We start from the raw sequence: 72,089 nt of genomic DNA, 5'->3' as shown, positions 1-72,089 counted from the left end.
GTTCATGGGTTGGGGGGGGGGGGGCGGTTATATAAATAAGGAACAGCAGAAGCTCTATAACACTACGTTAGGGAAAGCCTCAAATCTCTAGTGTTTTACGCGATGACTTTCCGTCAATTACTACGAACTGTGACCTCTCTGACAGGGCCGGCTGGGGTGGCTGACCGGTTCTAGGCGCTATATTCTGGAACCGCGCGACCGCTACGGTCGCAGGTTTGAATCCTGCTTCGGGCATTGATGTTTGTGATGTCCTTAGGTTAGTTAGGTTTAAGTAGTTCTAAGTTCTAGGGGACTGATGACCTCAGAAGTTGTCCCATAGTGCTCAGGGCCATTTGAACCATTTTTTCTCTGACAGGAAATTGCAAATCCAGTCACATAACTGAGACAATATTCCATAAGCACGCAATTTCACTACGAGCCTCTTGTGTGGTACAGTGTCAAAAGGCTTCTGGAAATCCAGGAAAACGGAATCGGTCTGAAATCTCTTGTCAATAGCACTCAGCACTTCATGTGAATACAGAGCTAGTTGTGTTTCACAGGAACGATGTTTTCTGAACCCATGTTGACTGTGTGTCAATAGGCATAGTGTTGCGGAAAACGGTGGACAGCATACTGCACATGTTTTGCGCCAGTCACATGGAAATTAATAATACGATTTGATTTTTATTGATGCTTTTTACGCGCTTTTTTGCTTCTGGACTATTAAAAACCGAGGTGATTGATCCTTTTTATGCGGTTTTTGGCTTCAGGACAATTAAAAACCGATGTGACTGATACTTTTGAAGTGGTTTTATGCCTCAGAACAATTAAAAACCCATGTGAGTGATGCTTTTTATGCGGTTTTGACCTCAGGACATTAAAAATCGATTTTTCCCATCTTATGTGATATGACCTTGCCATGGTGGATGGGCTTACTTAACTAACAGTATCACAACTGTACACCCATGCACACTGAGTAGTACAGTTTTTTTTAAGTCAAACATACACCTTAGGTATCGTTGTATGATTCATTCTTCATTTTTAGTCGACCACTATTAAATCATGATGCTTACAGGGCCCTCTTTTGCTACATTTTGTAACTATTTGTTTTTCTTCTGCCATACGTTTTCCCCCTTCTCCGATAATATTACATATCAATTTGAAGTTATTCTGACCAGTGGTGTTATTTCTACAGTGGTTTGAAAGTTTAACTTTAATTATAATGTTTCTGTATTTTTAATTATTTCCAGTTCATATTCCACATCATGGTCTCTATCCCATCTCCTTGGATTATCATTAACATAAAATTAGGTAGAAGCAGAAAGTGTGAAAAAGCTATCTATGATGTTAATGTTACTTAACACAAATTTAATCTTTCATTTTGTTGTCACAATGCTACAAAGGCCAGTTCCCCTGCTCTTGGTAATCAGAAGTCCATACCTGGCTCTAAAACTGGGTTTCTACTGGCATGAATTTCTTACAAGTAGATCCCCTGCTACCACTCCCATAATTCAACATACGTGTGGAAACATACAATTTGCATGTTGTTATACCAACTTACACCTAACTTTTGAAAGTTAAGTGGCATTCTACCTCCTCCACCATCATTTACAAGTTTCAGCAACTATGATTAGTGGATCTGCTCTCATGCTACTCTGATTCATTCAACAGCACAGATCTAGAATCGTTTGTTTATTTACGTGAAAAGTTAGCGTCATACCAAAATAATGTGCTTGCTCTTCAACTAAGTAAATGAATACCTTCTAAAGTGACAAAATTTTCTTAAACTATGTGACAGGGACATCTTTTTAACATTCAACAACTCTTTATAATCATTTATTTGTATCAGAGTAACATATCATCTTTCAAAGCGATGAAATGATTAAACAGTATCGTTACTGGCAGAATGGACTTGTTGAAGCTCATATTACAGCAGAACACTCAATACTGTAAAGGTATTTTTTATTTCAGTATAGTGATAATAAGGTCTTGCTTTAGTCATTGAGTGTAAGTATTATGGCGAAATAGAAGTTTATTTTTAACTTTAGAGAATTAAAACTACTCTTGTCCATCATTAAAATACTATGCAAATATGACATTGTTCATATTGGTGCTGTTACTGAGTGATTACTTTTCTCCACAACTTTGTAAATTTTGATTACAAAATAAGTGCTGCACCAGTGAAACAAACATATACAAATATTGCAGTGACTTCAGTTTGCCAGATGTTTCAGTGTTACTTCTAATTTAATGTGAGGTGGCATGACAGCTTGCATACATGTACTAGATCTTGCTACAGAGCCACAAATATACCTCAAAAAAGATTTCAAAATTGATGTTACTCATTCAAAAATGATTTTAAAATGAATGCTGTCTCAAGCAGATAACTTCCTTATTAGCATACTGGATGTTCACAAGTGATTGCTACAAGATGTCCGCTCCCATATCCAACTTTAATAAAAAAAATATGACCTTTTAAGTTGAAAAAACTTTTTGAGTATCCCATTCATCAAAAAACAAAGTTCATTGTATATTTTATTTTTAGTTTCAGAAATGTTGATGTACGAAATCATATGATTGTTTTTATACACACTGTTCATAATTCACTAGGTCTCAGTGTGGTTTCAGGCCCCAATGGTTCATATTCAAAGATGTGAAAATGTTATTTCTTTCGTGCAAGCTTCTTTTGAACCAAAACCATCTACTGAAGGCACTCTAGCTGATCTGAGTAATGTATTTGATTTAGTAAACTGGAGATACCAAGGCATTATGGCATCCACGACTTGGAACCTTTGCCTAAGGATCAATTCTTCAGGCACTGTCATTTGCAATGTTTGTTAATGATCTTCAGAGTAATTTGTCATGTATATCTGTACATGATGCAGATGACACAATGACTGCAAATTCTGGAAAAGAGGTGAACAAACTGAAACTACAAAACGGTGAGTCCTTCAAGTTATCAAATACTTGGTTTAATGCCAGTGAATATCTGGTAAACTACTTGGCATGTATATGGATGCAGATTTTATCTGTTGAGTAAACTACATAAATGTCTTTCTGAAAAACTGTACCTTTGTTCATATTGTGCATTCTTTCACTTTCATATAAGATTTGGTTTTGTTGGGTGGGGTGATTCTCCTGGAGAAAAAAAATGTAGCAGAAGTAGAGCATTAGCTGTTTCCATAACTGAAACATCTTGTGGGCCTTATTCCAAACAGTAAATTGTATTAATAGTTACATGTCTCTTCATACACAGTTGTCCCTTGCTTTAAAAGAAAACCACCGCCAGTATAGCCTAAGGCAGCCTGTGCACAAACATAATACTTATCAAATATTAAAAACAGATACACAAACAACTAGAGAAAACGCAGTGTAGTTACAAGTGTCTAGTTACAAGACGTTTTAGTATATTACCTTCATAGGTACCTCAGGTCTCACTAAAGTGGCTGAAAGAGAAGGTCTATCTTAAACTTGAAGAATATGAGAATTGTGTAGAGGTTGATCTTAATTAATAATTAATTAACAAAGTTTACAGCTTCCACCACCTGAGGAGGTGCAGTGGGGAATTAGTCCACATTAAAGAAGAATTACATGATTGTCAGAACACTCAATAAAGAAGCAGATCATAAATTGAAATAATGGCCGTAATCTAAACATACTGTCTCACAAAAGGGAAAACACTTCATCCTGACAACTCATTGAAGAGCCCAGACTACTTCTGTGCTGTAAATCTGATAAGAAAAATAAACAGAAACCCAGGAAAAAATAACGATTTTGAAGGAGGTTTCATCGAAAAATATTGTTGTTGTTCTTAACTATGTGACCAATAGTTGAGATTACAGTAGCACACGAGCCATTAGCAGCAATTCAATAAAGAAACTTTAGAATACCTGCTTGGTTGATGAGTAATTATTAAAGCCATCAACTCTGCTGTTGAAGAATGAGTGGGAAGATCGTCAATCACAATTTCTAAGGACTAAAACTGTTTCATTGGTTCCACAACTATGTCACAGAATTGAGAAGTGAATGTGTCAGCCACCCATTAACTTTCAGCAATGGAGTCCACCTGGCACAGTGATCCAGCTCGTCATCAGTGTCCGCTACACACCATACTGCACAGCAACTGTGATGAGCTGTACTTAATTCATACTACTTTTTTGTGACAGTAGTACCTACTGTGAAATAATTTAAAAGTGTCTACATCCAAAAACAGAGACGTTGAACGAAATATATATACGCCAGCTTGACAGTTCATGGGGTCGTGGGTAAATATTCAAATGGTCATTTCTTTTGTTATGTAGTTATGAATAAGCACTTAAATTTTGTGTGCATGCTTTACACCTTCCTTTGATAATTACAAGAGCCTGGAAACTAATTTTGCAATCTGGCAGAAAGTAGTGGAGAACATACTGAGCATAATTTCCAGTCTGCAAGTCCAGATTCCTCTTTATGCTCACTGAAAGAAAATGTGCCTCTTTGCTGCTTACTCAGCAGGATCAGGAACTACGACTATTAGTAAAACTTTTGAGTTTTAACTGATTGCTACATTCTGTAAAAGTTCACATGTACAAAATATAATAATATCCCTGATAATAATAATAATAATCGTTTCAGAAACAGCACTATTAACAGTGCAGAGATGACCACTGTGGGAACTTCCAAGTAAAATGGTATATCATCCTGATTTCTAATCACCAAAAGTTACTTCATTGCCAATATAGCGGAAAAATAATTTCCTCACTTGCCACGTGGTTTTGTCAGCATTGTGGGCGACACACAGTTACTTCTGTGAAATTTAAGGGAACCAGGATAGTGGAATATCTTCACAGGTTCACTTCCAGCTTTTATGGAAAATCGCATTCAACTCTGCCAAGCTCTGACGTCGTCCAAGACACCAGGCAAGCAGGCATTTGACTGACATGAACATATTGATATCCAGGTTCAAAGTGTCTCTCCTAACTGCCTCTCTGGCCATTTTTATATATGGCCACAGTGGACCACCAAAGGGAACATCTGCTATCAGTCGTCCTAGGGACAGGGTCAGAATCTAAAAGGCCCATTTCTCGGACACGTATTAATTAATAATAATTGTTTAACAATTTGTAATCTTCTCAATTTGTATATAAATAGAATTAAGTTTGGTTTAGTTATTAAAATGTTTTAGCTGGCTACAATTTTTTAAAGCGGAATCGACAGTAGAACATGACCTCTGAACTGCCTTTTTAAGATTCCTTGTTCTCACAGTTATTTATGAACTGTCTCGAAACTTGCTATAGCTGTATTACTGCATTATTGCAATTGCGTACTATAAGTACAACTTTCTATTACAAATACAAATGATAATCAATTATGAGTAAGGACTTCATTTCAAATTTGGTTTTTAGTAAATAATTTGAAAACCAATAGAGGTAACTTATTGGTGCTACATATAGAAGATGTTTACATCTTACTGAGGATGTTTCTAAGTCTAGTATTTAGAACCTTTAATTTTTCATAAAAACCCAAATAACTTTTGATTGTGATGTACATGATGTGCATTTGTATATTATGACCAGTTTTTAGCTCTCTAGTTCTATTATTTAGTGCCACTATTTTTTCTTAAGGTCGTATATTTTGCCTGACATATGAAGGGCTTATTTCAATAGTATAATTGAATATTTCTGGTATCTCAACTGCAGATTTTTCAGCTCTCATTTAATTTTAGGACTCTATATCTCAGAATGAACAAAAATGGACTTGTACAATTATTGATATAAGCCCTTCATATTCATTTGATCATTCTGAGACCTTAAAATGTTAAAAATAATATACTTAAGCATACACTGATGAAGTTTGGAGCATTTATTTTAGATTTAATGTCACAATTATATTATGGTGTAATCCTTTGTATGTTAAGCACAGATGTTATGATGATGTGACATTGGTAGTAGTGAACTGTAGTAAACCCCTGCACACTACCTTTCCCCTGTGCTTCTTATAACGATACAGCACTTGTTTAGCTTCAAGTTAGCAGCAGTAGAATATTAGGTACAAACTCGTTATGGTTTTACCATATGCCAATATGAGATGGAAGAGCTATTCAAGGTTTTTGCAGAATTAAAATCTGACTTTAATAATAAATTGGATACTACTTATGCAAATATTGAAACTGGAGGTATTAAGTTAAACCCAGAGGCAGATGTACATTCTACATGTTTTTAAAGATATTTTATAAGTCCCTGCTAAAGTGTTGTGATGAATCCAAAAAACTGTTTTTCCCTGAGTTATTTGGAAGAGGATGGTGCTAAATGAGGAAATGGTCATTCGAAGAATTCCCTTCTTGGAATGATTTTCAGGAAATGTTTAAGAAGTACTGGTTGCCCAGCACACAGGAAAAGTTAATGCTAGAGTTATTTGGCCCAAAATATTATAGTAATAGTTGGCATCCTGGTAGTTATAAGAAATACAGAATGTCCCAAAATAATGTATACATTCTTTGAAACTGAACATCTCTTTAATGAAAGGGGTTAGAAATACAATTTTAGTGGTACTAGGTGCCTCATGGCCCGACTTAAGATGGTAAATGTTCAAAGTGGTGTCTGTCCATCGCAATACACTGTCGACAAAGACTTACAACTGAGCGACATGCCAATGTTATTGTTTCCAACGGAATAGCAGCACAGACTTGTTTAATTTGCTCTCTAAGGCCATCCAGTGTGTGTGGTCTCACAGTGTAAACTGTATTCTTGAGAGTACCCCAAAGAAAGAAGTCTAGAGGAGTTAAATCTGGAGATTGAGCAGGATACTCCACACTCCATCTTCGTCCTATCCATCTGGTACGGAATGTATGATTGAGAAATGCCTTCACATCCAGGTGAAAGTGAGGTGGCGTCCCATCCTGTTGAAAGTAATAATCTTCATTTCCAGACACAACGCTAAGACCAGGAGTTATCATTTACAACATTTCCAAGTACGAGTCACCCGTGACAGTGTTATTGAAGAAGTACAGCCTGATTAACCCTCTAGAAGACAGACCACAACAGACTGTTACTCCTAGTAGATTAATATGCCTTTGCTCAGTTACGTATGGATTCTCCCTGGCCCAGTACACGCAATTATGGTTGTTAATTGCTCCATCAAGTTCAAACGTCGCTTCATCTGACCAAATAATTCGATCTTGGAAACATTGCTCTTCTTCACATCTGTTAATGTGCCACTCACAAAATTCGCTTCGCCTATCAGGATCATCCTCGCTAAGAGCATGGAGAAGTCTTGGAATGTAAGGCTTAAAGTTCTGAGACGGCAAAATTGTATGAACACTGCTTCTGTAGATCCCAGCCCCATGAGAGCATTGCCTCACATATTTCTTCGGGGATCGTGTGTATGCCTGGATTACTGCATCAAAACCCTCGTTGTCTGTTGAACTTCTCTTTCGTCCGCTATGTCTCTTCTTCTCATTGTGCACTGTTTCTTCGATTTCAAACTTATCTCTGATTATTAGAATTGTTACTCTTGTTGGTGGTGGTATTCCAAATTCAGCTCTCCAATGTCTCCAATTTTTCCCGAGGACATGCAGCTTTACTGTATGATTAAATAATGATGGCGTCCTCTTGGGTAAAATATTCCGGAGGTAAAATAGTCCTCCATTCGGATCTCTGGGCGGGGACTACCCAAGAGGACGTCGTTACCAGGAGAAAGAAAACAGGCGTTCTACGGATCGGAGCATGGAATGTCAGATCCCTTAATCGGGCAGGTAGGTTAGAAAATTTAAAAAGGGAAATGGATAGGTTAAAGTTAGATATAGTGGAAATTAGTGAAGTTCTGTGGCAGGAGGAACGAGACTTTTGGTCAGGTGATTACAGGGTTATAAATGCAAAATCAAATAGGGGTAATGAAGGAGTAGGTTTAATAATGAATAAAAAAATAGGAGTGCGGGTTAGCTACTACAAACAGCATAGTGAACGCATTATTGTCGCCAAGATAGACACAAAGCCCATGCCTACTACAGTAGTATAAGTTTATATGCCAACTAGCTCTGCAGATGATGAAGAAATAGATGAAATGTATGACGAGATAAAAGAAATTATTCAGGTAGTGAAGGGAGACGATAATTTAATAGTCATGGGTGACTGGAATTCGTCAGTAGGAAAAGGGAGAGAAGGAAACATAGTAGGTGAATATGGATTGGGGGGAAGAAACGAAAGAGGAAGCCGCCTTGTAGACTTTTGCACAGAGCATGACTTAATCATAGCTAACACTTGGTTCAAGAATTATAAAAGAAGGTTGTATACCTGGAAGAATCCCGGAGATACTAAAAGGTATCAGATAGATTATATAATGGTGAGACAGAGATTTAGGAACCAGGTTTTAAATTGTAAGACATTTCCAGGGGCAGATGTGCGTTCTGACCACAATCTATTGGTTATAAACTGCAGATTGAAACTGAAGAAACTGCAAAAAGGTGGGAATTTAAGGAGATGGGACCTGGATAAACTGAAAGAACCAGAGGTTGTAGAGAGTTTCAGAGCATAAGGGAACAATTGACTGGAATGGGGGAAAGAAATACAGTAGAAGAAGAATGGGTAGCTCTGAGGGATGAAGTAGTGAAGGCAGCAGACGATCAAGTAGGTAAAAAGACGAGGGCTAGTAGAAATCCTTGGGTAACAGAAGAAATATTGAATTTAATTGATGAAAGGAGAAAATATAAAAATGCAGTAAATGAAGCAGGCAAAAAGGAATACAAACGTCTCAAAAATGAGATCGACAGGAAGTGCAAAATGGCTAAGCAGGGGTGGCTAGAGGACAAATGGAAGGATGTAGAGGCTTGTCTCACTAGGGGTAAGATAGATACTGCCTACAGGAAAATTCAAGAGACCTTTGGAGAGAAGAGATCCACTTGTATGAATATCAAGAGCTCAGATGGCAACCCAGTTCTAAGCAAAGAAGGGAAGGCAGAAAGGTGGAAGGAGTATATAGAGGGTTTATACAAAGGCGATGTACTTGAGGACAATAGTATGGAAATGGAAGAGGATGTAGATGAAGATGAAATGGGAGATAAGATACTGCGTGTAGAGTTTGACAGAGCACTGAAAGACCTGAGTCGAAACAAGGTCCCCGGAGTAGACAACATTCCATTAGAACTACTGACAACCTTGGGAGAGCCAGTCCTGACAAAACTCTACCATCTGGTGAGCAAGATGTATGAGACAGGCGAAATACCCACAGACTTCAAGAAGAATGTAATAATTCCAATCCCAAAGAAAGCAGGTGTTGACAGATGTGAAAATTACCGAACTATCAGTTTAATAAGTCACAGCTGCAAAATACTAACGCGAATTATTTACAGACGAATGGAAAAACTGGTAGAAGGGGACCTCGGGGAAGATCAGTTTGTATTCCGTAGAAACACTGGAACACGTGAGGCAATACTAACCTTACGACTTATCTTAGAAGAAAGTTTAAGAAAAGGCAAACCTACGTTTCTAGCATTTGTAGACTTAGAGAAGGCTTTTGACAATGTTAACTGGAATACTCTCTTTCAAATTCTGAAGGTGGCAGGGGTAAAATACAGGGAGCGAAGGGCTATTTACAATTTGTACAGAAACCAGATGGCAGTTGTAAGAGTCGAGGGGCATGAAAGGGAAGCAGTAGATGGGAAAGGAGTGAGACAGGGTTGTAGCCTCTCCCCGATGTTATTCAATCTGTATATTGAGCAAGCAGTAAAGGAAACAAAAGAAAAATTCGGAGTAGGTATTAAAATCCATGGAGAAGAAATAAAAACTTTGAGGTTCGCCGATGACATTGTAATTCTGTCAGAGACAGCAAAGGACTTGGAAGAGCAGTTGAACGGAATGGATGGTGTCTTGAAGGGAGGATATAAGATGAACATCAACAAAGGCAAAACGAGGATAATGGAATGTAGTCGAATTAAGTCGGGTGATGTTGAGGGTATTAGATTAGGAAATGAGACACTTAAAGTAGTAAAGGAGTTTTGCTATTTGGGGAGCAAAATAACTGATGATGGTCGAAGTAGAGAGGATATAAAATGTAGACTGGCAATGGCAAGGAAAGCGTTTCTGAAGAAGAGAAATTTGTTAACATCGAGTATAGATTTAAGTGTCAGGAAGTCATTTCTGAAAGTATTTGTATGGAGTGTAGCCATGTATGGAAGTGAAACATGGACGGTAAATAGTTTGGACAAGAAGAGAATAGAAGCTTTCGAAATGTGGTGCTACAGAAGAATGCTGAAGATTAGATGGGTAGATCACATAACTAATGAGGAGGTGCTGAATAGGATTGGGGAGAAGAGGAGTTTGTGGCACAACTTGACCAGAAGAAGGGATCGGTTGGTAGGACATGTTCTGAGGCATCAAGGGATCACCAATTTAGTATTGGAGGGCAGCGTGGAGGGTAAAAATCGTAGGGGGAGACCAAGAGATGAATACACTAAGCAGATTCAGAAGGATGTAGGTTGCAGTAGGTACTGGGAGATGAAGAAGCTTGCGCAGGATAGAATAGCATGGAGAGCTGCATCAAACCAGTCTCAGGACTGAAGACCACAACAACAACAACAGCATGTTTTAATAAACCAGATGTTTCAGTTATTACTGAGCACTGGTATACCAAAAAAGAATCTTATTATGCACCCATTCACAAAGAATTTCTGCTCATCTTTCAGTAGGGATATCAAACCTTATGGTGATGTTGCAAAAAGTGGCAATAATTGGTGCTCAAAGATGTAATTCGTTACGTGTTGAAGGTGTTACTGAACTTTCTGTGATAAGCTATAGATGGGAAAGGAAACATAATTTTAGATATAGAAAGACCTCCATCTGAAAGTACAGATATTTTTTTAGCTAATCTCTATCAGTTGCTTGTAGAGAGAGATAGTAAACACTCTGGGAAAACAGCTGGGTAATTATGCTGATAATTGTTCAAAGTTTAATAAAACCTTATCTAACACAAATCAGTTTTCACTCTTAAGGATGGTGAGTGACACACACAGATCTGACATTGCCGATATGTAATACAGGGTACCCAGGACTTTGTACTGGGATACTTTTGTTGATTTATGTAAATGACAAAATACTGTTCCCCAAATTCAAGGATAGTTCTGTATGCTGATGCTACATCCATTGCACACAAGTGTAAAGATCGTGAGCAACTACAAAAACTATGAAACTGTATTACAAATGAAATAATTCGGTATTTCTATGAAAATCATCTCATTGTCAGCACAAGATTGCAGCAGTAATGGATTTTCACCCCACAAGACAGATTTTGAAATTCAGTTGTGCACTGGAACTGATATTGTCATCAAAGAAAACTACTGCTTGGTTACAGTTAAACTTTCTATATTTAACATGTTACAATTTGGAAACTAATTACCATACAAGAACATAACTTGGTAGCATTAATGTCAAGGACATGGGGAAGAGAAATAATGCAGAATCAATTCAATTGAAACACTTAATGTGCTGCTACAGTACACCATACCATTCAGTACCATTACTGATGATGGTGATGGAGGCTGTTATGAAAAGCTTGCAGTTTTATTCAAATCTGATGTGGCAAGTCAACAGAACTTTTTATCCATGTGAGTAAAAGTATTGTGTAAAATCGATAGCGCAGCTTGTTACAGAAGTCTCTTCAGGGCCCTTCGGAGTCTTTCACTTACATGTCAACATATTTACTCCCTAATAGTATTTGTTGTCCATAATAGGGGTAATTTTACTCCGTTCAGTTAAATGAACTTGCAAAATACTGGAAGTAAAAACAATGTCCATGAAGACTATACATCCATGCCTATGATTCAGAATGGAATTTCACATTTGGATCGAAAGTCTTCAGTAGGTTGCTGCTAGCCATCAGGCAGAAAACTGAATATCCTAAGATATTAAAAAAAATACAAAATAAAAAAATTATTTTATTAGTCTCTCCTTCTATAATTATAATTAAATGTAATGTTTCGACTCAAGGATGCATATGCTAGTTAACACTACGGTTCAAATTAACAGGATTTTAATTTTATCATTTTATGCAGGGCTGACAGTACTCATTGCTTTGTACGAAGTATGAGAGAAAAACAGAACTTGAATAAAAAAAAAACAAAACATTTCTAGCTGTCACGGTCATTACTTCCTTCCTCTGTGAAGATGAATATCTTTTGTGACTGAAAATGAGGGGAAGATCACTTACACCACCCGTATAGAACACTTATGTGACACATTCATGAGTATTGCTCCAATGTTTGAGATCCAGGTCAGATTTAAGCAACACACTGAATCAACTCTGAGGTTGGACGCTAGATAGGTTACCAGTAGTTTCAAACTATGTGCGAGTATTATGAAGATGCTTGGCAAACTCATGTGAGGATTGCTGGAGGAGAAACAATGTTCTTTTTTTATAACACTATTGAGAAAATTTAGAGGGCATGAGAAAACAGGGCTCAGATAGTAGATAGCCTTTCTTCCCTCTCTCTATTTGCGAGTGGAACAGGAAAGAGTGATTTGTAGTGGTACAAGGTACCCTCCACCAGGTACCATTTGGTTGCTTGTGTAGTATGTATATACATCAAAATACGGAAGTTAATTGTGACTACTTACTACATTAAGAAGTAATAGTTGAACTAACCTAAAGCTTCGTGATTTACTTCAAATGTTTTCTCCCACTGATACACTCTGACAGTCAGTGACTTGCATCTATAGCAGTCTTACAATTTGGAGATGTCAGTATTGCTTAAATCTATTAATATTCCCTCAGTGAGCTCTTTTTATCTTAAGATCACATAAACTGGATTTTTGAGAAACTACACACAGGAAGATGGCATATAGCTGTTTACAGAAAAACTATAAAAATTTAAGCATATCGGTAACAGACACTGGGCAAGAGCACATATCTGGGCTAGAGCACTATACTGGATTCCGCCCCCTTCCCCCCGCCCCTCCCCCCATTTTCCCTAGAAACCTTGGCTGGAGTTATAAATTTATTTGTAGCATAGTCTAAGGTATAGATTAGGGTGAAAAAGAGATCATTTCGTTGACAGTTGTGGAACACAGCGAATGAGAAATAAAGGTTGTGGTAACAGACAGACGTGTGGCTTTGCCTAATATTTGTTTGCGGCATATTTAAATGTATTTTTCCCACATTTAACGCATTTCTCATAATTAAAAAAATAATAAAACTTCTAGGTCATCCACAAAAACATATATTAGAAAATGAATAAGCATCCGACGTGTTTTGATGCATATTACGTACAGATATCGTACACAAACTGGAAAAATGCAATGGGCGTTCCACTACATATCCTTTACCATATTTGATTCGTTTTTCCGCATTTGCTACTGCTGGTATGGGTTCAAAGACAAATTCGTGCTGCAAACGTCTCAGTGGTAGTTAGTCTACATTAGTAAGCTGCAGTTAATGTGTTAAAAACATTTAGACACATTGTCCTCAATGCGTAATATGTGTTATGCTATAAATCACTCTGCCTTTCGACCAATAATTTGTAATCAGTTGGCTTCAATCAATCACGTAAGACTCTAATATGTAACTTTGACTACGCTGCGGATTATTATGTCACTATAATCGAGATTATTCGCATTCAAATCTTCTTTCTACATTTAATTCTGTTAACGCAAGATTCATTCAAACAATCCGGATTGATTTGACGTTCCAAAACAACAGCTGAAGGCAGGTCTGTATAAACGCTGTTTTGACGTCACTTACGTCAACAGAGTTGTTAACAGGGCTAGTCACCAGGCAGCGCTGTCACGCTTTCAGCCTTTCTGATGACGTCATGAAGCGATTCCTCGGGGCCCGCGAGACGCACGTGCGCCGACAGTGGCGCAGGTGGAACTCGCGCAAGTGGAGAGTCTCTATGGCACTGGCACCAGCTCGCATCTTTGCACCTGTGTCTTGTTCGGACGACACAGCGCGTTGATGTATGTCAAGTTTAGAGACAACGTATGTGTAAAGAACTCTTTCGCAGTTCTGATAGCACTTTATTAATCACTATCAGGCTCAGAAAAGATCGTCTTGTTTTGGTGTAATAGGTACAGTAATACTCAACAACATTAACCCAAGAACCTCATTGTGTAAGTACAAGCTGAGGGGGAAATGGAGGGAAGCTCCTGTTCTATAATTTTTGTACTCTTAGTGGAGCTTTCACATAGATTTTCTTGCTAGAGGAGATCGGTTGGCTCACATCAGTGCAATTTAATTTCACCTCTTCTGCAGCTCTGTACAATGCGTGTGCAAGGCAAGTGATGTGTGCCACACTGGGATAGAGACTCTGAAGTCTGTAGGCTGCTACAGCCATGTATGAAGCACCATTTATTGGTCTCTATTCACACCAACTAGCGACAGTAGCTTCATTGAGTTGTCAAACGCAAAGGCGGTTGTCGAGCTGTTTATTCTGCTGAGAGCTTCACACCCTTAGGAGAAACATTTCTCCAGGTCCGTCAACTTTAAGAACACCAACAAAAGTATTTACAATTTAACCCCTATCCAAATTGGTGATTTCCGATAGACGCCCTAATCTCTTGGTCAACAACTTTAGTTCGTATTTTGTCGAGCACTTCCTCGTAGCACACAGATAAATAGTCGTTTCTCAGCGTAGCTTCATCTGGAACTGGATTTATTTTGTACTTCAAGAACTGTCTGAAGCGGGGATTCTTCAGTTTCTCCAATAGGACATTGCAAGACACCACCATCTTAAACAAGTTCTTGCACCTCTGAAGATGGACATGTCTACTCAAATAACAGCGTTCGTCTGCTGTCCTTTTCAGCACTTATCTTCGTGCAGCTACTGTGTTTGGAGGTGTTGCAGTGTTTTTACACTATAAAGCCGTTTCCCCCATTAACCTTAACTTCATATAGTTTATAAAATAATATTTCCTTGTCATTGCTGAAGAATTTCTCCCCTGGTTTCGTCGAATAGGACTAAGTTTGTATTCAAACTGAATGGGGCGACTACTTGTGCTACGTTTATTACGCCAGAAGCCACCCTTGTTGGCTTCGAGAATGTTTTGTAGACTCTGTGCAACAATCTTTACATCAGTGAATGGACTACATAATGTGTTACACTGCTTGTCTAATATAAACCCGATAAATAAATCTTTGTAGTAATTGTGTTTAATTGTGACAACATTACCTCAAACATTGTCACGTCAGCAAAATTTTCGTGTTTATATTCTTGTGTACCTAAAAATACGACAAACATTTGGATTTCTGGAAAAAAATTTGGTCGAAATATGATTCATTATGGAAAAAGTTGTCCGAAATTTGACCTATTACTAAAAAAGATATAAACATAATTTTTGCTACATTAAAGCTTTGTGGATGAATTGCTGTAAAATTCACCCTAAAGTTCAGGAAAGAGATTTGACACTAAGATCCATGCCAAACTAATAATAGAATAGTAGGCCCTCATTCAGAGAAGACAGTAATCCTCACATGGCTGAGACCTATTCTTGAATAGTTGTTTAAAGAAGGAAAAGTAACAGTTAAGGAAGAACATTGTAAACCAATAGTAGTGAGTGACATTTTTGGAAAGAAAGTTGATGTTCACCTATATTCTGTGCATAAAATATCATTAATCTTACACCATGGCTAGCGCTAATGAGGAAGAAATATTGTTGCCTCCTAGTACCAGTAATGGGAGTGTGTGTTACTTGAACCACCTGTAATAAAGGGAAGCAAATTAAAAAAGAAACATGACTACCAGTTACGATTAAAAAGTGGAACTTCCATCAAACATTGTTGCTGGTGCCATAGATATCCTGTTAGGATAAGATTGGTTACTTGATAATTATTATCGATTGGATTTCAACCAGAAAATATTTGTGTGGAAAATAGGTAAAAAGGTAGCTAGCATAGCTTTCCAAAGTAATTCATTGAAATCTAAGCAAGGCCCATCATCAGAGGAGCATATTCGTTTAGTTGTGTTTACTGATATTATTGCAACAGATGAAAATAAACAAGAAAAAGAAGGGAGGTATTAAATCAAGAGGAGTTGGCATTTAATCGATAGCAAGAGAATCACCTGTAGTGCCAGAAGAACAGAAATTTTAATTAGAAGGTATTCTGTTAAAACATAAAGATGTGGTCACAGATAACTTGGGACTAATGAAGGAATACTTCTGTAACTTTAAAGTAAAAGATGACACAGTTTTTTTCCTTTTGCAAGTCATATCCACTACCAATAAACCTTCGAATTGCAGTGAGAGATGAAATACGAAAGGAGATAGACAGCAACATAACTCAATATATTTTTAGGGTCTGTTGTGGGCACTTAAGAGACTTGTGGTAGGTGTTCATTTAGTTTTAGATTCATGATCACTCCATAAACACAAAGAGACAGAAAGGGTTAGAACCCTGAGTACAGAAGAGATGTTATCTAACTTTGATGAAGCAGAATTTCATATTTCCATAGATTTCATGGAAGGATACTGGCAGGTAGCATTACATGAACACTCAAGGCCATACACAGCCTTCTTATTTGAAAGAAAATCTTTACAGTTTAAAGTAAATGCCATGGATGTATTACAATTCGCCTTGGGTTGTGAGCTGTACCAAGGAGAATGGAATCCAGGAGAGGGTGATCACAGAACAATAGCTTTCATTAGTTGAAGTCTTGGCAAGCATGATTGAATTACTCCATTACCGAATTGGACATTCCTGTGTCAGTTTTCATTCCTGCTCAATATTTATTAGGGAGGGAATTAGTGCAAGAATTAATAATGTATGTCAATGATTTATTAATAGTCTACAAGACTTGGGAAGACTGTTGACAATTATTGATATATATTTTGAGGTGACTGGAAGAAAAAGGGTTACTAATAAAAGTTTCTAAAACATACTTTTGGTGACAAGAGTTGACTTTTTGGGACACAGTGTGGGAATAATGGGAATACAGCCATGTCCAGAAAGAATGCAAGTTATAAAAGACTGTCCAGAGACTAGAAATATTAAGCATCTATGATCACTTTTAGATTTGGCTGGATTCTATAGGAGCTTTGTAAGAGGCTAGGCTGTGAAAGATGCTCATTTATCGGACTTATTGAAATAGAAAACTATCTGGAACTGTGATGAAAGTACAAAAGAAGACTTTAGCAATATTAACCAAGCTACAGCAAAAGCATCATCCTAAAGTGAATCAGGTGTTCAAACTAGCCATTGATGTATAATAATTCAACTTGGGTTGTGAGCTGTACCAACGAGAATCGAATCCAGGAGAGGGAGCTCAAAGAAAAACAGCTTTCATTACCTGAAATATTGGCAAGCATGAGTTGAATTACTCAATTACCGAACAATTTGGAAGCAAGACAAGTCACTATTTTACACTGACTATGAACTTCACTACATAATAGGTGAGAATAAATATTTTATGAGTATATAGCGTCCCCAGTGCTATATTACGAAAAGACTTAAAAAACAGTATTTATAAAGAAGAGACATTTAAAAATTGAATGATATATTTTTATCATGTAGCCGTAAAATAATAATTCCTCTGTCGAGAAATGCAAAGAAATGCAATGCAGAGAAATATAACAAAGTGATCTAAAGAGACAACAAGATACGCTCTTTCGTTAATTTTTTTAGTAGTCTTCACTTCTTCTCTTGTCTTGATTGTGTATAGACGGACATCTTACGAGTGCTGGCAAATGTAAGCATCTTTGTATGAGTTAAGCAGATTATATATATATTTAATATAATAATATTATATATATATATTTAATATTATTGTGCACTTTTAATTTGTAAGAGGTGATCCCGATTTCATGTCCGCCTTCCTTGAATTAACCTGCATTCAAGTAATTTACAGTTCAACAATTGCAGCGGCTGATGCAGCCAACGACGCCATTACGTGGCGATATTAACTTATGAAAAATTAGCGGAAGCGAAATACTCGCCCGCTATTAACATAATATTAAGTTTTCTCCACGGTCGCATGAAGTTGCAGAAATACGTAGCTTTAAGATTCTTATTTTCAGTACCATAGCCGAGAGCCAGAGCCAGGACTCCGACTACAATACAATGGTTAATGGGTGTAAGAAAAAATACTCTCGCGCGTGTGTGGGCCGCAATTGTAATTAATAACTAAAGATCTTTTGCTTTAAAGTGAGCTGACTAGCCGAGGAAATTAATATGAAAAGTTTATTACATTGTTCAGCTTATATGCTCATGTTTTAAGATTCAGCGAGTCTAACATTCATTAACGTAACAAATAATTTGAGATTAATATTGCTAAAAAGGAGAACTTCAGGAAAGCATTTAATCGTAAATCAAAATTAAATGAAATATCATTTTTATTAAGGCCCACCACGTAAGTCGGCAACAATCAAAAAATAATAACAACAATAATAATATATTAAATTACGACGGCCGACGGACGCGAGACCAGAAAGAATGCAAGTTATAAAAGACTGTCCAGAGACTAGAAATATTAAGCATCTATGATCACTTTTAGATTTGGCTGAATTCTATAGGAGCTTTGTAAGAGGCTAGGCTGTGAAAGATGCTCATTTATCGAACTTATTGAAATAGAAAACTATCTGGAACTGTGATGAAAGTACAAAAGAAGACTTTAGCAATATTAACCAAGCTACAGCAAAAGCATCATCCTAAAGTGAATCAGGTGTTCAAACTAGCCATTGATGTATAATAATTCAACTTGGGTTGTGAGCTGTACCAAGGAGAATCGAATCCAGGAGAGAGAGCTCAAAGAAAAACAGCTTTCATTACCTGAAATATTGGCACGCATGAGTTGAATTACTCAATTACCGAACAATTTGGAAGCAAGACAAGTCACTATTTCACACTGACTATGAACTTCACTACATAATAGATGAGAATAAATATTTTGTGAGTAATATCTAAATAAGTATGCATGAGAAGATAGCATTTACTATTAAGGAATTACTCATTACTCACAGAAGTCACCATAATTTACCACAGCTCACATTTAAAAAGAACAAGAGATCAGAAGAGACATCAGAACTGAATAGATTCTCTCTTACATGCATAGCCATCACCACATAGAGAGATGGTAATAAATGGCAAGAATATCCAGATTACATTCTAAGTCCAAAAAGGCTACTCTGTAAAAGGAACAACATATATTTTGTCAAGGACAACCTTGTTCTGTAAGTTCTAAGCTTTTCGATCTCTGATAGTGGCAGGAGCTGAAGTGGTGTAATAAATGAAGAAAATCTTAATATCGGTCTAGATAACTTTACTCAAAATAATGTTTCTTGCTCATGCTGAGTTGAACAAAGAGTAGTATATTTAAGAGACAGTCGTATATTTAAGAGACAGTAGTATATTTAAGAGGAAGCTCAGTAATAAGGTATGGGTTCAAAATACAATAGAATTAAGGTAACTAAAGTTATAAGAGGAAAGACGAGAAAGTAGCGGTTTAATGGGAGTGATGTAATAATGAACAGGCTATGATACGCATATATACATGAATTATATTATGAATAGTGCAGGTGGGATAAAGGGAGTATTACTTAAGTTTAAATGGAGGAAAAATGGAGGCATATATATAGGGCCAATATAGCTATAAAATTTGAATGGTCTTTATGAAGGATTTTTCTGTAGGAGGAGGAGTATTTATGGGTTTCTGCAGAAGTAGGATACAATTAGCTTTGAGGATTACTCCAAAGTTGCAAAATATAGGAACGAACCTGAGTTTTGTGGTCTAATTCTTATACTCATTTCAGAAATGGATAACTAGGACAGAATTGTCTTAACTTTGTGTGCTGCTCTTAACACAGAAAGTAGGAAGTTAACGAGTTTACTACACTAGTTGTTCTCAACATTTATTACATTTGATTGTTTGGAATTGACAGATTAATATATAAACTCCGAAAAGCTCGAAGTGTCTATGGAAAACTATAATTTGCTGTCAGAACTGAATGGATACATCCAACGACTTGGGATGTTTGCGTGTTTCACAACTATTCCTTAGAATGTTTCGTACTTTTCTTATGGTTAGCAGTACCTTTGTTTGCTAGGAGCTTTTTACGAGGGGAATTTTTACTTATTTTGGATGGTTAAATCACATGATTTAGTTTATACACATTTTTAGGGAATGTTAGCTTAACTTAGAATAAGTAGGTTAACTGCCTGCTTACCTTATCCTACTTGAAGGAAGTGTAGAGGAAATAAGAAATGAGGCTCCTAAGCCTATGTTTCCTCACAAGTTTAGTTGGTAATCCAGATGAAGATACAACTATGATCAATTCATAATAGGAATTAATAATTGCTCCATGTCCAGTCAGCATGACTAGGCTATGAATACTCACTGTGTCTGAATAGACCATTGATAATTAAAACAGAGGTACAGCTGGTTTACCAGCCACCATTGCGGCTGGTCCACATACATAAATAGAGACAATGAAAAAATAATATATGATCATAACATTTTAAGACTATAACTTACTTCAAGAATTCAAATTCCTATTGAAGAATGGTTACTTTGCACCAGTGTTTATCTGACCTCAAGCATAGTATTTGAGATCAGATACATTGAAATGATAAATTTTTACTGAGTCTTTGTAAGTAATCCACAAGTAATCATTAAGTAAGGTTAGGGCTATATGATGAGTAAAGATGTTTTGAAATGGAATTATATGAAATATTACTTAGTTCAAATACCATAAGTAAAGGGTTTTTATTTTACAAAGTTTTAACAATTTTCGTTTCTGAAGACAAATGTACAATCTGAACTAGCAGTATTATTTATTTCTCTATGTCCTGTGGTTGTGATGACATCATTTACATACACAAAAAGGTGACATACAGTATAACATACCACTTGGGTAAGGTAATGTGTTGTACAATGTCTACCAGGCCGACAAATGATGAGTATCATAGTGAGCATACCGGTTTTTTATAAGTTTGTTGTTCTAGAATAGCACGTTGTTTGGAAGTTTATGACTGTCTGTGCATGTACATGGGTAAGGATGGGCGCCACATGTCTGCAAGGTGGAATGACGGCAGCTGCTTTACTTTACTTTTGTGGTACTTGCTGGTTCGGCTGTTTATTCCATCGGAGATGTGACTTGCCATGAAACTGCATACTGTGTGACAATATGAATTATTGCATGCAAGAGAAAAAAACAAAACAAACATTTTTTATATGTCAAAATGGATTAAGATAACTTTCATTAAGGTTAAGCAGAATGCATGTAACGTTACAGCTCATATTTGAAAACAAACCTTTATCAAGTGTTTTTGCATCATATATGAATGGTCAGTACAATTGTACTTCCAAAGAAATGCTATCTCCTAATTAGCAGAAAGTTACTAATTTGAGAAAAATATACAGCTTACAGCACCAGAAAAGTTACAGTGAAGAGAAATCCATATTAACAAATAATTACACAGACCAACAATGGAAAACTTTTTGGTGAAAATACCTTATTCTTTTTATTGTTAGGATGGGAAATCTAAATATGATACTTCAAAAACTGTATCACCCACCATTTCTTCACACTTTACAGTTAAATTCATTAAATTAAGCGATTTTTTTAAAGAATTTAACAGCTTTTGTATAGTTAAAATAATTTAAAATGAGGTGTAATAAATGTAGATGAGAAACATTTGCTGGCACAAAAGGTCAATTCAATTTTTGTGTTAACAGATGGTGGTTTGTATACTGTCAATCTAACTTCACTTTCTCGTTTCTTGTACATGTGCTCAATACAGTGTTTAATTGTGGTTGTAAAAACTCTGCTGACAGTTTTTGTTACATTTGTGTTGAATTTGTGATTAAAAACACCAAAGAAACATTGTTGACTTTTTGAAAAACGTTTATCTATCATACTTTCGATCTAAACTTGGTGATCAAGATAAATTTTAGGCTCCACACAAGGCATATTGTGTGTGTGTTGGAGACCTGAGAAAATGGTTCAAAAAGGAGAGAAAAGCCTTTAGATTTGCTGTTCCCATGATATGGAGGAGGCCAAGAAATCATTCCGATGATTGCTACTTTTGCAGTGTTGATATTACTGGTCATTATGCGGAAAACAAAAAAGGTAATAAGCTACTCTAACCTTTCATCTGCCATCCGACCAGTAAGGTATGGTGTAGATTTGCTGTTTCCTGACCCACCAGATGATTTAAATTCTGTTCTAACAGAAGTATTTTCTGATGCACAATGTGATTTAGATGAACCAGATGATGATAAATTCCAATGCAATACAGAAAGTCTAGAGCCCAAATTGTTTACTGAGACCGAGCTTAACGATTTGGTTAGGGATCTGGGCTTAATGAAAGAAAAAGTTGAATTGCTTGGCTTTAGATTAAAAGAAAAGAACTTATTGGCAGTTGAAACCAGCATATACATGCATAGAAAGAGTGAGCAGCAATTTTCCAACTTTTTTCAACAAGAAGGTGATTTAGTGCACTGCTCAGACATTCCAGGTCTGATGAATGAGTTTGGTATTGAATACAACAAGGAAGACTGGAGGATGTTTATTGATTCATCCAAAACTAGTTTTAAGGCTGTTTTATTAGACAATTGTAACATGTATGCATCTATACCTGTTGGACATTCTGTACACATGAAAAAAAGCTATGAAAATCTAGAAATAATGTTAAATAAAATAGGCTATTCTGCTCATGGTTGGATGATATGTGGCGATCTAAAAGTAACATGCATGCTCCTTGGTCAGCAAGGTGGCTTTACCAAATTTCCATGTTTCTTGTGTGAATGGGACAGTAGGGCTAGGGATGAACACTGGTACAGAAAGAACTCGTCTGTGAGGAAGTCTTTAAACCCTGGTGAGAAGAACATTCTACACAAAACCTTGTAGATCCAAATAACGTCCTCCTGCCACCTCTACATATAAAGTTAGGAATAATGAAATAGTTTGTAAAGGCTTTGCCTAAAGATGGACTACTTCTTTTTCTCGATCAGTCGATAATAGCTGACGTCGAGAGATTATGAATAAGATATTGGCCACGCCTTCTTTGCCAGCCTCCTCCACTTTCGTCTCGCACGCCGCTGCTACGTAAGACCACCATGCAGCAGCGAATACTCGATCGCTGCTGCCCTTCGTTTTACAACTTATTGTTAATCCTAAATCGCACTACACTGACTTGTGACCGCTTTGAGTTTCCCGTCGTTTCGCCTCAGACGAAACTCACACACAGGAGTGGGTATGATGACAGTTTTTCATACCGGAAATTATCAGATTTCTAAATTACCACGATTAGTCGTAATTTTTTCTTCATACTTGGTGTTTATTCACTCATGCCGCAACTACGGCTATAATGGTTCTGCAAACAAATATGCTGCATGAGTGTGGAAAACCACAGGATGGTTGTCATTTGTCATGATTAACATTTTTTTAAAAACTTTCGAGAAATCGTGTTTTCACTAATAGAAGCAATAGATTTCTTTTATGTTGCCTTATTTGGTAAGAGGATTTGAGTTGATTTGGGGTGAGGGGACCAAATAACGAGATCATCGGTGGTCGCATCGGATTAGGGAAGGACGGGGGAGGTAGTCGGCCGTACCCTTTCAAAGCTGTCACCCCGGCATTTGCCTGAAACGATTTAGGGAGATCACAGAAACTTCAATCAGGAAGGCCGAACGCGGGTTTAAACCGTCGTCCTCCCAAATGCGAGTACAGTGAGCTAACCAATGCGTCAGCTTGCCCAGTCGTATGGCAAGAGTACTGCGCAAAAGAAACAGGAAGAACAAAGTCCCGTAAGCTGCCGTCATTCCGTCGGTCACGTGGTGACGTGCTGACACGGGATTGGCTGTCTTGAAGTGGCGTGATACTCTCATAGCAGTACAGAGCAGGGTGTGGTCGCATCCACGTCATCTCAGCACACAGATCGTTGGAAAGAGTGATATTGTATTTCTCTAAATACAATTTTAATAACATTCTCGGATTAACACATCAATTCAAAAATTCAAAATTAGCCTCTCAGACAGTGCAATCTTTATGGTTAAAGCCTAACACAACTGTGAAGCTAGTAGCGGTATCCATTCCCTTTGTTTCAGCGTCTCAAGCATAGTAATAAGGAAAATATAATAATAATAATGCTACCAATAAAACGTGATGAAGTTGTTGATGTGGTCTTGAATCAAAGACTGGTTTGTGCAGCTCTCCACCTTACTGTATCCTGTGCAAGCCTCCTCATGTTGGCTAAATACAGCAACCTCTAATTGAAACTGCTTAACTGTATTCATCGCTTGGCCTCCCTCTACAATTTTTACTCAGCACACTTCCCTCTGCTATCAAACTACCGCTACCTTCATGCCTTAGGACATGTAGTACCAAATGGTCCCTTCTTCTAGTCAAATTCTTCTATAAATTTCTTTTCTCCCCAATTAGATTCAGTACCACCTCATTAGACACTCGATCTACCTATCTAATTTTCAGCATTATTCTGTAGTACCACATTTGGAAAACTTCTATTCTCTTCTTATTTTAACTGCTTGTAATGCACATTTCATTTCTGTAGAAGGCTACACTCCACACAAATAGCTTCAGAGAACACTTCCTGACACTGAAATTTGTATTAGATGTTAACAAATTCTGCTTCTTGAGAAATGTGTTTCTAGCTACAACCAGTCTGCATTTTATATCCTCTCTGCTTCCGCCATCCTCAGTTACTTTGCTGTCCAAACAGCAAAAATCAACTAAAACTCTTACGTGCCTCATCAGTAAACCCATCACCTGATTCTTTAAAGATTCAAACTCATATGTATGAAACACCTTCAAACGTCTGATTAATATGCGAATGAGGTAAGGTGTTAAATATTCGACACTAACCATGTAAGGGAGAAAAAATTTAACGAAGATTTAAAATTACGTTTAAAGTTATGTTTCATGCTCTTCAATTTCATAACTGCAATACGGTCTGTTCGCTAGAAGTACATAACCTTCTGCTCTCTGTATTTTATCCCAGCTACCTTTAGAATTTAAAAGACTGTATTCCAATCAACATTGTTGAAAGCTTTCTGTGGGTCTACAAAATTATAAATGTAGGTTTATCTTCATTTAAACTGTTTTCTAAGATAATTCGTAGTCTCAGTATTGCTTTGTGTGTACCTTCATACTCCAGAACCCAAACACATATTCCCCAATATCAGCTTTAATGGTTTTTTCCATTCTTCTGTGAATATTAGTGTCTGTATTTTGCAACCATGGCTAAATAATTGATGGTTCGGTAATATTCGGACTTATCTGCAGTGGCCTCTTTTGAAACTGGAATTAATACATTCTTCTTGAATTCTCAAGGTATTTCGCCTGTCTCTTACATCTTGCACATCAGGTAAAATAGTTTGTCATGGTTGGCTCTCTACAGCGTCTAATAATCCACACTGAATATTGTCCACTACAAGGCCCTTGTTTCCACTTAAGTCCTCAGTGTTCTGCCAAAATTCTTCTTCCAGTGTTATATTTTCAGCTCATCTTCATCTAATTTCTTTTCCCTTTCCATAACATTACCTTCAACATAATTTACACTGCATTGCTCTTCTGTGTATATCTTCCACCTCTCAACTTTGCCTTCTTTGATTAGTACTGGCTTGCCATTGAAGTTCTTGACATTTATACAGCAGCTTCCCTTTCTCCAAAGGACTCTTTAATTTTCTGTGGGCGGAATTTATCTTTGCCTAGTTATACATGCTTCTTAATCCTTGCATTTCTCATATAGCAGGTCCTGCTTAGCCATTTTGCACTTGCTGTCAATCTCTCTTTTTGGACATCTGTATTTCCTTTTCATGGCTGCAGTTGCCGTATTTTTATATTTTCTTCTTCGTCAATCATTTCAATATCTCGTGCATTATCCAGCTATTTCTACTGGTCCTTTTCTTTTTACTTGTTTGATACTCTACTATCTTCACCATTTTATTTCTCAGTGTTACACATTTGCCTTCTGTTGGGTTTCTTAAGCTTCTTTCAGTCGATAGTTGCCTACTTCTTCCTTGAAATTCTCATCAACCTCTGCTTATTTCGACTTATCTGTGTCCCATCACGTTAATTTCTTACCTTTCTGCAGTTTCCTCTGTTTTAATGTGCAATTCATAACCAATAAAAATATTTGCAGAATCCATATCTGCACCTGGAAATTTTTTGAGTTTAATATCTGGTTTCGAGATCTCTGTCCTACCATCAGGTAATGTATTTGAAATCTTTCTTGTGTCTGCAAGTCTTTGCCATGTGTACAGCCTTATTTCATGATTTTTAAACCATCTATTAGTGATGATTAAATTATGATCCATGCAGAATCTACCAGAATTTTTCATTCTTTCCCCCAGTCCTTGTCCTGCTACTCTTTTCCCTTCTTTTCGTTTTCCTGCTACCTAATTCCAATCCTCATCAAAGTTAAATTTTACTCTCCCTCAACTATCAGAATAATTTATTTTATCTCATCATAAATTCTTTCAATCTGTACGTCACGTGCAAAGCTAGTTGGGATATAAACATGTAATTTTGTAGTGGATGTTGGCTTCATTTTTTTCTTGACTACGATAATGTGTTCACTATGCTGTTTATAGAAACTTAACCTACACCCTTATTTTCTTCTTCATCATTAGACATATCCCAGCATTATCCCCAATTGATTTCGTATTTATAACCCCGTACAGACCTGACCAGAAGTCCTGTTCTTTCTGCCACTGTACTTCACTAATTTCAAATATATCAATCTTCAAGCTATTCGTTTCCCTTTTTAAATTCTCCAAACTATCTGCTCGATGCACCCCACTTGCAAACAGCACTTGGCAGACAGGGACAGTGACACATCCGAGTGTTAGCCAAGCTCTACAGCGCTTAACTTGGGTCATCCAATGGGGATCGGTGTTGCCACTGTGGCAAAACCATTGCCTACATGTAGCTATAGAGTTATGAACCCTGAAGTGCAGTAGGCATGTTGCACAATATTGTGACAACCTGGGGTTAGAGTATCATCTTGTTTCTTCAGTTCTAGGCTGTTAAGTCAGTTCTACTGGTTAACTTGAGTTTTTTGGGAGCTTAGGATGCTGACTGTGGGTTGCACATTATCCAAACAAACCAAAAAAGAAGCTTCATTTTACTTTAATTATGCAGGTCAGCCCAAAACACTGGATTGTGTGAAAATAATCTAATAAATCCATTCACATGATCAGACTTTACATTTTGTAAGCCAGATGACTTAAAAGTTACTATTTTAATCAGTCACTTTTTATTGTTATTTTTGTGATATTCAACAAGGTTTATGTAGCCTGTCTGACTTTTTCGTTCTATTGCAGTATTCAGTGACAATCTAAACATTATAACTATATGAATGAAAATATCTTTAGTGAATATTGTCTGCCATAATTTCCCGATTTGTTGAATCATATGCAAATGTCATTTTCGATCGTTTAATTGAAAAGAATGTATCCATATTCATTATTACTAGTACAAAAAGATTTACTTTGCATTTATTTATGAAATATGCTTGCCTTTTGGGTTATGAAAGTAGTGTGTTCTTCAAAATATACTGAGTAAACTACCAATGCTTTGAGATACAATAAAACTGATAATACCATGTTACAATTTATTCTTAGGGTATAATTGTCTGCTGAGGGCCGTATCAAATACGAAAATTTTAAAACCTTGACCACTCCTGAATAAATTTCTGCAAACATCCACGTTTGCTGCATTTAAATATGGCTGCCATCAATGTTTGCACCATATCATAGCTCAGAAAAGAAAATACACACTGTCATCTGAAGCTGTCAAACCAAACAAATGTGTCCCTTATTAGTTGGTTAGTAGATAACTGCCTATAACAGCTAATTTTACAATGGTGATGTGTAATGTCGTTCTTATGGCGTCAGGTTATAATTACACAATGACTTTTCAATCAAATTATCGTTTAAACAATTTCAAAGACAACCAAAATGATGTTCAGGTATCCTTACACTCTGTCTCTGTTGTTTGGAGGCAAATCGTGTTTGTAATATATTGACTAAACTGGTTTGGTGTGGGGACAGAAGGGCTAAAAGTTACGAAAACAATAATTACTACAAAATCAAAATTGTACATAATTTAATTGGTATATTAAAAGACTGTATCTGATTAGCACATTACGTATTAGGCGTCGGATTTTGTAAGGTTGAGTTATCTCGAAATTTGCTGCTACATCCTTATTTCTGTTTTAGTTAATTAATAATGACTAAAACATCTTCTTTTAGATTAATCAGATCACTTCCATCACGACATTTTGACCTCACAGTTTGATCAATCTATCTCATATGCTTAAAAACTATATTTAACAAAAGTACCAAAAAGCAAAGTGAAACACACTTTCGTATCAGAGTTAGTGGGATTAGTCCATAGAAGCTATCCTCCACACACACAATGTTACTGTGGGTGGTTCTGGTTTCCACTAAGTGTTAGTAATTCTGATGATAGTTTCTAAATAAGAAAACTTAAATTACAAAGTGAAAGCTGATAAAGTAGATATAAGTGAAAAGATTTATATGAAAAGACACAATAACTTGATAGCATTTTTATGTTGTATTAGGGACTGTTTCTTATGCTATGAGTGACTGAAATCAGGAAGTACCACAGTGTGTGACTGGCATTTGCATGAAATCAAACTGTGACATGATGTCTTTCTCCCACAGTGTAATGTGCTCTTTGTTTTGACTACCACATTTATGAAAGCGCTGCTAAAGATTCGATCATAACTGAATGTTTATGACAAAACGTTCAAATATGTGTGAAATCTTATGGGACTTAACTGCTAACGTCATCAGTCCCTAAGCTTACACACTACTTAACTTAAATTATCCTAAGGACAAACACACACACCCATGCCCGAGGGAGGACTCGAACCTCCGCCGGGATCAGCCGCACAGTCCATGACTGCAGCGCCTTAGACCGCTCGGCCAATCCCAAGCAGCATTTATGACAAGCAAAACTATAAATATGGTTGCTGCTCATTTCATTTGCACCAATTTAAGCTGTGCTCTTTGGTTTGTGTATAACCACACTCTCAAAAATCGTGGCTTATTTCAAAGAAACCACAAAGTATTGGTAACAAGCAAGACTATACATATGATTGCTGCTCGTTTCACTCGCAGTAACTTAAGGTTTACTTGTAGGTTCCCACCTAACCACACCCTCAGGAATCATGACATATTAAAAAAAGGTCAAGTATTTGTGATAAGAAAAAATATAAATTTCATATGATGTAAATGTCTTTACTGCTTGTTACACTAGCAGCAGTTTCATCGTTCATTTTTTAAGCTTGAAGCCATGAAAGAGAAGAAACTCATTTCATGTAAATAACATCGAATATTGTGGGACATGCTTCTATTACATAAATAAGAAGACCCAGAATGTGTTACAAAAGCAAAGCTGGAGAGAAAAGGTATTAGTGTGTTCTAGGATATTATCCTACTTCTTTCAGTTCTGTAACAATACGTCTCTAACCATAGTGAATGCATTTCATCTTGAAATCTCTTAAGGACTGATGTGTCTAAGAGATATTTAATTATAACAAATCGTATATAGAGTGATGTGTTTGTGATAAATCTTCTATTTGACGTTGTCTTCAAATTGCATACTGTCAAAAAATCCAAGTTATAACATGGAAACAACGAAATATGATGGATACAATACTGTGTCTCAAAATTAGTAAGTGAGGAATGTCACATGACCGATTTCTGATTTCAACCAAACACTAGCCACTAATTTCTGATTTCAGCCAAATGCCAGCCACATAACATAATACTTCCTAATTTTAGTGACTAACGATACGTTATGTCATAACCAGTGATTAGTATGTGAAAATTTATGTTATGATGGTACCACTGTTGTTCCAGCTGGTAAAAATTGAGGAGCATTAAAGCAGTAAAGTAGGGATCATTTCAGTGGAGACAGTAAGTGGTTCCATCTCACTGAATTTTGTTAGGTAAACTAAGGTCATGTGTTAATGATAAGCTATTGCTAAATGCATACTATACCTTTTTCCAAGCACCATTGACATGCCATTGTGTTATTGAGGAATTTCCCTGGAGCAAAAAAAGATCACATTTGGCAAAAATAAGGAGTTCAGATGCATCTGTGGGGCTATAAATAATGAGTCTTGGAAACCCTATTTAAAAAAAAGATAAAAATACCAACAGCTACATTCCTCTTCATATTAAGTTGTCTAATACATACAAAAGAAAACTAGCATTATTACAAAGTAAAACACTCTACCCATTGATGTTATTTTGGAAATTTGTGGTACGTTCCTATTGGGACAAACTGCTGAGGTCATGAGGTCATTGGTTTACACACTACTTAATCTAAAACTATCTCACGCTAAGGATAACACACCCATCCATGCCCGAGGGAGGATCCGAACCTCTGATGGGGGGGGGAGCTGCAGGAACTGTGGCAAGGTGCCTCGACCCCGCGGTGGTGTAGCCACGTGGCCCGTCAATATAATACACACCTAAAACAGAAGACAGATATCACAGTCGCTAGACTTAAGGAAACTCTAGACAGTTACAAGTACATGAGGATAAAACAGTTTAATATGTTGTCACTACAGGTGCACAATGTGTCACCAATATGTTTAAAGACGTCGCACAGATGTGGCTTTGAGAGAAAAAGCATTTTATACAATAGAAGAGTTCGAAATAGGCTTTAAAAATTATCTCAGACTTTAATATAGTTTCATTACATTAAACTTATGTATGTGATTCTACAGAATACATCATGCACAGTATGATGGACAATTTAATGTCGAATAGTAATTACGTAAAATATTTTTTACTCTGTGCTTGTTATTTATGTAATTGTATTGCTATGTCTGTGTACACAAAAGATTATGTTGGTTGCATTTTTAAAGGTGTATAATAAATAAATAAATGAAACATCCTTCATCTGAAGCACTTGATTAGATAGAAAGTGTGTATTTGTAATTGACCTTGGTCTTTTTTCCTTTCAGATGATTTTGCAGTTACAGTCATCTCGAATACAGGCTGCTGTGGCAGACTTATATCCATTTATGGAATTTACCAAACTATTCTATTCATTATGTTCGGCTGACGTAGAGACCCATAAATCTTCCTGTCTCTTCCAGAAATTGGGAATCTAGCACTTTCTGCAGTGTTTGCTTATTTTTACATGACATCCATCTTCTCACTGTCGTTTCTTGGGGTGGTAGGTTTCATATTTCCACAATATTATTTTCCAACTAATGAGAACTAATCAAGTAGATATATATGCAAAACAGAACTAACAGCCCCTTGGTTTCCAGAGCTCTTACTTCCATAACATAAGGTGTGCAAAGTAAACGTATCTATAGAAATACCAGTAACTTGATGTTTTTAATTTCTGGATCTGCGTCATTTACCAGTCATGATTGGACGGACTGTGTGAAGATTAAATATGCAAGAGTTATTTATCATTTTTCATATATATAAGGAAATATATATGATACACACACTGAAGAGCCAAAGAAACTGGTACACCTGTCTAATATCGGGTAGGGCCCCCGCGAGTATGCAGAAGTTTTGCAGCATGACGTGGCATGGACTCAACTAATGTCTAAAGTAGTCATGGTAGGAATGACACCATGAATCCTGCAGTGCTGCCCATAAGTCTGCTAGTGTAGAAGGGGGTCGAATCTGTTCTGAACAGCTTGTTGCAAGGCATCCCAGGTATGCCCAAACATGTTCATGTCTGGAGAGTTTGGAGGCCAGCGGAAGTGCTGGACGTGTGGGGTGTCGGATTGACCTGCTGGATTTTTCCAAGTCCGTCGGAATGCACAATGGACATGAATGGAGGCAGGTAGACATGATGTTTACATATATGTCACCTGTCAGAATCGTATCTAGAAGTATAAGGGGTCCCATTTAATTCCAACTGCACACGTCCCACACCATTACAGAGCCTCCACCAGGTCGAACAGTCGCCTGCTGACATGCAGGGTCCATGAATTCATGAGGTTGTCTCCATACTCATACATGTCCATCCGTTCGATACAATTTGAAAAGAGGCAACATGGTATCAGTCATTGTTGACGGGCCCTGGCGAGGTGTAAATCTTTGTGTTGTGCAGTTGTCAATGATACACAAGTGGGCCTTCGACTGCGATAGCCCATATTGATGCTGTTTCATTGAATGGTTTGCACACTGATGGCCCAGCATTGAAATCTGCAGCAATTTGCAGAAGGGTTACACTTCTGTCACACTGAATGCTTCTCTTCAGTCGTCGTTTCTCCCATTCTTGTAAGATTTTTTCCAGGTACAGCGATGTCGTAAATTTGATGTTTTACTGGATTTCTTATATTCACCATATGCTCGAGAAATGGTCATATGGGGAAATCACTACTTCATCGCTACCTCAGATCTGCTGTATTCCATCTCTCTTGCACTGACTATAACACCATGTTCAAACTCACTTAAATCTTGATAAGCTGCCATTGTAGCAGTAGGTACCGATCTGATACCTGCTCCAGACACTTCTTGTCTTACATAGGCATTGCCATATTCTGTCTGTTTGTATATCTCTGTATTTGAAATCACATGCCTATGCCAGTTTCCTTGGCGCCTCGGTGTGTGTGTGTGTGTGTGTGTGTGTGTGTGTGTGTGTGTGTGTGAGAGAGAGAGAGAGAGAGAGAGAGAGAGAGAGAGAGAGAGAGAGAAGATTACTCTTTCATATCTTGTGCAGTTGTCCTTTTGAATGGTCCTGGTGACAGGAACTGCACTTCTGGGGCAATGAGTTGAATATTTTTAAAGCAACCATTGTATCAATGTTCCTTTCATGATTATGCATGTCTTGTCTCGTGCAGATAACACCTTGGTTTTCTTTTACTCTGATGTGGTATAAAAACACGTAATGGATGTAGATTTCATTGTTCCTAATTGGGTGAACATAGGCTTGCAGTGCTGCAGTCTTTAGCTTGATGCAAAGATTCTGACTACTTTTTTTATGTAGCACTTCCACATTCTTGCAGCCTTCAGAATATCCCCATAACAGTAGGCCATGATTGATGTGGCTATTAAATATTGCATAATGCACTGTTATAAGGTATGGGTCAGCTAATACACCTGTTCTCCTCAGAAGGTATATTACTGTACACACAAACTAAGTTGACACTCGGCGCGGTGGCTGAAGCGAGTGACAGTGGAGGCATCTCCCATTTACAGTCATTCCCATAAACCACGGCGCCGAGTGTCAACTTACTTTCTGCAGACAGTACATCGGAGAGCTGGGAACACACATACACTGTTTGTTCATTCATTATTAATTTGCTGTCAACCAGGAATCCCAGCAGTTTGATAGCCTCCATATTATCGGGGTATGCAACTTTTGTAAGGCTACATGTAAGATTTTGTTGTGTTATTTCTTCATTCGTTTTCATTTTATTGTCGAAGAACCATTGTTTGATGTTTTGTAAGATCACATTTGTTGTTTGCAGAGCTTGTGCAGCAGTTTTTGTTTTCGCAGATACTAACAGTGCACTGGCAAAAAAATAAGTTAAAATCTATGTGGATGATTGGTGCTGTACAAACAAAACACAGAAGGAAACGTATACTGGAGACTGCCCAACCGAATGAACTGCTGGACAAGGAAATATGCATGTGTGGTTGGACATTTAAAAAAGTAAAATTCGTAATGTCCTGTCGGTGCCGAATTCACTGAAGACATGATACATGCACGGATTGGAGAAGGATAGAACTGTCTCTGTTATTTTCCTTGAGTTATTTAGTGAGATTACAGAATGCATAAATCTGGCAAATGAGTCGAGGATTATACACTTCAGAAAAGTTGCAGTAATATTTTCAGTGATCAGACCACCGCTACGATCGCAAGTTCGAATCCTGCCTCGAGCACGGGTGTGTGTGATGTCCTTAGGTTAGTTAGGTTTAAGTAGTTGTAGGGGACTGATGACCTCAGAAGTTAAGTCCCATAGTGCTCAGAGCCTTTTGAACCATTTTTTGAAACTAGTAAAGAGTATAGGAAGGTGTTTTGTACTGAGTGACTAAAACAGTCAAACAACACTTCGAAAATGTGCCTCTGTTTAATGGTTTTGTTCAAATTTAAATAAGAAACTCTCGTGTTACAATGAGCCAATAATAGCAACCAAAGCATTAAGCCGTAAAAATCATATGCAAAATTTACTATAAAGATAGTGACATTTATAATAAGTAACCTTTACTTCCAAAGCAATTCGTATTTTCTCCTTGAGTTTCATTCTTCTACACATTTTTCTAACGCACACTGTGGACATTTTTATAAGCGGAGGTATGTTTCAGGAAATTTCTTGTTTAGTTATTAGTGTAAGATCTACGGTCTCTATTGGAAGTCCCCCTTAAACATCCCAACAACCACCACCACCTCTATTGGATTGGATTGGCTTTGTCAATAATGATTTTTAATTCTGTCATCAAATGCCCCCACTTTCGAAATCAGTACTTTAATCTAAAAAGCCATGGATTCATGTCAGCAAATAACAACTCTGCTTTTTCCTTCACATTTTAAATTAATCAAATAAACTGGCTTGTTCTAGTGCGTAGTTCCGTTGCTTTGTTGTCTTTGGTTGTCGGTATTATTAAAATCCACTGCTCCGGTATGTCTTCATTTATTAAAATACAATCTCTGAAAAGCAGTTTGTTTGGAGGCGTATGAAATCCAGTGCTGTGTTTATCTAGGTTTGTTATTTTGAGTATGCGAATGGTGTCCATTGTCATGTAATCGTATCGGGTTAAGAAGTTATTTGTGTGTTCGAAGTTTGGTTGCGCGATTACTTGCTAGTTGCAAGCAGTTATTTTTATCGGTGTACTGCTACAAATTATTCGATTGTTGTAAAAGACGTCTCCAGGGCTATTACGAGTCATAACATATCAAAATTGATGAAAATACGTCCTAAAATAATCTCCCTTCGTTGTCTCATACCATTATTATATATACTGTCTGATGTTTTGGAGCATTAGTAACATCCAGTACTGGTATGTAATTTCCCTGATAAAATAAAACCATTACCGTCGCACCCCTCCAGTTGTGTAGGACTACGGTTTTGTTGAATACAGATTTTTTAATATTGAACTGTATTAATCATCCCTTTTATGTGTAATCATGCTTATTTCTAGACCTCGGTATATTTATTTTATTACGCATTGTATCGCAGTCATGTTTTACGTGAAGTTTCATTGCTCACATCGAAATAATTGTGACGCATTGGCATTATTTCGCCTAAACCAAGTATGTAAAGATCTGTATTGACGAAAACCGGTACGTGAAATGTGTAGATATTGTAATTGGAATTGTGAATAAGTTTTGTTTTAATTGTAGCGTAACTATGACTGTGTAGCTAATATCTAAACCCCAGAAAGCACCAAGCTGGTATTCTGAAGGGGGTGTGGAATCTGAGAAACAACCAGTATTCAAGAATATTGCTATCAAAAAGATGTTTTTGGGAGTTAATTTGACAAACTTAACCATGATAGCCTCATGATACTTATTCAAGAAACTGGACTAAGCAATAAATGCTTGTGTGTGAAAAAATAAACGTGTTTGGAGTCCAGTGAACAACATGAGCCATAGGTAGCCTATATGAACTGTGATGTCATATGGCATCTATGATATTTTGTTTGTTTCAGTGAAATATTTTGAGTGTGTGTTTTGATCATAATATGAAGTTTATTTTTTGTGGCTGGTAGCTTAGACTGTATTGTTTGCTAGGTGTACTTTAAGTCTAGGCCTACTGGAGATGGTGTTCGACTGGGGGAATGCTTGTGGCATACAAGATGTATATATGTGTTCATTTACATTGACAGGCTGATCTGTAGACTAGTGTAAACATATATCTAGGATAGGTTGGGTTGGTAGGTCATTCCACAGATACATTTAAGGTAGGTCATTCCATAGATACATTTAAGTACCTATGTGAGGCTCCATTTTCGAATTGTGGTCTGGTATTTTCAAGTTTTTAATATATTTGAAGGACTAATAGAAAGAACATCATGGGCCCAAAACTACCTTTTCTCACAGAGATCCTGTTAGTCTCTAGCATTTTATTTCGCTAATGTTTTCGTGTTATTAGTTATGTGAGCAGTTGATCAGTTCTGTGTCTTATATCTCCACCACGTTAAGGGTGTTGTCGTTCATAAGCTTGGTATCACATTTTTAACTAATCCTGTTGTTGGCATTTCAAAGATTGATTTGGACACAACAGTTCATAACCAGTTCTTTGTCTTGCCTTTCTCCAACCAGTCAGTTATAGAGAGGTCTGTGGTTTAACATGAACGCTAAAAACAGTGCAGTTTTTATATTAACAGATTGTTGCCAGAGGTTAAAGAGTGATAAATGACAGGAGAAAGGGGTTATGACATTTTGAAAACTTAAAGTAAGTGCAATTTTAGGGTATGCCTTCTTAGTCACTGTCCACGTTCTCAGACTAACATGTAAAAATCTTTTTATGTACCATGATATCATGTCTTAGAGTTGAAGTTTGTTGTCTAGATAACAATAGGGGGAACAATCTTACACGTGAGGTGACATCAGTGCAAGAATCCAAATATTAAACAATGAAGTTATTAAGGAATTGTTTTATAAAGAAACAGTATGGCTGGTCACTACTGATAGTCAAGGAAGCAAGATCCCAGGAGGCCCTACTGCTGATTAACACTTTTAAAAGTGAAACACTAATCTTATTTTTCAGAACTATTCATTCTTGTCCTCACATCCTGTCTGTCTGCGTGAGGTAGGAACTAAGTTAAGGGGCCATTGGAAGTGTTCTGTTCCACCTGTCTCCTTTGACCCATGAGATAATGGTGTTGTGTGTGTGTTTTTGAATTGGTTTGTGTTTGTTGAGTTTAACATCTGATATTGGGTTCATTATCACTATGGTAACATGGGTTTATTTGAGTCTGGGTAGCCAGTGCTGCAATGTGGATTTGGAAATCTTCGTGTGTGTGTGTGTGTGTGTGTGTGTGTGTGTGTGTACGTACTGGTAGCGGCGGTCAACCTAGGTGATTTTGTTGCATGCTTTTGTTGGCAATAAACTTTTATTTTTGTTTTAATCTGTAGTAATTCTGATGTTCTGTCTGTTTTACATTTATCGTACTTTGGTTGGTTTTAATTGATCTGGTGTATATACAAGTTTTTGCGTTTTCGAGTTGTTGAAGGTTTTGGTTTTTGTGGTGTTTTTTGAGTTATGTTGGTGTGTGAAGTTTACATTGTTTTCATTATTATTATTATTATTATTATTATTATTATTATTATTATTATTTTATTATTGCTGGTAGGTATTGAGAGCTGCATTTGAGCTACATAGGTCAAGGGAAATGTCTGATTCCACTCTTCGGGTTGTAGCTATTGGTTCCTTGGTATCTGGGCTTCCTTTCAGCTGTATTGGTTCCTTGCTATCTGGGCTTCCTTTCAGCTGTATAGGTCGAGGGAAACATCTGATTCTGCTTTTCGTGGCACTTATGCAGTCTAGGGAGTACATGCGCTGATCACGAGAAAAGTACCTATTTTTGAAGGAAACACGGATTTCTGAAGATATAAGCATATATATGCGCTGAATACCAAAAATTTTTTTATTTCAAAACTTGAGTGTTACAGTCATATCTGACGCGCTCTTCACCAAAAAAGTACTTATTTTTCATTTGGATGAAAAAAAAAAAAAAATCAGTTAACTGTCTCAAAATTTTTTTTGTATCAAAAATGACATATTGCGTATGTATGCACGGAATTTAATTTTTTTTTTTCCTCTCTCTCTCTCTCTCTCTCTCTCTTCAAGAAAGGTGGAATTAATAACAAAATTGTGGAATGGATTTTCCCAAAACATTGACGCCAGAGAAATTCCGCCAGGTAGTTATTCAGCATAGCACGGTGAGTTCTGAAAGGCCTTATAGGATTTTTTCTTTAGCTTTTTGCCAGACTGACTTCATGTGATTTGTGGTTGCGTTTGTAAAGGGATCGAGAAAATAAAGCGAATGATTAACAGCCAGATTATTGTAGCCCAAGTTACCTATGGTGTTCTAAGTTGCCACAAATCAGAAACTGCTGTGGTTCCAGTAGCAAAACATACTGTTGCAAAATTGGCAGCAAATGGGTAGCATCACGTTGTGGCACAGCAACCATAAAGCTTTGCTTTGTCTCAACGTCATAACCACCAAAGACCCATTGCTCTCGCACCTATGACTTCGATGGTGCTGACGAAGCAGCTCTCGTCTATTTCAACAGTATGGCCAGGGCCGCCCAAAACTATTGGCTCAATTAAGAAATATTCATGGCAGATATCTCTACAAAATTGGCACCAATCGACCACAGTGTGCTCACTGCCAATTTTGAGCTCCCTCATTAAAAACTTTTGCCTATTGGGTTCGAAAACCCACATGTAAGACAGTTGCAAAATTTTAGAAATGTCTAAATGACTGCCAGCAAAAAATGACATTTTCCTGATTGAACATTTCTTTCTACAGTCCCTGCGAATGGAGCAGCTCCAAATTTCGCCATCTTTCCCTGTAGTTTTCTCCAGCTTCATCTCGTTGTATCCAACACAATACCCGTTTTCACACACCATATCGTTCTTCATAAGATCTTGTTGCCTAGCCCATTGTATTGAGCTTTGGGTGTTCTCCATAACATGGTATAAATCTTCCATTACAAAGTCGCTCAAATCTGGAAAATTTCTCGCCATTTTGGCACATGCAGTAATATACGATACTTCAAAACGGACAGCCTCAACAGAAAAATATAGGTTGTTGGGCGCACTGATCAAGATGCATAACTGTGAGCAACAGGGACATATACCATATGCAACAATATGCAAAGCCAACAATAGCTATCATGGTTAGGATGTATGAAACTGTAAGCATTACCTATGGCTAAAGAACTCTGTGAAGAAATATATTAAAGTGTCTGCAGCATATTGGCATAGCAACATGAATAAGCTGGTGAAAGCAGACAGTTAATCTTTTTTTTCCCCCACCTCCATATGAAAATAAGTACTTTTTTGGTATTCCGCGCATATATATGCTTATATCTTCAGAAATATGTTTGCTTCAAAAATAGGTATTTTTCTCATGATCAGCGCATGTACCCCCTAAACTGCGTAAGTGCCATTTTCGTTATTGCAGATGTTGGTTTTTTGGTATTGTGGGCTTGGTTTGAGCTATATAGGTCGAGTGAACTGTATGATTCCTGCTGGCTTTGTGGCTGTAGCATTATGTCGTAGGTTGAGACTTTTTTAGGGGTGATGTGATGTGATGTTTTGTATTGTTAAAATTAGGTTGTCCTTGCCCTAGACCCCCTATTTCCCGCGGTTGTTCTGTAGTTTCATTTTATCATTGAAGTAAGATTACTTTCACTGTTTCTATTTTCCTGCAGGTTTGTTGGCATGTGTACATAGTGACAATATTGACGACATTTTGTATACTCTGGACGTAGGCGTTTCTGTCATATGGATGACGTCATGGGTCAAAGCAGATGGATTAAATCGGATGCTTCCCTAATGCCGAGTTCCGAAGGTTTGATTGGATCTACTGACACTGCCTTTGACTGGTAGCATGCTACTGATGATGTGGTGTGTGTGATATCCATGCACAAAACTTCCACACAAACACATGGGTCGTTTCACAATGCCGTAATTAGTTTCAACCAGTCAGTGGTAGTCTTCAGACGAAAGGCATATGCTGAAGCTGACGGTAGACAGAGATTAGTTTCTGTTGTGTTCAATGTTGTTGAGAACAGAATGGAAACCAGTATGTGCCTTTACCCTAAAGGCGCTAGCTGGCTTGTCAAAATTGGATACAGCGTTGTGAAATGCTTGTGAGATTATGTCAAAAAATATATAAAAGAATTTTAGATCCCTTATCTCTAAAACAGTATGTCATTTTTTTCCATATTTATATTGCTTCTGCATTATTTTTAAATGCAAGTTGGGGAGCCTATGATTGTTTCGTTATGAGAATAGATAAAATTGTCGTTGCAGTGTGTGGCTGATTTCGATGAGTGATTTATGTCCAGCATTTTGATTATGTGATAGGTGAAAGCAGACGGTTGGTATTGATAAAAATCAAAATTTCTGTTATGTAAGCTAGGACTAGTGGGCCAGGGAAAAAACTAACTAGTCGCTCGGTCACTTCAGAAAAAAATTGATATTTGCTGGATGAATTCCCGAATGTTTAATGGGTTTAAAGACATTTTTTAAAAAATTTTATTCTCAACGTTTAGAAACAGTGGCTATTTTTTGCTTTTACAGGCAAATTATTCAGTACTGAGTTGAAGAATCATTAACTGGACTATAAATTAAAAACCATGATAACCATGCTGAATGTATTCCTTAATATAGGCCCTACTTTTAATGGCTCAAACTTGTTGATTGCAAGCTAAAAAAGCGTATTCTTTAAACTATTTAATTGGATAGATAAAAATTCTACTCATCAAGCAGCGGCAGAACACATACATAAAAGACAGCTGTAATTGGCAAGCTTTTGGAGCCAGTGGCTCCTTCTTCAGGCAGAAGGGTGGAAGGGGAAGTAATCGAGTGAAGGAGAAAGACTGGAGAGGTCTAGGAAAAGGGGTAGATATTGGTTAAGTCACCCAGAACCGCGGGTCAGAGGAGACTTACCGTACGGGATGAGAAGGAAAGACATTACTTACGGTAAGTCTCCTCTGACCCGCTGTTCTGGGTGACTTTCCCGATATCTACCAATTTTCCTAGACCTCTCCAGTTCTCTTCCTTCACCCCTCTTCCGTCTTTTATGTGCGAGTTCTGCTGCCACTTGGTGAGTAGATTTTTTTATCAATCCTAATTGTATTTTTCCAAAGTAAGAGTAATTTCTCAGCCTTAATATTTATTGTGCTATTACACTATACAGTATAACTACTTCTTATAGTGAGAAGCTTACACAAAATGTACACTATTTTAAAAAATTGATTTTTTGAATTTTTTCGTTCTTTGACCTACAATATCTTTGTAAGGAGAGCAGATAAAAGTCTGAAAATTACACACTTAATGGATCTTCATGATATCAAACTTAAATTGGAAGTAACAAACAGAAAATATTGTGGGGAAGGCTAACCAAAGACTGCAATTTATTGGCAGTACTAAGGAGATTGCCTACACTACGCTTGTCCGTCCTCTTTTAGAATTCTGTTGCGCGGTGTGGGATCCTTGCCACATAGGACTGACAGAAGTACATTGAAAAAGTTCAAAGAAGGGCAGCACATTTTGTATTATTGCGAAATATGAGAGAGAGTGTCACAGAAATGATAATGGATTTGGGCTGGACATCATTAAAAGGAAGGCATTTTTTGTTGCAACAGAATCTTCTCATAAAATTCCAATCACCAACTTTCTCCTCTGAATGTGAAAATATTTTGTTGACACTGACCTACATAGGGAGAAACGATCACCACAATAGAATAAGGGAAATCAGAGCTCGAATGGAAAGATATAGGTGTTCCTTCTTTCTGCGCTCTATACGAGATTGGAATAATAGAGAACTGCGAAGGTGGTTCGATGAACCCTCTGCTAGGCACTTAAATGTGATTTGCAGAGTATCCATGTAGATGTAGACAAGCCTGTACAAATCTGTGTGTTGTCATCCCCCTTCCACCAACATCTGTTCACTCACACTTAGTTAATAATGAGCCCTTGAAGTGTGCAGTTGAACAATGGAGTCTCAAAATAACGAGAATAGTTTTTCTAAGTGTTGGTTACTAACCTTGAAAACTCAATAGTGTGTCATTTAATTGCCAAAGTCAGGATAAATTTCTGAAGGGCAAAAGCAAACCTTGGCAGTTGATGAATGTATAGTTCTTGCTGACTTTTCTGAAAACTATTCCTTTGTTGTTCAAGTGAAATACAAGGGCGCCACTGGGTAAACAAACAGGCCACAGTTTGTCCATTTGTGTTCTGTTATAAAGATCCAGATAGACTAGAGTTATAGTTTTTGTGTTGCAAATGATTACTTTGAGCACAAAGCTACAGCAGTGCATGCTTTTCACCTGCAGTTAACAAACTACGTAAAACAGCACGACAGTTCCATAAACAAACTGATGAACTTCTCTGATGGTGCTGCAGGCCAATATAAAAGCAAACAAATATTAATATCTCCTTTCTCAAAGAAAAAAAGACTGTTGGCTCGGTGCAGAATAGCACTTTTTTGCATCATGTCCTGGGAAGAATGAGTGTGATGGCATAAAGGGTACAACAAAGCTAGCTGTCACAAAAGCTAGTCTGCAACGGACCTATGAGAACCAAATCTGGACACGTCAAGAAATGTTCAAATTCTGTAAAGAATACGTAAAAGGGATTACGTATGTTTCATTAAATGTGAGGAAATATGAGAACTCTATGCCAATGTCTTGGAGGAAAGATTCAAAACTTGTCAGAAGATTAAAGGCACCCGATCTTTTCATTGTTTTATACCTCAGTCATACAACTTGCTCAACTGTAAGTTCACATCAACATCCTCTGATAGTGAATGTCATCACTGTGGAAAACTTGTACCACTGACACTTCAAAGTAAGGACATAGTGGCTTGTGTCTATGACGAACAGTGGTGGATTGCCAAAGTTGGTAACATTGCTCGTCAAAACCAAGATGTGGATGTTACATTTTACCAGCACCAAGAACCCCATTTAAAAAATTTGAAAAGGATCAACACGAGAGGCCCGTTAAAAATGCATTAAAGGAGTTGTCTTCTCCCCTGGAATTTATGACTGTGACTAGGCGAACATTTAACTCTATGCCCAACATGAGTGAAGAAATATCTCTGTTGTTCAATAAACAATGTAGCAAAAACAAACAAGTTGAAAACGGGATAATGTAATGAATTGTCTCATTTTTTAAAGAGTTATCCTAGATATTTTTAAATTATGTAATTTATACACTGTTTCCATCAGCCCAGATATTGCAAACAGTAAGAAACATATTTTTGACTCATATTTGAAATTTTTTTTGTCCATGGAATCTCAAGGTTGAAATTTATACAGAAGTTTGATATCATAAAGGTCTATTAAATGTGTAATTTTCAGATTTATATCTGGTCCATTAACAAAGATTTGCAGACCAAAGAATGAAAAAATTCAAAAGATTTGTTTTTAAAGTGTTTGTAAGTATAAGCTTGTCATAATTGTTTCTCTAAAAAAAAAAAAAAAAAAAAGGTATCTGTACTGAGTAGTGTAATACCACAAAATGTATTAAGGCTAAGAAACTACTCTTTGGAAAGATAGTATTAAAAATGGGTTTTTTAAATTTACAACCAACAACTTTGAGACATTAAAAGTGTATTCCCTAATACATTCAGCAGGGTGATCATGGTTTTAATTTATAGTCCAGTGTCTGCTGAAATAAATACCTCTTATATGAAAGGTCTGGGGCAATCCATTACTGAATAATTTAAAAAACCACAGACGCTTATAAAAGTGTAAGAAAGCCTGAAACAAAAATGGCTGCTCTTTCTAAACGATAACCAATAAATGTTTTTAAAAAATATTTTTGAGTCCACCAAACATGAAGGAATTCACCCAGCGAATTCTTTCTACGAGAATGCAGTTGTCTCTCTTTGTAATTTTATGGCTTTCTCAAGTATGTTTCCCTTTGGATACAATTAATTGATAGTTTTATGGTTTGGATGGTGTACGATCTTCCACGGAATGCTTGTATTTACTTAATAGGCACACGTTTAAAAATCCAAATATTAGATCATTATTTCTCTGAAGGAAACATTGTTTCCAGTATAAATCCTAGATGCAGAATTGTATTGTTTACATTGTGACTGCAGCACTATTCTTCTCTCACGTGTTGTATATAAATATTCCTGGAATAATTTTAACATCTGTTTAACAGGACACTAATGACAGCAGCAGAGAAGCTTGCCGCTGTTCCTGATGTGGATATCGACCCAGAAGGAACATTTAAGTATGTTCTAATACGTGTCTTTGGTCCAGAGGGTCCTGATGGCAAAGAACCGAGCAAATTAGTGGTCAGTAACTGGTAAACTAATATTTGGTCAACTTTGTGATACATTATTATTTGAGAGACAGTCGTTAGCATCATTTTTCAATTTTCTCAGTTGAATTTTTCTTCTGATGTCGGTGACTTGCAATGGGGAATTGTAGCCTAAGGTTGGTTGTTATCTGCATAACATAGTGTTTCAGTGTTTACTGTTAAATTGGAAGTGAGATGGTGGATGGCGATACAACTGAAAACGCACAAAAGATTTTCACTGAAACACTGTTGAACTACAGTTATGGCCCTGTGTGCTATGGTATCTTTGCCAGATAGTGTTGACAGAGGACATAAAAAAGCATTCAAAGAAGAGCAACTTATGTTGTTTTATAGCTAAGAAGGGGGAGTGTGCCATGGACATGCAGGGTGTATACGACCCGGAAGATCCGGGGAAAAACCCGGGAAATTTTTCATTGTTTTTGTTTTCAGTTAAATTTTTGTAATTTTGATTGGTAAGAACCGATACTCTAACAAAGGATATTACTGTGTCTCAATACTGCAGCAATAAAACATGAACAAGAAAAAAAAGAAAATAAAACTTAAATTTCAGGGGAAATGCACCATATACAGCAACAAAACAGTGCTCATACAAGTGTCCGCCAACAGTAAAATGTGTCAAAGGCTTTAGGAAGACTGTGCAATGCTTCGTAACAGCAAATTGCCTTCGCTGAGCGTGACGTCACAACTGTTTACATTAAATTCATTTTAGCAGTTACGAGCTCGATCATGCGCATGCACAGTTGAGTAGTACCTTCTCCCGCTTCTGGCTACAGAAATTGTTGGCTGTGTAAGCAGTCGCAGCAAGCAGCTAGATGCTACCGGGAAAAATTTTACTGGAGCGCCCAAGCTGCCAGATTTATACATGCGCAGGAGGTCCAAATCTAGGGGGGGGGGGGGGGGGCGGCAAATTCATACTCTTGAGGGGGGGGGGGGGAACCCTTGTTTCACAAAGCGACTCGCATCCAGCGCACGTTAGTTCATTAGTTTATCGATTATTCATATTACTTTGAAACTCATCCCTGTCGGTTTTTGAACATTTTTAACACATTCTAAGTTGATTTTGAATGAATCGTAAGTTGATTTGTGAATGCGTGCGTAGTGTACATGTTTCCTCTGTCAGTGGAATCTGACAGAGCTGAGCGAAGTAAGGCTGAACGGATGAATACCAACCGCTGTCTGATTGTGTGGTTGATTGTGTTTGCGAATGATGAGCGTTGTTGTAATTACTAGCGGAATCCATAGATTCAGACTACAGGAGTGGAAATAAACGAATAACACGTAAGAATGATTACGTATTACCTTCGCGGTGTATACAAGAAAATGAAATTTTGACAAAAAATTTTTGGGCAGAACGCTATACTAGTAAGGGCGAGTTGTACAGTCCCCAGCTAGCAGCTACTTTAAGTTCTGTTCTGGAAGAAGCACGGAAAATGTGTTGTACGACCATGTAACAACGCCTAACCGGAGAATAATCACGGGATTCCGTCCTTTAACGTGTTTTAGCGGTAACACAACCACCTAACCTTGATGCACATCGCTGTCTACCAACCCAAGTTCACCACAGGATCAACTTAACCAACACTTTTTCGCCTTTTTTCATACCAGATCTCCAGTTGCTTTCTAGTTCACCTTTCTCTCTCCCCATATATTTTTATCTTTCATTTTCATTTCAACCTCATGTTACACTTTCCACCTTCTAATACCATGTCACCCTCACAACACACCCACAAAAAAAAATGGTCTTTAAATATGTCTGCTTGTGTCTGTATATGTGTGGATGGATATGTGTGTGTGCGCGAGTGTATACCCGTCCTTTTTTCCCCCTAAGGTAAGTCTTTCCGCTCCCGGGATTGGAATGACTCCTTACCCTCTCCCTTAAAACCCACATCCTTTCGTCTTTCCCTCTCCTTCCCTCTTTCCTGATGAGGCAACAGTTTGTTGCGTAAGCTTGAATTTTGTGTGTATGTTTGTGTTTGTTTGTGTGTCTGTCGACCTGTCAGCACTTTCATTTGGTAAGTCACATCATCTTTGTTTTTAGATATATTTTTCCTACGTGGAATGTTTCCCTCTTTTATAACCATATCATTAATTTGAACCCAACAATTACGTTTGTTATTGTCGCTGTTGCATTTCGAAATCTTTCCTGTCGTCTTATTTTCCTGTATTTTCTCTTTCTGTTTTTACCAGTAGTCTCACTTTGTATTCACCTTTCCCTTTTTACCGTAATCTACTATAAAATTTTATCCCACCTATATATACTCAATAATATGTAACCCACTTCCAAAACATAACCAAAAAAATTTTATTTTCCGCTTTCAACACTACCGCTGCTATAAAATCCACCGTTTCTAGTTCAATAACAGCTGCTTTCACGTATTAAACAACCATTTCGGCTAGTTCTAAGAACTTTCACTTTATTTCCACTTCCGTTTTTGCACATCACTGATCATTTTTAGCCGCTCCCCACAGGTTTTAACGTCATTATTTCTTCGTCAGTCAATTGTTAACCCCATTTTCGTAATCTTTCACCACAACACCACTCCTTTTAATACATTTACACGTTTTTTCGAAATTTTCCCGAATTTCTCCGTCCTTTAACGTGTTTTAGCGGCAACACAACCACGTAACCCTTATGCACATCGCTGTCTACCAACCCAAGTTCACCACAGGATCAACTTAACCAACACTTTTTCGCCTTTTTTCATACCAGATTTCCAGTTGCTTTCTAGTTCACCTTTATCTCTCCCCATATATTTTTATCTTTCATTTTCATTTCAACCTCATGTTACACTTTCCACCTTCTAATACCATGTCACCCTCACAACACCCCCACAAAAAAAAAAATGGTCTTTAAATATGTCTGCTTGTGTCTGTATATGTGTGGATGGATATGTGTGTGTGTGCGAGAGTGTATACCCATCCCTTTTTCCCCCTAGATCCGGGACTGATGCGCAGAACAGTCTGAATTACAGTTGGGAAGTGGGTAGTCTACACGTGACCCATTTTTACATTTAGTGTTTTTGCTGTTTCCTCTTCATTTACTGCTCCCACATCAAATGAAGACAAAACAGATTTCTGTGGCCGGGAGCTATCAAGTGAATTAAAATACATTCACATAATAATGGAAGGCTAAACTGTGTTATTAGTTGCAGATTTTATTTTATTTCCATCTTTCTGACAGTCAAGCGTTAATTGCCTTTTAGAACAATGAAGTTATTTTTGTTGGTTTGCCAAAGAAATTTTCTTTCATTAATCTTTTCCACTAAGGCAGACAATATATTTGATACAAAGTGTTTAATTCCACACACTGTGTTTGCTGCATTTCAAGTGCACATTTTCAACTTCTAGCACATTTGGCATTACGCCATAATAAAGAACCAAACATGAGACAGGACAGTACTGGTACTCCAAGAAAATTTACATCCCAAAAACCACATAGAAAAGCTTAATAACAGGTCGTGGGATTCTGGACATACAAATTTGCACTTGAAATGTGAACATTTTAGTATGGGTCACGAAATTCCGATTCTCTTGGAGTATCCTCTGATGTCTTGTTTCTTACATAATGTAAGATCTTTTAATGTTTCACACGTACGAACATGCGGGCTCCCTACGACATCGTAGCTGCGCTTGCGCAGTGACGCCTGTCATCTGGCGCTCTCTGGCAACTGCAGAAACGAACCTATTTCTAACAGGTCGTGGGAAAATATTTCGAATGGTGTGTTGAAAATCGTTACCATCAAAGTACCATTCTAGCAGTTACACCAGAACTATGTGAGATAATGTACGATGAATTTCTTAAATCACAAAGTGTTTGACTCTCATTTAAAAATCAACTCTTTGATGATGAGCCATTTAGATGAATTTTGAGCCTGGAAGATCAGACATTTATGTCGTTATTAAAAATTTTACTGGCACCTTTGTGTGATACATCTTAAATTGTAATACGCGCATGAAAGACCAACATTTTATGAGAAAGCTTAGCTTCTCTTGCAGCGTATTAATCTGATAGACCAATATTATATGTGAAGGCTTTGCGTTTCGTTTAGCAACACTATTTACATTAATTTGAGCCATTAACTTTTTCTGTTTGTGTGTTCGCGCTACTTAACAGTGATGTTGCTGTTGGTTGACTACATCACGTGTCCTAAGCTCTGAATACCTGCTGTGATCGGCTGGCGAAATCGCATGAAATGAGCTATGACTAACTTACAAAAGCGCATCCCAATCTCAATTTCAATGCTTTGGAAAGTAACATGCGGTGTTTGGTGGAATTCGAGTTTATACTTTCCTAATACAAAAATATGCAGCATACATGTTGCTGCACATCAAAGATCTTTCCAAAATGCGTGTTTCTTTTTTTTTAAAAGCGCCAGGAAATTCTACGCCCGTGTATAAAACCATAATCAAAGGACTTATAAGTTATACAGTTCCAAGAGAAAATATACCGTCAGTTAACAGGGAAAAAGTATGTTTTCACTTGGGGGAAAGTGTATTTTTGACTGAGAAATCTGGGAATTTTTTTTCCTTGTCCGCATATACCCTGACATGATATACAAGTTGGGGTGACAGTCATTAAAACAAAGGTGTTTTTTGTTATGATGAGATGTTTTCAGGAAATTTCCTCTGAATGGCAAAATATTTTGTTGGCACCCACCTACATAAAGAGAAATTATTATCGTGATAAAGTAAGAGAAATCAGAGCTCCCACAGAAGCTGTTGAAGAGTGGAATGTTGCAGAAATAGTCTGAAGGCTTTTCGATAAATCCTCTGCCGAACACTTAAGGATACAGGATACTTATAAATGGTGGAAAAATCAAAATTTTTTAAATGACTTTATTAAATTCTATAGTCTTTCCTGATTACATTGATATATACACTGTAGGGTTTGAAATGAAAAATGACCTATACATACCAAATTTTAAAGTTACGGTCATGTACGAGGTGCGACAATAAAGTAATGAGACTGATTTTCTTTGCAAGATGTGGCACCCCTGCAGGCTTGCGTAGGCACAATATCTGTGACCTTGGTCTATAAGCCGCTTCTAGTTCAAGCGGCATGTTGAAGCAACTGCTCGGTCATTAGTTGTGCTGTAATAAGTTAACACGTGTTAGTGTCTCTCATCACAGAAATGGAACTGCATAATATTGCGCAACAGTATGCCATTTCTTTTTGCGTTAAATTGAGTGAAAACGCGATGACAACTTTTACGGTAAGCTTAAGAAGGCTTTTGGAGAGGAGGTTATGTCAAAAGCTCAAGTTTTTGATTGGCATAAAATGTTTAGTGAAGGCAGAACAAATGTTGAAGATGAAGACTGCAGTGGACGACTGTCAACCTCACGGACGGATGTCAACTTGGCCAGGGTGCATGAACTCATAAAATCTGATAGAAGGTTATCCATGAAAATGATTGCAGGAGAACTGCACATCAATCGAGGAACGGTTTGTCTAATAATAACATTGCTGATAATTGGATTCTGCATCACGATAATGCACCATCCCATACTGCTCTGTCAGTACAGTAATTTTTTACCTCAAAACAAATTTCGGTACTGCCAGAGCCACCTTATTCACCAAATATTGCTCCGTGCAACTTTTTTCTCTGTCCAAGAATCAAAATGGCGGTCAAGGACACCATTTTCAAACAACGCAAGATGTCCCAAAAGCTGTGACGAAGGTCTTGGAGGATATTACAGAAGATGAGTTCCAGAAATGTTACCATCAATGGCAGAAGTGCTAAAAAAAGTGTGTGCAATCAGAAGGGAACTTTGAAGGAGACAACACGAAAATTGACTAAAACTGTAAGCAACATTTTTTTTCACATCAGTGTCATTACTTTACATTCACACCTTGTATACTGCCATGCCCCCTTTATTTCTGTTACAGAAACCAGTATTATTTTGAAAAGAACTGTGCACTTTCTTTCTGTTTCCAGCGATTATATGTATGATACATTGTATATGTTGGTAACAGTGCAGGTTTCTAGCGTCTGTAAATGATTATCTTTGCAAGTATTTACTTTTGTGTTCTGAAGCAGTTTGTTCACATGTTAATAAACGTTTGTTTCCCAAGCGCTACATATATTTGTGAAAATACATATTTTTTAGTGTGCCACACATCAAGAAATTCAATAAAAGGAAATTCTGTGGTAACCAGTTCACAAACAAAACAAGCCACACTGTTGAAAGTAACCTACGTGTCAGTTCTTCAGTGAAGAAATTCGCACATGGCATGCCTCCTGGTGATTCAAATTTTTGTGTTAAAAATGACGCTGTTTGTAGTGGATTTGTTGTTGTTGGTGTGGGTATCTTATCTTCTTTGATAAAGGAAGTGGAAAAATGTAAACAATGTGATGGTGTAGGCTGTCTGGAAATAACTGAACAACAAAGTAGCAGGAAGGGTTTAGCGTCAAAATTAGTTGGTCTGTGTAGATCCTGCAATAAATCTACCTCGAAAATGACTTTGAACATTGTGCATAATTCATATGATGTGAATTTGAGGTTAGTGTACGCAATGCGTGCAATAGGAAAAGGAAAAAAAGGCTGCACAAACGTTTTGTCATTTGATTGACCTTCCTCCTCCCAGTAGGTTCAGCAAGTACATAAGAATACTTTTAGGTGCCTTGACGGTTGTGTCTAAAGCATCTATGAAATGTGCAGTAGAAAAAACTGTTAATATTAGTGAAACAAGGGACATTGCTGTTGCACTTGATGGGACATGGCAACATCGAGGACATCGTTCCTTGAATGGTGTTTTAAGTGCTACTTCTGTGAGAATGGAAAAGTTGTTGATGTTGAGTGCTTATCTAATTATTGCCACATCTGACATAGTAACACTGAAGGACATATTGAACATCAGTGTTATAATAATTATGATGGTTACAGTAGAGGTATGGAGTGTGATGGAGCTCTAAAATTATTTCAGAGGTCAGTGCCCGTTTATAACGTTAGATATACAAAGTACCTAGGTGATGGGTACTCTAAAGCTTTCAATAAAATTAATGAGTTCAATGTTTATGGTGATAGCTTCGTAACAAAACTGGAGTGTTGTGGACATGTGCAAAAGAGGATGGGTGCTAGATTGAGGAAGCTAAGAAGTGAAATGAAAGGAAAATTGCTATCTGATTGAAAATCTCTGTCTGGCTGAGACAGATTGACAGAAACTGAAATAGACCTCCTTCAGAGGTATTAAGGACTGGCCATTAGACAAAATGCACCTCTGAATGATGATACAGCAATGAGGAAAGCTGTATGGGCCACCTACTTTCATAAGTTGTCCACAGATGACCACACTGTTCATGGACTTTGCCCTAAAGGAGCAGATTCTTAGGTGTGGTTACCAAAAAGCAAAGGAAAGTGGTCAAATATACTATCAAAATATCATAAGCATTATCTCCTTGAGCCTGTTATGAATGAAATAAAACCAATTTTTAGAGACCTGAGTGGACCCCGTTTTGCTTAGTACCACATTTACTCGAATCTAAGACGCACCTGAAAAATGAGACTTGAAATCCAGGAAAAAAAAATTTCCCGAATCTAAGCCGCACCTGAAATTTGAGACTTGAAATTCAAGGGGAGAGAAAAGTTTTAGGCCGCACCTCCAAATCGAAACAAACTTGGTCCATTGTAATATGAGACACAATTTAGGTCAAATGAATGACGATACAGCTACAGTAGTTTGGTTCGAGTCGTAAGCTCAGTAGTTAAGCTTTACCAGGTAGCCATTGCTATGCGTCAGGCGCTCCGTCCGTATTATACGGGTACCCTTCCTCTTTCGCGTACTTCGTTAGCGAAACAATGGCAAGAGATTGCTATTTGCTGTTACCTACACTCCTGCTTTCTTTGAGAATGATCAACAAGAACCAAATAATAGACAGCGTATGATAGAAGATATTCTGAACGGGAGTTTAGCGAAAATTTTTCTCCGTTTGAAAATATTTGCAGGCACCTCTTTAGTACATTACATTCTGCACTGAAATTAGTCATCTTAGATTTAAAAATCTAGTCAATTGCCGTGCTTCATTTCTGACTGTATCACTATTAGGCATAAGAATAATACAAATATAAACATGGGATGATATCTATATTTTTCCGCGTTTCCTGTTGTCTCACTCTAGTTTCGTAGTTCATTAGGCAGACAGGATTTAAATGAGTTAGCAGCAAACACGAAAGATACATGGCAAAATGTTTATATTCTAATTATTCTTATGTGAAGAGAATACTGCATGCTATTCATAATTCATAAAAGTTCCTATAAGGAACCATCTCTTCTCACAGTTAGGAAAAAATTCAGAACGTAGAGTTGGCCATATTGACAAACATCCCAAACAGTCTTGCCAGTCGGATTTTCGTAGTGCATTGAAATGCTGCTACATTCAAAGGTGCACAATACGGAATTTGTATTTACTTCGTTGGATAATGTATGAAAATGCAGTGGTCGAAACTCGAGACGGAGGAAAAACTTGTCTGCCACCCCCTCCCCCCCCCCTTTTTTTTTTTTTTTTTTTTTTTAATGCACTCATGCAGAGGGTTTGGCACCAGTATTTATCTTTGTGCCTGCAAAGCATGCCTGTGTAGTGCTACATATATTCGACAGCAGAAGTTAGCTGTGGCGGCACCTACCAACATTTTCCAGAACTTCCGCTTACTTTGCACTCGATTCTAAGCCGCAGGCTGTTTTTTGGATTACAAAAACCGGAAAATAAGTGCGGCTCAGATTCGAGTAAATACGGTAAATGTCTTCATGGGGGCACTCAGAATACAAATGAAAGTTTCAACCATTCCATACGGGAAAGATTACTCAAGAATGTTTTTGTAGGACTAAATACATTAAAAGTTGGTGTACTAGATGGTGTGCTATGTTTCAATGATGGAGTGATAGGAAGGTAGGAAGTCCTGAGAAATTTAGGCATAAAATGTGGCTCTAATATGAAAGATCAATTTCTTCTGTGTGACAGACAACGGGTGCATGAAGCTGAAAGATTCGCTCTTCAAGTTACCAAAGAAGCAAGAAGTGCTAAAAGGAATGCCAAGAGGAAGCTTGAAGATGAAGAAAGGCTGCAGGATGTAGACTATGCTTCAGGAATGTTCTGAGGCACAGTTTAATTGGACTCATATGTTCATTCGCAATTTCCCGCTAGTTGTTTTCTTCAGAATTCAGGTACAAATATTTCCTAAAGTTTATAAAGCATTGCTCTAATTTTTTCTGTAACTTTTGGTAGTCCATACTTATGTAGTAGACCTAAGCTTTATTGCAGAATCAGGTAAATCATAGAAAAAATAACATTTTTATTTGGAAAAAATTATAAATATTAAAATGTAAGATGTGATACTTTTTTATCCTTGTAATATACGTAATAGGTGGAATTAAATAGGTCTAGTATCTCAGCCATGTCATGCATGTCTGGTAAAAATTTGGTCTCCTTCAAATGTATAACATTGGATTAAATGGTACCTCAGTTTGAGGAAGAATTTCCTTGTTACTTTTTTTAAATAACTCTAAGCAGGTTCAAAAATATTCAAAATACTTCTAATTTGTTTAGAAAGTGTGCTCTATTACCTGATATCAACAAAAAATCTTAAAACATATACATTATAAACAGTGCCTGAAAGAAATATAATATTGAGCTGGAAAAATGCCCCGTATCCTTAAGTGTGAACTGCCAGATAGCCGTGTAGATTTACACGAGAAATATCGTCTGGTTTGCACTGATGATGTAATGATATGAGGGGGCTGAATGCAAATTTTTTTTTACGCCTGCTTTGGTGACGGAAGCAATGCATTCAACTTCCAGAAAGAAATTATCTCACAAAACAGGCCTTTGACTAAACTTCATAAAGTGCCGTACTGTGCTGGTTTATGGTATAGAGCAGATGTTACCAACAAGTATTCCATTGGTTCTCCATCATTTGAAAAAACGTCGTTTTCACTAAAACACAGCTACATTTACAACTCCATTTTTCCTGTACAGTGTTCTATAATACATACAATTGTGACTTTAAATGACAGCTTTGAATTATCAAGGGCATCAGTTTTTTTTTCCAAATTTAATGTGCCATTATCAACAGAATGATTGCATGCAGATCATTATATTGGCGTGTGAGGTTTTGGGATTGACATTTATTTTTTTTATCGCGTATCTTGAGACTTTGAGCCAAAGCTCGTGGGATGAGGTGGTACCTAGTTTACAGAAAGCTGAATATAAAATTTATAAACAAAAAATTACAGAATTAATAAAATATGAAATTAAGAGAAATTAGGATGAATTACATGTTGCATAGAGAAGTTCTCATGTATTGTGAGGGTCTCTTGTGCAGAATTGTAGCATACCACAAGGTAACCTTTGTGTGTGGATTTGAATACTTACGTGTATCACTTTTTTTCTGCCCTGCTGGGAAATTTGAAAAAAAAAAAAACCTGGAGAAATCTTGTTTTTTGTCTCAGTAGATGAAACAGTTTGTTTACTGGGATTTCCTGCATCGTCGCTGGCTGGATGCAGCTTAATACATGCACCGCTTCCCTACTCCCTCATTCTTACTGCTTCTCCACTTCCTACCACTCCCCTCAGCTTGCAGTCAGTGCTGCCACCACTTCTTGCCACTAGCCTAGTAGCTGCCGATGGGAGGCGTGAGGGGTGGTTTGTTTTGATATGATTCTTGGAGATTGTTGACCCAGTGGCTGGAGACAACGGTCATATGTGCACGAGTTGTGTCTGAGTGATTTTTTTGTGTGTGTGTGTGTGTGTGTGTGTGTGTGTGTGTGTGTGTGTGTGTTATTTTTGTGTGTGTGTGTGTGTGTGTGTGTGTGTGTGTGTGTTATTTTCTGAGAAAGGCTATGGCCGAAAATTTAGTTGTGAGAGGGTGATTGTCTTTTCTACGTGTCTGTCCATGGTTCAGCAATCATCTTTACGGTGAGTTGCTACCTATCTTCATTAGCATTAATTCTCAGAGTATTTGCACAAATTGATGGATTTATCACCACCATCTCATTTCGTCAACATAATGTCAGTGACTTGTGTAAAGCTGGCCACATGAATGGACTTCCATGATGGGCCAAAACCACAGGCCATTTCTTTGGGTCTCTCTAACGGATTGGGGCTGCTGATTTGAAGCCCATCATTTCCCAATAATGTGCAAGCCCTGCCCATCGGATCTAGTCTCGCCGATCTGCTCCCAGGCCGGCTCTGTTTGTGTGTGGTATAATGCAGTGGGTTTTCGTGATTTATCCGAGGACTCAGGACTGTGGTGCTCCTCGGCAGGCCAGAGGCCACGGGCGATGGAGTTAAGGAATTGTGACTTTCTCACAGCAAGTACATTGTGCGGTACATTGTTTTATAAACATTTTATTTATTCTAGTACATTTTGGGGCGTAGAAAATAATTTATACAGGATGTACATATCTTTTTTTTTACAAACATTCAGTACGCGAAACATAAGTGTCCCGGCAGACATCAATACAGTAATCGAATTCGTGTCATACCTGTCCCAGCATGGCATCGTCAATTGCGATATTTGTTTCTCGTATTCTCTCCCGGAGCTCTGCTACATCACGTGGTAGAGACCATACATACACCGGATCTTTAATGTGTCCCCACAGAAAAAAAGTCACACGGAGTGAGATCTGGTGATCAGGGAGGCCATTTCATGAAACAGCTGTTCCCTTCTGTAGCACGGCCAGTTCATCGATGCGGCAGCTCCGTATTCAGGTACCCACAAACTTCACGATGAAAATGGGGTGGAGCCCCATCCTGCTAAAAGATGAATGGAGAGCCCAATTGCATCTGAGGCATCAGCCATTGCTGCAACATATCCGAGTAGGAATATCCAGTGACAATGCTCTTGGCGAAGAAGAATGGCCTGTACAGTTTTCGACACGACAAAGCACAAAAAAACATTTACATTTAGCGAATCACACCCAAATTCAATGCATTCGTGTGGATGCTTTGTACCCCAGATTCGACAATTATGCCTGTACACTTTCCCATTAGTGTCAAAAGTGGCTTCATTGCTAAAACTTAAGCGATCAAAATTCCATCCCCGTCCTTATTCAATTGTTGCAACTGTGAACAAAACTCAAAACACTTGTCTTTGTCGTCGTTATTGACCTTCTACCCTAGCTCCAATTTGAATGGTTTCATAGACAACTTCTGTCGCATGACTTGCCACAGTCAGTGGAGCCATTTCGAGTTCATGGGATGCACGACGCACCAATTTCTTTGGACTCCTTATGAATGTCTCTCGTATGCAATCCAAATTCACTTCACTCACACTGGGATGTCTGGTTCTCTGTGCTGGGCACAAGCAACCCGTCATAATAAATTTGTTGTGCCTTCCTTGTTGGTGGTTTCTTACCGTACTTTGTTCTAAACATCCATTGAACAGCTGTAGCACACACTTTTTTTGTCGAACTCCAACACACAGAAAGTTCGCTCCCCACCTGAACTTGCCATATTTATGACTGGTGCTATCGGCAAATCACCAAAGTATGCTGTGGTGGTATACATGAAAAAGAACTTTCAGGGTTTCTCTTCAAAATGACATATGTGTGATATCTGTGCTATGTTTGGTTCTTGTGCAATAAATAATTGAAAGTGTTCCCAGATGTAATGTACACCCTGTATATTAGAAAGTATGAGCGATAGGAAGAACAACTTGTGGCAGTCACAGGCGGTTTGTATGCTATGTACCTGTATATTTTGGCCTGCCTTATATACTTCTTTCAATAGGCCTACTTTTTTCTGAGGTTATTTCTGAAATCAGTGTAGGTATTTTAAATCTGTCTTGTGACTCCAAGGAAATGAGTATTTGTGTCACCAAATATGTTTAGTTTTATTGAAATAAAATAACATCAGTGGTATTAATGGAATATTATATACCATTGTCTTTCTTTCTCCATCTAAAAACTGTTCATTACAAAAGATGCTGAAATTAGTACTTAAGATTTTTGCTCATGAGGGGAAGAAATACAGAAGTCCTTACATTATATATATATATATATATATATTTTTTTTTTTTTTTTTTTTTTGTGAACTTGTCTTTACTTGCCCTTGAGACTTCGAAATTTGTCAGGAAAAAATGCTAAAACTTGCTGGAAATCGGGGAACGTCACTTGGGGAAACTTGCGGCAACCCTGAATGTTCACAAGCTGGCACTGCAGAGCTTGCTGACTGCATTTTTCAGGGATGAGAATATTCTTGCCAAGTGCACAGAATTGGCCCAAACTATAACACCATATGAGATAACAGAGCAAAAGTAAACAAGCTTTTGTGTTTGTGTCCAAGACATAGTGTATAGTGAAGACAGAAGTGTTCATTTTCTGCTTAAGGTGTTGAACATGACACTTCTGAGAGAGCTTTTCATCTATCTTCAGTCTTAAGAATTTAAAATGTCTGTTCGACCAGCTCAGGACAAGACTATTTCTATTTTACAAGAGTTCAGTTGTTGGCAGTGAAGTATTAATCCGTTCTCCAAAAGCCATGTGCTGATGTTGCCAACTACCTTGTCAGCTAGATGATTTACGTTATGTTCAATGTTTTCCGAGAGAACACGTGTCCGAATATACAAAAGCTTTCATTTGCATTTGCAGTAGGTATGGGGAAAAAAAAAAGAAAAAAAAAGAAACAGAAGCTCCTGTGTGTGTTTCCTATAGATAGTGGATATAACAACAGCTCCTTTAAGTTACATTTTCAGATTATTTTTGATGCCACAATTTCCACTCACGTTGCTACTTTTGTGTTTTCTTCTTGCTTAGTACTCTTGATACATTTTGTTCAAAGTTTGACTATGGTTCCTGTTACTAGGTGCGAGGATACAAGTGAGTTGGCTTCCATTTGGACGTCTATGATGAGACGATGGACAGGGTGAAAGGCCTCGGCGTTGATGCAGAGTGCACTGGTGGTGGCAGAATACAGCACGACCCCAGTGCCAAGGTCATCAAAGTGTACAGCTACTCACAGGTAGTACCAAAAGCAGTGAGTTGTAGAAATGACAGTATGTGTCATCTTGAGCTGTTATTCAACTTAATTTTTTACTGTGTGACTGGTTTCAGTTGAAGACCATTTTCAGGCACCTGTTGTATATACATCGCGGATACGGGAAAATTTGGGATGAAAAGAATGTTTGAAAATTATAGTAACAATACAAGCAACACTTACAGAATTTGATTACCAGCAAAAACTATATATATCAAAAGAATACAATGTCAGAAATATAAATTAAATATCCACAAGCATTGTATGTATTGTTACTACAATTTTGAAATATCCTTTTTGCCTGAATTTTTCCTGTTTCTATGCTGTGGGAACAACAGGTGCTCGAAAATGGTCTTTGACCAAAACTGGTTGCATCGTAAAAAAAAATTATCAACAGCTTGAAGTGTTACATGATGTCATTTCTACAATTCGTATAAGCTGCAGACCACAGTTAACAAAAGGTATTTTAAGAACAGTGAAGTTTCTGTTCATACGTTGTGTGCCCTATAATTCAAGTATTTTTAAAGCTTTTAAGAATGTTATACGCCAAGCTCCTCCATGGGAAAGCAGTTTCTGCTTTGGTTACATGGCACAAATTATAGAATACCTTGTTAGATGGTCAGAAGTAAATGTCACCAGATGTTAATACCTGTAAATCATCATCATGCTTCTTACAACCATGTACAATAATTTGGGTGTGGTGTTGTGGACAAGTGTTATGGTTGAAATGGCTACTGTTGTTCTGGGTAGCAGCCATGATTATGAAACTTCCTGACAAATTAAAACTATGTGCCGGGCCAGGACTACATCCTGAAACCTTGCCTTCGTGGACAATGCTGATACCAACTGTGCTGTTCAATCTGATTCAGGATTTTTTCTTACACCTTTCAGATTACTTTTGAGGCCACAATCCTTGCTTCCACTTGTATATTTAGCGAGAGAGAGTTGTATATGTAGAGAGAGAGAGAGAGAGAGAGAGAGAGAGAGAGAGAGAGAGAGAGAGAGAGAGAGGATCTTCTGTCCCATAATTTTATGACATTATTATTATTAATATTATTATTATCAGCTTCTGTATCTTTTGATTGAGTATAGTTACGGCAGCACATGAATTGTGGTGAGCCTGGTGTTTTTACAAGACTTTTTCCAGTTGCCAGGACAGTTGTCATAATTACTCAAATCAACAATTCCTTGCACTTGGAGCAGACCAAATAATTCCTCTGTACCCCTCGCACCTATTTTATACTTTTCAGACTGTGTTTCACACATTTTGTGACCTACCTGTTTCATTTAACACAGTTAATACAGTTGCAGATTGTGGGTACGTGTTTAATTTTTTTGCACGGTTACTGCTGCTTGTGTTTCAGTGTTGTGTACAATGCCAGACCCATCAATAGAAAAATTAATTCTGATGCTGCATCTTGCACATCTGTTCCGATGGTTTTTACACACTCCCTTTTTCTGCTGCTTTTGTGTTGTGATGTGTGGTGTAGAAAATTTCAGATTGCTTTACGGTTTCATGTGCTCTGTATTAGATGCAGTTTTAGTGTACGTACAAGCACATTGTTTACTTAGGATGTAGTTGTAGTTAAGAGTTCTCGTTTTAGTGTTTAATTATTATTGTGATATGTAGCACACTGTTTAATTGTACTTTAGTTTTAAAATACCCAAGGACTGCTTCATTTCAGGGGTTTGGGAAGGCAGACCACAGCAAGACTGTAGAAATTCTGAAGACTGCATATCCTGTTTACAACATTACTTGGAGTGATGAAGGATACTGATCTGCTCAGGTAATTAAATTTACATATGTGTGATACATTCAAAATGTCTCTGACATTACGACAACCTTCATAATGAATGAAGGTGATATTTTTTCCATTTAAGCTGTTGTATTTTAATAAGACCTCTCCTTAATTATACAGGGTGATTCAAAAAGAATACCACAACTTTAGGAATTTAAAACTCTGCAACGACAAAAGGCAGAGCTAAGCACTATCTGTCGGCGAATTAAGGGAGCTATAAAGTTTAATTTAATTGTACATTTGTTCGCTTGAGGCGCTGTTGACTAGGCGTCAGCGTCAGTTGATGCTAAGATGGCGACCGCTCAACAGAAAGCTTTTTGTGTTATTGAGTACGGCAGAAGTGAATCGACGACAGTTGTTCAGCGTGCATTTTGAACGAAGTATGGTGTTAAACCTCCTGATAGGTGGTGTATTAAACGTTGGTATAAACAGTTTACAGAGAATGGGTGTTTGTACAAAGGGAAAAGTTCTGGACGGCCGAGAATGAGTGATGAAAATGTAGCACGCATCCAGCAAGCATTTGTTCGCAGCCCAGGAAAATCGACTTGCAGAGCTAGCAGAGAGCTGCAAATTCCACATTCAACTGTATGGAGAGTCCTACGAAAAAGGTTAGTTATGAAACCTTATCGTCTGAAATTGGTTCAAGCACTGTCTGCAGCTGATAAGATTAAAAGAATCGATTTCTGTGATTTTATCCTTGCTCAAATGGAAACAGATGAATCTTTCGTTTCAAAGATTGTGTTTAGTGATGAAGCAACTTTCCACACTAACGGGAAAGTCAACCGTCACAATGTCTGTATATGGGGCACTGAGAATCCGCGGGAAACAACTCAGTATGAATGTGACTCGCCTAAGGTGAACGTTTTCTGTGCCATTTCAGCCAATAAAGATTTTGGTCCCTTTTTCTTCGAAGGTGCTACTGTAACTGGACTACAGTATCTGGAGATGTTAGAGAATTGGCTGTTCCCTCAGCTCGAACAAGAAGCACAATAATTCGTATTTCAGCAGGATGGAGCGCCACCACATTGGCACTTATCTGTCCGTAACTACCTGAACGTCAACTACCCGAGGCGATGGATCGGCTGCCAGGCAGCCCGTGACAGAGCACTTCATCACTGGCCTCCAAGAAGCGCTGACCTTACCCCCTGCGATTTTTTTTTTAAAATGGGGGTATGTTAAGGATATGGTGTTTCGGCCACCTCTCCCAGCCACCATTGATGATTTGAAACGAGAAATAACAGCAGCTATCCAAACTGTTACGCCTGATATGCTACAGAGAGTGTGGAACGAGTTGGAGTATCGGGTTGATATTGCTCGAGTGTCTGGAGGGGGCCATATTGAACATCTCTGAACTCGTTTTTGAGTGAAAAAAAAACCTTTTTAAATACTCTTTGTAATGATGTATAACAGAAGGTTATATTATGTTTCTTTCATTAAATACACATTTTTAAAGTTGTGGTATTCTTTTTGAATCACCCTGTACAGTTAGTTCTGGCCCAAAAAGCCATTTTAAATGTTTTTAAAGTACAACAAACAGTAGCATTTCTACTGTAATTTGTAAGCCATGATGAACAGTAGCACATAGTGAGAGTTTGCTGCCTTTTTATTTCTGTGAGACCTCGCTATGTGTGTAAACCGAAAAATGGCTTTTCGAGCTGAAACTAGTTGCTTAACTAAAAATATTTTTAGTAACTATATTATCTTAAGTTGAAAAGTATCGTTTTCATCCAATGACATTAATAATTTTTGTGTCCTCTTTTTCACTTTTGCCATATGGGTGTGTTCTGAGAAGGTCTATCACATGTTTGTTTCTAAGATTGGTACAGTTGTTTTCTGTCATTAGTTATTGTATGCTGCTTTTGACCACTGAGAATCAAATTTTTCAACTGTTTAATATCAGGATTTAGCAGCAAGTTTTTTTACTCAAGTGTTAAAAGGTGTTGTATCTAACAACTATTTTTCTGATCTTCACAACTATTTTTGTGATCTGAAGATTGCCATGCAGGAACTCAACAAACTAGTTCTGATCTGATTCAAAGATTGCATTCGTTTTGTTGGTAGAGACAGTGGGGAGCTGTCCTCTTCAGTCATCATTATCCAGAGGTGAAGCTAGTTTCCTTCAGTAGTGGCTGTCATTATTGACTTCAGTCTTCAAGAGTGTGTCTCAGAAATCATTAAATCAGCAGCAGACTGTTGGTTTATTGCATGAAGAGATTCCAAATACTGCTTTAAATTCACTTCTATCTTAAATTCAGTGCCATGTATGAATGTCTTCTTTTAAACTCCATTGCTACCTCAGTCTAACTGATGTGTGTACAAAAGGAGTGAACAAGTGGCCCGTGTAATATGCCTAGTGTGTTAACAGTGTACACCACTACACTGTCTATTTTAGAAAATGAATCACTCTGCAGCAACCCAGAATGTCTCAGAATTCCCACACTATGCAGTACAGTATCCAAAGATTGTTATTCTGTGAAAAGAAATCCATTGGTGTTAATTAGATGTGTACTGTACTCTCCATTTAATGTACAAAAGCAGTTGTCCAGTAGCAATCCATTGCAAGAGGAGGGACAATTTCCAGTTTTGTTATTTATTTTATTTACCCATTTAAATAAAGCTGACTTAGGAATTTTCCCTTATGTGGGGACTGTTTGTACTAGATAATGTGTCTATTTGAAGTTCTATATTAGTATATTTTGCTGTTCATGTCACTTCTGCGTAATTTTTCATTGATTGTATCGATACTTGTTTGAATTCTGATATGTTGTGAAATTTCAAACATTTGGGAATCCCGTGATAAACTAGTACTATTAGCGTCAATTGTAGGCTTAAACTAAATTGTGCTCTTTCAAAAATTTTTAGAACAGTATGCCTATTATCCTCATTCAAAATAGTCTGTCTCTTATTTTGTTGTCCAATTATGTGAGAAATAGTTTAGTTTCAGAATTTTGAGATGCCTGCAAAACTATACTTTGTAAGTTAGTGCTACCAGTGTTTTGTATACGTAATTTACGTAGCAAATCAATGCTTTGTGGTTCACAGCTCAGCCAAAGTATACATCACCCCTGAATTTCATTGTATATCAATGCAAATAAATGTGTATTTTTGAGAATTTTCGGAAGTTACCATTGTCCCTTGCATAATCTGTGAGCAGTCGGGGTTTGTGATGTAGTTCCTGTAGCAGATTTTCTGCCAGACATTTTGTGTTACATCTGGTTTTCCCTTAACGCTCTACCGGCCAGAACTCTATTGGATCTTTTTTTTGCAAACTTTTATACATAAATATGTTACATTGAGTGATAAATTGAATAAAAAGTTGTTTTGAAAAGTTTCAGTTTATTAGAACAAAAACTACATACGTCCCATTTTTGGGACATTGGCCAAATGCGCTATCCAAATTCACAATCTTATTCTCCATGCATAATATTGTAAGAAGCAACACAAACATTAAATAAAGAATATTTTAATATTATGGAATGTATATTCAGTATGAAATGAAGCAAAACACTTGTCATGTACACCAACATTGCACCTATCACAAATTTTTCTTGTTTTTTTCTTGCAGTAAGCACATCTCTTCTGTGTTTTACTTGGCACAAAGAAATGATTTCCTGGATCTAGTCGTACATCTGTGCTCACCCGTCCTCCCATCAATTTGCTTCCTTGTGGTCCTCTTTGTTTTGGTACTGATCCTTTTTTCTTTGATAGAAAAAACATCACTATTCTCTGTGGGACATCCAAAAGTAAGAGCTTCTCATTAGAGTTAGCAATTTGGTATGCACGCCATGTGTTTACTACGCAGATATATATCATCTGTGTGAATAATGGCCACCACCATTTCTTTGACCTTATCCTCGTCCTATAAAGTGATATCTGCTTGTCCAGTAGATATATGCCACCCATATGGGCATTGTATTCTTCAATGATATGTGGCAGTGTAACAGATATTTCCTTTTTCTTTGCCCGTGAGTATCTTTTAGTAGAACTCGAGGAATAATAGTACTGTTATTTGTCACTACACATACTGGTTTGTTGTCACTCCATTTCACAACCAGAACTTCATTCTCTTTGTCAAATATGTAGTCATAGAATCCTCGTTCCTTCCTTTTGCCATTCTTTTTGAGTCAATCAAAGGACATGCATTAGTTCGGATCTCTGTTATTGTTCCTGCAACTTTCATTTTACTCTTTCCGAGTGTGATCAGTGTGTCAACACTGGTGAAAAAGTCGTCAAAGAAAAGCTTATAATTCGGATACTCTGATTCTGGAATCATGCTGGTTAGTTCATTTATTACCCTTGCACCTAAAGGCTCCTGTTTGTTGTCAGTCTTGCCACAGTATGGTGAAAAATTATAAAGAAAGCCATTGGAACTTGTAAGACACCAAATTTTATATCCAAATTTGATAGGCTTTCCCCTCAGAAACATTTTAGCTGAATGTTTGCCATAATAATGTACCATTATTTCATCAGTTGAGAGTTCTGAATGAAATATGCCAAATTTACCAAATTCCTATTTCAGCATTTCAAATTATAACCTCAGTTTGTACATCTTGTCGTTTCTGTCTATTTTGGAGTTGTCATTGAGATGAATGAATCTCTTTATTTCCCAAAACCTATTTCTTGACCCGGAGTTGAAGACTAAAGGAACACCGACATCAGGAACCTGTTCCCAGTACTTATTCTTGTGGGGAAGCTTATGATAACCACTCAGTTAGTTCTTCTTTGGTTAACAGAAAATTTATTCTGTTATGTTGGCAAGCATAAATTTTGCTTTGTTCAATAATAGTATCCATTAGTTTCTCAGAAAAAAAAAAAAAATCCTCAAACACCTGGGGCACTGTGTTATTTGCTAGACATTCCGCATCATAATGTTTGTTGCCCTTCCCTGGTTCACTATTGTTTGTGTACGTTGGTTGACATTTATACCACTTACATATATATATTTTTTTGTAGATAACATACCACTTTCTCCTCCACCTCCCAACGCTTTCCTTCTCTTGGCTTCTGGATGCACAACTGTAGCATTAACTTCATCTCAGCTGGTTGTGAGCTCTAAAGTACCGGCGTCATCTTGTACAACAGTACATTTTCGTCAGTGTCTTCTTCATCTGTTATTACATCTGCATCGGGTGGAATAATCGCCAATTCTATATATCATCTTCATCGTCACTCTCTTGATGGTTCTCTAGTTCTGCTAGTATTTCTTCAAATGTAAGTTCACACGGCATGTTTTTATCCTGTTGGAATCGTAAAATTCGACGCAACAAACTGTTGCCTCATCAGGAAAGAGGGAAGGAGAGGGAAAGACGAAAGGATGTGGGTTTTAAGGGAGAGGGTAAGGAGTCATTCCAATCCCGGGAGCGGAAAGACTTACCTCAGGGGGAAAAAAGAACAGGTATACACTTGCACACACACCCATATCCAACCACACATACACAGACACAAGCAGACATATTTAAAGACAAAGAGTTTGGGCAGAGATGTCAGTCGAGGCAGAAGTACAGAGGCAAAAATGATGTTGAAAGACAGGTGAGGTACGAGTGGCGGCAACTTGAAATTAGCGGAGGTTGAGGCCTGGCGGATAACGAGAAGAGAGGATATACTGAAGGGCAAGTTCCCATCTCCGGAGTTCTGACAGGTTGGTGTTAGTGGGAAGTATCCAGATAACCCGGACGGTGTAACACTGTGCCAAGATGTGCTGGCCGTGCACACTGTCTGCCTGTGTCCATTTCCCCCATGCGGGTTCAGGGGTTAGAATAGGCCCGCGGTATTCCTGCCTGTCGTAAGAGGCGACTAAAAGGAGTCTCAACTGTTTCGGCCTTTAATGTGATGGTCCCCATTAGGGTTTGACCTCCATAACAGAAGTAAGAGCCTTTTGGGGAAGGACCCCTTACGTGGTGCACCATCAGTCCTCTGTGCCCTAAGACCTTGGCACTCTTTATCGTCTGGGTGTCGTAACTGCACCCTCCATCCCTCATTTTGGGCATACACACCTGATGGATTGTGTAAGTTACGCCCTTAGTGCATCATAATCTGCACCCACGATCACTATGGACTACCCATGGCACCCAAAATCCAGCACGGTAGCCAGCCCGTTGTGGTGGGGTCGTCATGTACCCTCTAGGTTGTAGCCCCTGACAACACAGGGATCTTACTGCCGATGCCTGCGCTGCCGCCTCCCCAAGTAAGCCAAGGAGTAGATGCCCGTCTCTCCGGGGCATCAGGACTCCTGGCAACGGCCATCCTGCTAGGTGGCCTTTGCTGTGGCTGGATGGCACCCGTGGGGAGAGCCCCTGGTCGGAGTGGGTGGCATCGGGGCGGATACCCCGCAATGAAGCGGGTACAATCTCAATCCGGTGGTCGCACGACCACCAACGTCTCTAAGCGTGGTAAAATAGACTTTAAAGCTGTGGCATATAACCCCAAATCGTTCCCTTCCCTAGCCACGCCCTGGGAGGGACGCAGGGCTGCGGACAGACAGGAGCCATATTCACCGCGATATCTTGTGTGCAGCAGAACTGATGGGGATTCATTTTTGGGGACTAAGCCTCTGTTCTTTGCGACCCATCTTGAAGATAAGTTCGGGGAAGTGGCCTCTCTTTCCAAAATGCAGAGCGGGGCCATTTTGATACAAGCACCTTCCTCTGCACAGTCAAGGGCGTTGCTCGCCTGTGAGAAGCTTGGTGACATACCTGTTAACGTCACTCCCCATAAGTCACTAAATTTGGTCCAGGGGATTATCTTTCATAAAGATCTTCTGCTACCGTCTGATGACGAGCTACGGGAGAACCTGGCACGACGAGGTGCACACTTCGTTCGTCGTGTCTTTAGGGGACCCAAGGATAATAGGATCGCTACAGGTGCTTTCATCCTGGCCTTCGAGGGCGACTGCTTGCCTGAGAAGGTCAAGGTCATGATCTACCGGTGCGATTTCAAGCCCTATGTCCCGCCCCCTATGCGATGCTTCCAGTGCTGGAAATTCGGACACGTGTCCTCCAGATGCACTGCCAGCCCCACGTGTCGCGATTGTGGACGACCTTCGCATCCAAATGCTCCGTGTGCTCCACCTCCCACCTGCGTTAACTGTGGGGAGCATCATTCTCCCTGCTCGCCAGACTGTGCAGCCTACCAACGAGAGCGGAAGATACAAGAAATTAAGACCCTGGACCGTTTAACTTACCAAGAGGCGAGGAAGAAATTGGAATGGCTCAACCCCACACCTAAGTTGAAGAGTTATGCTGCTGTAACATTGCAGCCACCAGTTCCTGCAAAGACTCCTTTCACAGTTGGCCCACCGAACAGTCACGTTTCGCCTGCCCCACCACCGGTGGGGGCCACTCTCTCTTCCACTGCTCCCAAAACACCCAGTTTGGGAGCAGTGCGCCCCAAGCAACCGGGGACGTCGGTCCCCACCTCTCAGCCGGAGTGGCGACAGCCCTCTCCGGCTCCTCAGCCGGGGAAGCGACAGCTCTCTCCGGCTGCTCAGCCGGAGACGCAACAGCCTCCTACGGCCTCACTTGTTCGGAAGGGATCCCTTGGGGGAGTCCCTTCCAAGGACTTCCCCAGTGTCTCACAAGACACTAGCCAGTGGCTGAAGAAGCCACCAGCTGCTGGTCGAAGGGCTTCACGCTCTTCCTCTGTTCCTGATAATGCGTCAGGAAAGCCCTCCCAGCATGCCAACCCTCCTCCCAAAGACAAGAGAGAGAAGAGGAAGCTCTCCAAGAAGGATAAGGACCCAGTGGTTCCCACACCAACGCTTCCTGTCAGCTCAGCCTCTGAGGATGAGGTCGAGCTCTTTGCGTCCCCTGATGACCTGGGTCTCGCCGTCTCCTCAGAAATGACGGCCGTAGCGACGTCCGTCACTCAGTCGGTGGCAGCATGTGACCCTGCCCAGTAATTTGCATTTTCAGTGCCTGAATGCTTCTACAGGACACGCTTTGTACAATCCTCCAGTGGAATTGTGGTGGTTTAGCCATCTACCTGAGCTACGTCAGCTTGTAAGCATGACACCTGCTTTATGCATTGCTGTCCAGGAAACCTGGTTCCCGGCAATGCGGACCCCTGTCCTCTGTGGATACAGGGGTTATTACTGCAACCGTAGCACTTACAATAGTGTGTCAGGTGGAGCCTGCGTGTATGTCCTTACCTCTGTATATAGTGCTCCTGTGCCCCTTCAAACATCTTTGGAAGCTGTGGCTGTCCGCATAAGGACTACCCAGGACATAACCGTCTGCAGTGTCTATCTCCCTCCAGGTGGTACAGTCTCCCTGACCGAATTGGCTGCACTTGTCGCCCAACTTCCCACGCCTTTTCTTCTCCTTGGGGATTTTAACGCCCACAATCCTCTGTGGGGTGGATCGAAGATTGCTGGCCGAGGCAGAGATGTCGAGAATCTCACCTCCCAACTCGACCTCTGCCTCTTAAACACTGGCGCTGCCACGCATTTCAGTGTGGCGCATGGCACGTTCTAGGCCATAGATCTGTCGTTGGGCAGCCCAGGGCTTGTACCATCGGTCCACTGGAGAGTCCATGACGACTTGTGTGGTAGTGACCATTTTCCCATCTTCCTTTCACTACCCCAGTGTCGATCCCATGAACGCCTGCCTAGATGGGCATTTAGCAAGGCAAACTGGGAAACATTCTCCTCTGCTGCCACTGTTGCATCTCTCCCCCACGGTACCATCGATGTAGCGGTTGAGACACTGACTGCAGCGATTGTTTCCTCTGCGGAACGTACCATTCCTCGTTTGTTAGGGTGCCCCCGGCGAAAGGCAGTGCCTTGGTGGTCTCCGGAGGTCGCTGAAGCCATTAAAGAACGTCGGCGGGCTCTTCAGCGACATAAGCGGCACCCGTCTTTGGAGAACCTCATTTTCTTCAAACGTCTCCGTGCTCAGGCACGGCGGCTCATCAAGAGGCGGAAACAGGAGTGCTGGGAGAGGTACTTCACCCTCCCAGGTGTGGATGAAGATTCGGTGCACCTTTGGAGTGCAGCACTCTACAGGTGTCCCAGGGCTTACCATCAACGGGGCGGTATCCACCGATGCTGATGCAATCGCCGAGCATTTCGCACAGCACTATGTTCGGGCCTCTGCGTCGGGGAATTACCCGCCTGCGTTTCGCGCGCTTAAACGCCGGGAGGAAGGCAAACGGCTTTCTTTTGCTTCTCGCCACCCTGAGACGTATAACGCCCCATTTAGTTTGTGGGAACTCCAAAGTGCCCTGGCACAGTGCCCCGATACAGCATCTGGGCCAGATGGCGTCAACAATCAGATGCTCAAACACCTGTCCCCGGACTGTCAGCGATGTGTTCTTGTCATCTTCAACCGCATATGGAGCGATGGTGTCTTTCCGTCGCAGTGGCGAGAAAGTACCATCATTCCGGTGCTGAAGCCTGGTAAGGACCCGCTTACTGTGGATAGCTATCGGCCCATCAGCTTGACAAATACTCTGTGCAAGCTACTGGAACGTATGGTGAGTCGACGGCTGTGTTGGCTGCTCGAGTCTCGGGTCTTCTGGCTCAGTGCCAGAGCGGCTTCCGTCAGGGCCGTTCCACCGCCGATACTTTGGTCTTTCTTGAGTCTGCAATCCGCACTGCTTTTTCCAGGTGCCAACACCTTGTCTCCATCTTTTTCGACCTCTCCAGAACATATGACACGACGTGGCGGCACCATATACTCGCCATGTTGCACGGGTGGGGTCTCCGGGGCCCTCTCCCCATTTTTATCAGAATTTATTATCTGTTCGGACATTCCGCGTTTTAATTGGCACATCCCATAGTTCACTTCATATCCTGGAGAACGGCGTTCCACAGGGCTCAGTATTGAGTGTGCCCCTTTTCCTTGTGGCCATTAATGGCCTTGCAGCAGCAGTAGGGTCGTCTGTATCACCCACGTTATATGCTGACGATTTCTGCATCTTGTTCAGCTCCTCCACCATTAGTGTTGCAGAACGTAGGTTGCAGGGAGCCATACGCAAGGCGCAGGCATGGGCCCTAGCTCATGGGTTTCAATTTTCTCCTGCGAAGACTTGTTTTATGCACTTTTGTCGGTGTCGAACTGTCCATCCCCACCCTGAGCTCTATCTTCAGGATGCCATGCTCAGGGTTGTTGACACTTACCATTTTCTGGGATTGCTGTTTGATGCCCGGCTTACTTGGCTTCCACATATTCGTCAGCTCAAGCGTCAGTGCTGGCAGCATCTGAATGCCCTTCACTGCCTCAGCAACACAACTTGGGGTGCCGATCGTAATACGCTGCTGCAGCTCTACAAAGCCCTTGTGCTGTCCCGGCTTGATTATGGGTGTGTGGCGTATGGCTCAGCGTCGCCCTCAGCGTTGCAACTGCTGGACCCCGTTCACCACTGTGGGGTTCGACAGGCGACAGGAGCATTCCGCACCAGCCCTGTGGACAGCATACTTGTGGAGGCAGGTGTCCCTCCACTGCGATTGAGGCGCCAACATTTACTGGTCTCTTATGCTGCCCATGTTTTTAGCTTGCCCGGGCATCCAAACTATCGTCTCCTGTTCCCGCAATCGGTTGTCAATCTTCCTGAACATCGGCCGCGGTCAGGTTGTACGATTGCGGTCCGCGTCAAAGAGCTTCTCTCCGGGCTTAGGGTTTTTACAGTTCCACCTCCTTTCCGGGCCACTTTGCGGACACCCCCATGGTGTGTTCCTCGCCCTTGCCTTCGGCTCGACTTGGCACAGGGCCCAAAGGACTCCGCCCCTCCAGAGGCCTTCCGCCGCCATTTTTATTCCATCTTGGCCACGTATCAGGGCTCTGGCGTTGTATACACTGATGGTTCGATGGTTGCTGGTCGTGTCGGATATGCGCTTACTCTAGGGGACCATTCTGAACAACGTTCCTTGCTGGATGGCTGCAGCGTTTACACAGCTGAGCTGGTCGCCATCTTTTGTGCCCTAGAGTGTATCCGCTCCTGCTCAGGTGAGTCCTTCGTTATCTGTAGCAATTCCCTGAGCAGTTTACGAGCTCTCGACCAGTATTTCCCTCGTTTTCGTCTGGTGATGGCTGTCCATGAGTCCCTGCATACTCTTGCACGTAGCGGCCGCTCTGTGGTCTTTGTGTGGACCCCAGGCCATGTTGGGATCCCCGGCAATGAGAATGTTGACCGCCTGGCGAAAGAGGCCACCAGTAAACCACCTCTGGAGATTGGCCTCCCGGCGACTGATTTGCGGGCACTATTACGCCGCAAAGTTTTCGATTTCTGGGACACTGAAAGGCGCAACCTGCCCGTGCCAAACAAACTCCGTCGTATCAAGGAGACGACGACTGTTTGGCGGTCATCCCTGCGAGCCACCCGCAGGGACTCAGTCGTCGTTTGTCGGCTCCGCATTGGCCACACCCGACTGACGCACAGTTATTTACTGAGTCGTGAGGATCCACCTCTTTGCCGTTGTGGGGCGTCCTTGACGGTGGTCCATATTCTGTTGGAGTGCACCCTTTTAACTGTGCTCAGGCAGACTTTTGCGCTGCCTGATAAGCTCCCTGCGCTTTTAACTGACGACTCTGCCATAGCGGACTTAGTTTTGCGTTTTATTCAGGCAGGGGGATTTCATCGCTTAATATAAATGCGTGTGTTTTATTTGTTGATTTTGGCCTTTGGCCTACGGTTTTAAACTCAGTTTTTAATGTGTTCTCGGTGGTTGACTTTTCCTTTTTTTTGTTCCTATGGTCGGCTGACCACCGTCGCACTCCGTGTGATTTTATTTCGTTTTGTCTGGTCCTTGTCTACGTTTCTTTTGTTCTGTGTCGTCTGTCTCCTATTCTGTTGAACATTTTTTAATCTCTGTGGGTATTTTTAGTATTTTGGAAAAAGGGACCGATGACCTCTGCAGTTTGGTCCCTTTCATCCTTAAACCAACCAACCTGTGTCCATTCATGCGAATGGACAGTTTCGTTGGTAAATCACGTGGGTGCTTTCACACGTGGCTCTGCCTTTGATCGTGTACACCTTCCGGGGTACAGGACTGGAGGAGGTGGTGGTGGGAGGGTGCATGGGACAGGTTTTACACCGGGGGCGGTTACAAGGGTAGGAGCCAGAGGGTAGGGAAGGTGGTTTGGGGATTTCATAGGGATGAACTAAGAGGTTACGAAGGTTAGGTGGACGGCGGAAAGACACGCTTGGTGGAGTGGGGAGGATTTCATGAAGGATGGATCTCATTTCAGGGCAGGATTTGAGGAAGTCGTATCCCTGCTGGAGAGCCACATTCAGAGTCTGATCCAGTCCCAGAAAGTATCCTGTTACAAGTGGGGCACTTTTGTGGTTCTTCTGTGGGAGGTTCTGGGTTTGAGGGGATGAGGAAGTGGCTCTGGTTATTTGCTTCTGTACCAGGTCGGGAGGGTAGTTGCGGGATGCGAAAGCTGTTTTC

The 72,089-nt window shown here is 39.0% G+C and overlaps 1 pseudogene; it reads left to right on the top strand.

The window, feature by feature from the left end:
• Positions 1–34,633: 34,633 nt before the first annotated feature.
• On the top strand, positions 34,634–59,689 carry LOC124742889 (annotated as a pseudogene).
• The last annotated feature ends 12,400 nt before the right edge of the window (positions 59,690–72,089 follow it).

Source organism: Schistocerca piceifrons, unplaced genomic scaffold, assembly GCF_021461385.2.
Source record: "Schistocerca piceifrons isolate TAMUIC-IGC-003096 unplaced genomic scaffold, iqSchPice1.1 HiC_scaffold_2343, whole genome shotgun sequence".
NCBI classification, from domain to species: domain Eukaryota; kingdom Metazoa; phylum Arthropoda; class Insecta; order Orthoptera; family Acrididae; genus Schistocerca; species Schistocerca piceifrons.
Note: the sequence above shows the minus strand (reverse complement) of the source record. Positions and strands in the feature narration are given on the sequence as shown.